Source organism: Phalacrocorax carbo, chromosome 2 (assembly GCF_963921805.1).
Source record: "Phalacrocorax carbo chromosome 2, bPhaCar2.1, whole genome shotgun sequence".
Taxonomy (NCBI): Eukaryota; Metazoa; Chordata; class Aves; order Suliformes; family Phalacrocoracidae; genus Phalacrocorax; species Phalacrocorax carbo.
In genome coordinates this window covers 165,267,663-165,339,751 of record NC_087514.1, presented here as the reverse complement: position 1 = coordinate 165,339,751, position 72,089 = coordinate 165,267,663, and the positions used below count along the sequence as shown (strand labels likewise).

General features: G+C 45.1%; 1 protein-coding gene across 1 annotated transcript; it reads left to right on the top strand.

Annotated features, from left to right (window-relative positions):
• Nucleotides 1-21,231: 21,231 nt before the first annotated feature.
• On the top strand, nt 21,232-63,900 carry WNT3A (Wnt family member 3A). Its single transcript, XM_009501666.2, has 5 exons — nt 21,232-21,291; nt 21,864-21,973; nt 26,379-26,620; nt 59,938-60,203; nt 63,156-63,900. The coding sequence occupies exons 1-5, from the start codon at nt 21,232-21,234 to the stop codon at nt 63,633-63,635; spliced, it is 1,158 nt and encodes a 385-aa protein (XP_009499961.2). The 3' UTR covers nt 63,636-63,900.
• The last annotated feature ends 8,189 nt before the right edge of the window (nt 63,901-72,089 follow it).

Genomic DNA, 72,089 nt, shown 5'->3' with positions numbered 1-72,089 from the left:
TACAACACTGCAAGTTTCCTTCCCCAAACACAGAGTCCTTTCCATAATCTTACTTTTGTGATTCCTTATTTCTCGTACAATCCTGAGCAAAGAAGAAAAGGAGGATTTTAGTCCTATGCTTTAGTCCATCGTGAATTTTCAAACTGAACAGTAACAGCCCTCATGATAAGTTTGATACATTTGGCTAAACATAGGTGTCTAAAGCCATTTGAGATTTCCCTGAAGTCCTCATGCTGCTCCAGAAGGGTGCGGGTCTTACATAGGTCCAATGTCATACCTGCAAGCTTTGTGTGGGTATCTTGTATAGGGCCTTTCATGTGGAAATACTTAGACAATTGAATTGATTCCTAAGCTTCAGATTCAGATATTTTCATTCGGCTTTTACAACATACACATCAATGCCTAGCTAGTTATGAGCCCCGCTACGGTCAGTGGAGATTTAAGGTTCAATATAGTTATGTATGCAGAAGTGTGTGGTGCCATTCAGGATGCTTTATGTCATCTGAGGTATCCACATGCTTTGGAAAGGCAGACTGGAGCTGGGTGGATACTGTAAAGCACTTGAAATGGTACTCAACGTGCCTATGCTTAAGCAATGAATTCCACCCTGAGAATTCAACATGCAATAAACTAAGGGAAAAAATGAAGATAATTTCAAGCAGGCACACATAATTTCTCCCAAACAGCAGCTGTGAGCAGGCTTGCTGCCTGTTTTCTAAATAAAAGTGGAATTATGTAAAATAATATTATCTAAATTATGTGCAGCAATGAATGTTTATCCTGGTAGTGGGAATTATAGTTGAGAGGTCTGCTAGCCTGGCATGAGGACTTGTCTGTAACAGGACATACTGGGGAGTCATTGATCATGGAGTCAGCGAGTTGAAATACAGAAGAAAAGAATTAACCATCTTCCTCTGTTTTCACTACATTAATTTGGATCAAGTTTAGCCTATGTTCAGGGATGTAGAAATTCACTTTGCCAGTGGATGTGTGATGATGAAGGAAGACCACAGTTTCCAGAACCTAGTAATCTGGTACCAGTCACCCATTTCAAATTGACTTAAAATACTTTTTACCTTCAAGAGTAATCCAGTATTACTGACTTAGATCTGTGTCTGATTACTGTTGAGGAAGAAAATTAAGATGTTAGTGTTACCTAGAAGGATAAGCTGTGGAGTTGCATAGGATAATCTTGAATTTACTACCACAGCAGCTGCACTAAAGTTAAAGGCAAGTGGGTTACCAGAGCATTTCACTTCATTTGTGACAAAAAAAACGCATCTCCTTCAAATGACTGAATGCCATATAGTTTCTGTGGCTCAACATATTACTAGCCATCAGCAGCACTTCAATGTCTGTACGACCTCAACTTAATCTAACGTCAAGGCAAAAGAGACTTAAGGCTCTGTGTCTCCCAGTTGGTGTGGGCTGAGAGCACTCGCGGGGACAGTTGCAGCAGCTCTGCTGGCAGGCAGGAACTTGCCAGTTACTGGATCTCATTCACTGTGTGCCAATACCTTGCTTCCCGTCACCTTGGTGAGTAAACAGAGGGAGGTAGAGCCCCTACCTCCCCATTTATGAAAAGCGTTGCCATGTCAACACGCACAGCTTCACACAGATACAGGTGAACAGATCAGCTACGCACAGGCATGCATCCTTCAGGCTAAGTGTGAAATGCAAGGTGACGGGAAAGAAGAACCCACATGATGCAGTGCACTGAGCCCTCCAATTGAGTTGATACGATGACATGGCTCCACAGTAAGTGCACCTGGAGTACCATATTTCATCCCATGCTCATGCCAGGACAAACTGGAGGGTATTCAAAGAGCCGGAGGGCTGGAAGGACTGATGCAGATCAGCAAAGATTAGCAAGTACTAATCCGGGCCAAAGGACGGTACGGTAACAGCTCACAGATATTTGTCAGGTGTATACAATAAAGGAAAGCAAGGAGGCACCATTCCACGGTGTACCAGTGGCATAACTAGGCGAAGGAAAGAAAGGGGGATGCCAGTTAGATATGAGGGAAACCAACTTGTCTGATATTCTAGAATGTCAGAGTGTAGAGTGTTTTTAAACAGTGGAAATATCATTATTTGTCTTATTTAACATGAACGCAGACAAGACCGTGGAGAATTTGTGATGGTGGTTTTGATTTTATGAAGAGGCTGGGTGGAACCAAGGTAATCAGTAATTTCTTATGAAATTCAGTGAGGGCTTATATTCAGCTGGTGTGAATCACTATAGATTCCCTGACTCTGGTGGAGTTGTTGCATATATCCAAAGACATAGAAGAGCCTACTGAAAAGCCGGAATTCAGGATATGACTGCATGAACCCCCTAGGTATTAATCTGTGTACTCATCCTGAGGACTTGGACATTCACTTAGATATTAAATGATGAAATTGCCAACTTGTGACTTTGTGTACCAGATATAACAATGTGTGTAAACTCATAATTTCCCATGGACACCAATAACTTGCTGTGACCAGGTTTGTGTGCTTTCACAATGTTAATCACAGAACATATCTGGTAGCCTAATAAGCAACTGTATTCCACAGATAGGTTTTTTGTCAGTTAGGTTACGATAACTCAGATGTGGTAGGTTGAACTGACTCCTGAAAGTGCCTTCCCTTCCATCAAATCTAGTAGGAACTGGATGAGTAGGTAGGACTAGACATCTACACTTTAGGTGGCTAATGTTAGGTGAGATGGGTCCTACCTGAGCTGCAAATGAGCATTTGAGACACTCTGGAGTGTATAAGAACAGACAATAATTTGTCAGAGGCCCTAATCTAAGGTCAATGCTTTACTTTAGATTTGCACAAGTTAAGATGAAGGAGAGATTTCCTGCTGCTTGCTAGAGTAGGACCTAGATATTCCCCTCTTTTGCACACACCCTCAGCGTGAGATGGTCGTTTTCTCAACTTCCCAGTCTTACAGAGTGTGTGAGGGCTGCACCTATAGCAGATGTAAAAAGACTCTCAGGATCAACACTATTTAAGCGCTGTGCTAATTCTCTCCTTAAGTGTCTTGCTGAAAAGTTTGGCAACCAGCAAGCTCATGCAATCAAAGAGTTGGTGTTAAAGAACAGGCTCCTCACAGAACATGTGAAATGGTCGAAGGAATGCATATATATGGGGCAAGGAGTTAGAGTTTAGTGACTGACTTGACAAGATAGAGATAGAAGAAGGGAATATGTAATTTGCAAACTCATTTGTTCTGAGTTTCCTGTGTCGTATTAGCTGTGGAGTTACCATCAATGCTTAGATCCCTGAGTAAATGTATAGGTATGCACCTGGTAGGAAGTCGGAAGGGCTTTGTCATCACAGTCGAAGTGGGGTAAGTATCTTTAGAGACAGACTGGCTGCTAAATGCCTTTAAGGACCTGAGTCGTAGTTTTCTGAGAGTCCAGAGTGCTGCTGTCTGACACCACCTGACGATCTGTCGTCCCTCAAAGCTGATAGAGATCACTGGATTTCAGTGGCGTTGTCATGTAACATTATGTACTGCTCCAAAATGCCTTGGGATGAGATTTATACAGAAAGCTGCAGAGGACAGAGCCTGGATGAGTTATGTCTGCAGTGAGTTCCTTCCAGCTGCGACAAGCTCAGGAGCAGAATCTCACGCTTCCCATCCAGCTAGCGGCCAAATAGATGAACAGACCCTCCCCACCCCTTCTCCCAGCATTGGCTGGACTTCATGGCTCATGTGCACATTGTACAGAGACCCTCATGGTCCTTAGGCAGTAACTCGACTAGGTGAGTGAAAAATGGAGCCTCCACCCGTTGGCCAAGCTGTGCTGAACTTGTCTCAGCTGGAAGTCACTGTTTGCATATTTTACCATAGCTACTGAAATATGATTGATTCCAGGCTGAGGCATGACATGCAGGTTCCTAGCTCATATAAGCAAATTTGCCTAGTGAATTTGGATTGCCTCCCAGTTGCTGAATTACCCAAGATATATAATATTTGGTTTTTTTCTACACCTTTGTGGTGTTGTATTCCAGGATCTGGGGTGCACCAGGAGCCAAGATCTCAGACTCCCAACATTTGGGTCTGAAGTAATCCTTTTGCCCAGTATTGGCCTATCAATCCAATCTAACTGACCTAATGCCTCCTCTCACAGCCTGAGGTAGAGATTGTGTTAGGCCCATGGCAGGAATTCTGCCATGCAACAGCATTCCCCAGATTCCTGGGTCATTAAACAACTCCGAGAAGCTCCAAGGTTATTATCAATTATGCTAGTATCTAGATTAGTCCCTGCTCTGTCACCTTATCACTAACAGAGTCATAAAGTTGGCCTTTGTGATTCTTATCTCCTCACTTTGATCAAATCCCTGAATCTTGATTGTGCGCTAAGTTCTGTCTGGGTACCCAAGAGCAGTGAGCTGGCAGAAGCTATGCATGGGACTCAGGGTGTAAAAAGATGACCAAGGCCCTGCTTTATTTTATCCAAACCCCTGGTAAAGCACTGAAGCCAAGTCTTGCCAGGAAGAACTGCTTTCACTCAAAACAGACTGAAGTGATGCACAGACAGTGAAGGGAACATGCAAAATGCCTTTCATTTACAATTTTTCAGGAGCGGAGCTCCTGGGTCAGATGAGGACAGTGTGTTCTGGACTTCTTTCTCCTGGGACAGTGTATGTGACAGTTGTGGCTACCTGAATGAAGGCTTTTTCCCAAGGGATATCTTGCAACATGATTCCTTACCAGGCTCTGTGAAAAAAAAAGATATAACAGAAAAAAGCAACCTGAAGATTGACATTCTTAAAAATTAGGGTGCTTGACTTGACTGCCCCCATCCTTTCTTATGTAACCTTTAAAATAAATAGAAACAGAAGTTCCTAACTGGCTTTGAAGGGAAGCTGCTACATGAAGACACTAAAAGTATGCAGGTGACATGCAACAGTGGCTGAGGATAGTTAAAGTGAATATGAGAGCTCAGAACTCTTATCTGTGTTGTATTTGTGTGATTGTCTTGAAGGTCAATGTCTGGTCAGGACTTTTGCCTTCGGCTCTGCAAGTAGCAGATCTTAGACAACGGTGGGCTGCTGCTTCTCTGGGTTCATCTGAGCTTCCTATCTACTCGTGCTTTGCAGGCTCGATTTGGCCTCTTGATCATCATTCAAGAAGATGCTGTAATAGAAAGAAAAGGTGAAAATGTCAGTTAAAATGCCCATTGTGCAAAGACACAAACGTTCCACCTTGGTATTCTCATTTCCTAGCTCAGGCCATGCTTCTCTTTGGGATCCACTTTAAGCCAGCTTCGGCAGAGGTTTCCTAGAGGTCTTTTTATTGGAGGTCTCTACTCAGCAGTAGTCTTTGGACTACATGGATCAGGCTACGGATCAAGCCTTCCATCTAATGTAAGTGCATGACGTGCCCGCTTTTGTCTATGACTTCTAAAGTATTCCCATAGACCTTTGCTGATTTAGTAACTCGTATGAAGAAATAGTACCCTCAGTAAATGAATTTTTAATGAAATCCATAAATGGATGATTATGGTTGGTAAAGTAGAGGTGAACATAGATTTATTGGAAGTTTTACCTGAAAGGGTTTTTTTTGTTTTGTTTTGTTTTTTAAACTTTTGAAGATTGTCATGCTTTTAAATTCTGAAAGCCTTAATTAAAAACACAACAGCCATTTCTTCAGGGTAGGGTCCAATATTACAGAACCTAACACAGGAAAACCTGGGTCATGTGTGGGATTACTCACTTTTATTGCATTAAATCTAATCCTTATGAAAACTTTGGTTCAGCCAAACACTTAACCACATATTTAAGCACCTGGGACATCCTGTCCTTACATACTTGCTTATGTCTCATTGATCCATGGCTCGGCTGGGGCACTGGGTAAATCGGGAACAAATGTAATTGACCTAGGAGACAGAGAAGGAAATTTCCTGCTTCCCACCATTTTCCCTATCTAGTAAAGTGGGTTGAAAGGTTGAAAACAGAAGTCCACCAGTGATCAGACAAGGTTTTACTGGAACCTCAGAAAACAACTGCGTTTGGTGTTGCTCTGAAGACCGAAAGGAAAAAACTTGATGGATTAAGTGGGGGGGATTCCTCCACAGAAATAGAAGCGAAGCCTCCCCCGCCCAAAATATTGTTCGTAGGTGCCACAGACTTGGAAGTCAGGTTTGCATACTCTGTCATAATTACTGTTAAAGAGCTGGTTATAGGCAGAGACATGATGTGCATCTTTGCAGCCCTTCTAGAAGAAAATACATTCAGTGATCCATCAGCTACCTTCTGCTCCTGTGGTTGGCATGAGCCTCAGTTTACCACTGCAGTATGGCTCATTTAGTAATAATCCATCACCTAAGTGTTAATGGCCTTTGCCTTTAAGTCCTTAAATACATGGCTGTTTTCATGAATGTGTACAGTAATATTATTCCCACCTCACAGATGGGAAATCGAGGCAAACCAAAATGCCTGATTTGCCTCAAGTCCACAGGGGATCTTTTTGTGGAGTGAGGTACTGAACCCACAGTTCTCTACCCATGCCTTAATAAATACGCCATCATCTCTCCTAATTAAAGTTAGTCACTGATATAATTGATCCATGTGCACGCTGGAAGGATTATTATCTAAAATCTAATGTCAGCTCCATTAAGGACAGGTTCATAAATCACCTAATATTTTGATGTTGAAGGTTCTCCATCTCAAACAAGAGTGCTTTGAGGTTTCGTTGTTCCATGCTTGTGAAGTTCCTATCTGTGCTCAATCCAGAGGTGTGAGCCTGAAATTATCATTCTTAAGGTAAAACAAAAAAGTGGGGAAAATCTGCTGCAGTTCTGATTGGCAGTGTTTGACGATTAAAAACATGATTCATCCAAAAACAACCCACGCCTTTCAGTCTGTTCCCAGAGCTCTGGCGCCAACCAAATTCTGGGTACCGAAGACACATTTCTGTCCTGTCACAGCAAGCAGCATAGAAATTGCAGCAAGGCAATTCCTTTTCTTCTGCTAGCACAGGGTGTCTTTCACAATGATGACCCAAACTGGGTAGAGTATCACTTACACGGAGAGTCCGGGGTGCAAAAGCCTTTCTTGAGCAGGACGCCACAGGACAATAGAATGAAAGGGCCACAACTGACATGTTTCCAAAGAGCGTTTTTAGTTTAGGACCTTTGCTGATAAGTGATTAGATGCTCTAAACAAAAAGGTGGTGCTAAAAGGATCAACAAGGAAAGTCAGTGCTGAGTGGGAGCAATTTGCTGGTGAGAATCAACATCCTTATTCCTGTAAGGCTGAAGAAGGCTGGTAATTTCAAGGCATAAATCTCTTTAAGGCTTGCCACATCCTGGTTTCAACCAATGCTGGGATGGGTTAAAAGCAGGAGGGGCAGCATTGTAAAGCCATGATCTTATCCAACTCTCATCCAACCAGCTATTTATATGGTTGTAGATATATTACATCCCATTGTCTGAGGCAGATCTTAGTACTCAGCCCTTTGAGGGTTTGTGGTGAATGTTCCCCTGATCAGAGAATTTTATAGCACTTAGTGATAGGGGACTTTATGGCCTGAAGCCATGGACCATCTTGGGCCTGATCGTGTCAGATTCTTTACCTAAAACAATAAGGAGGTTGAGTCACTACTTGGGTGGGAAGCCTTCAAGGAAATCTGAGTATGATTCTGTCTCTTCAGGACCATCATGGCCATGATGTCAGAGAGCTAGACCTGGTCACTCCTTCACCACATCTAATAACTTGTGTTTGATCTACAGCTTTTAGAAAGATGTTCAAGGTGGCATTTTCTAAAGTTCCTGTAGTTCTCATTCAGGCTACTATTCTTAGACCTTGGAGGACCTTATCGGTACATAATATGGCATTGGAGATCAAGAAAGTAATTAATTACTCGGGTCAAAATTCTAGCTCTGTCTGACTCACGAGAAAGAAACTTTGGTAATATTCAAAGCATCTCCTGTATGTGACCAGCTTCAATCCTGTGTCTGCTTTCTTTGTTATCTGTAAAGGGAGGAATGATTAGCAGCTACGGACTTCAGATGGTATGAATCAGTTGTTCCTCTCTCAAACTTCAATGTCCTTCTGCTTCTCTGGGGCCTTCTCACGCTTTTCAGCACACCTGGATGTGGTATTTTGATAGTGTCCTCACCAGTGCTGTGTGCAGGGGTTATACTCTCCTCCTCTGCCTTCGCTCTCCAAGCCAGCCCTGTTGGGCTCAGCATTCATATCATGGGGGTCAGACCCCAAATCCCTGCATCCTTTTGGAGCCTCAGCACGGCTTATGTCACTCCTGCGAGCCTGACCTGGCATCTGGGGCATGAAGGTGCCTTTAGGTGGACACGTCCTGGTCCCACACTTTGTGCTGGTGCCCCGTCCGTATCCTTCACTCTCACTTCCCCGGTGCTTCAGAACTCGACAGGATTTTTCAACAATTATGTGGCAGAGGGGTTTTTTGAACCATTAGTAAGAAAGTTAAATAGCACTGAGATGATCGGAAGGTTTCAGTTAGAAACAGCCCCATCTGATGCTGACTGCCTAGCAGAACGATACCGGAGAGCTGTCAGCTGTGCGTCTATTTATTGTGTGCTATATTGATCCTATGTTACCACTTTGAATTCTTTAGTCACTCTTTTTCTATATATTCTGACAAGAACGCTATATCTTCAGAATTACTTTTATCACCTATGTTTAACAATCTCGTCTGAAAATTTCATTAAATTAATTTTCCATATAACTATAGCTACTACCACTAATTATATTACAACTCTTTCATTCTCTGTGGGTTCAGTCTTGTATCACCCATTTCCCTTTTGGGCCAGATAACAGATTTACAGTTATCCATTTGCTCTTTAACAACACAGTAGATTCCTAACCTATTTGGCGTTCTCTTGTTTTCCATCATCACTTCGAGATTTATTACAAATGTTAACAGCAGTTACCCAGAAATATCCTAGATTCCCTTCATTCTTTATCTCCTTGTTTATCTACATATGGTTAATATATTATTAGGGACTATAAATGCATGTTTGTGTATGACTCTGTGTGAATTTGTCTGTATATTCTCTAACAACACATTAAACAATTATTTTTGGGTCATTCTCACGTTCTTAGCACTACTAGTCATGGATTATCCACTGATGGCTTGAGCTTCCCTTACCACTTATCTGCCTTACTTAGTCCTAATTTATATTCACAATTTCTCACTCTTCCTTGTCCTAAGCACCATATGCACATATAGCGAGAGACAGTCCCTGCCCTGAAGCGCTTCAAATCTAATCTAAAGAGACAGAAAAAAAGGTGGGTAAAATGAAGAATTATTAGTATGGCACGATGTTAGCAACTCCTTACCCCAGATCCCTGGCAGCTTTCCAGCCCCCAAAAGGGACATGACTGCAGATAACTCTTCTCAAGGTAAGAGTAATGTAGGTTTCTTGTAGTGGAAAGTTCTCCACCTTGATTTTGCTACTGAGGAGGGTTTTTTTTTCTTTTCTGGGCATTCGATGTACTTAGAGCAGAGCTTTATCAGTGAAGAGGCAATGGCAACTATCAGACCTGTGTGCAGCTGCTAAAGGCTCTCCCACTGCTATGTCAAAAAAATCCACCTTTCTGCAGCTGGGAAATTCGAGGGAGCATTCCCCTTCTCCCTGCTGAGCTTTGACATGTGTGGACACAGACAAGGAGTGGGGTTTGCTTAGGCAAGGCACCAGTGCTGACTCCTGCTATTCTGCTAACTGCTCTTCATTTTCTACTTACTGCTGCCTCTCACCCTACCTCATTCCTGGCCCCTTTTCTCTGTTTCATTCACCCCTTCATGTCCTGCCTGAATGCAGACAATGAACTTTCTACAGCAGGAATCGGCTCCTTGACGTTTCTCCATCAAGCTCTTAACACAATGGGAGCCCTAATCTTAGACTCAAGTTCAAGGCATAATAGTAATAATTATTATTATCGTTATAATAACAATGATGGAAAGATTTAGAGAAAGCAGGAAAAAAAATGTTGCTAACAGCAAGGGATGATTATCCTGATCCTGGAAAGAGGTGTGTATCAGCAGCTTTTACTCACAAGATACTCTTCCTCTTCCAGCGTGGGATGATACTAGATTCTGGGAGATCTGGTTTGGCATATGCTGGAGCTGTAGGAATGGGCTGGTGAAGTTACAAAGAGGTGCAAGAAGCTGTTTTCCTAAATGCAGGTGCGCAGAAAGATGGGGAATGGACTGCAGGCACCCGTCCAGGTTCATCGGCAGACAGTGGCCCAGACCTCATGCAGAGAGAGGTCAATGTATGGCCGCTTATGGGGTATGTAGTACGGGGTTAACAGACAACATGGGCATTTAGGGCTTTCTCCCTCTCTCTTATTTCTTCTGAGCACACCAGATAAATAGCTCGAGGTGAAGGCCTGCACATTCTTTATGAAGCAAAACGTGCTGTCGGTGTAAGGAGGCAAATCTGTGGCCCGGGGCACCATGTGCAATGTAATGTGTCTCGAGTCCCTTGCACGGGCTTGTTTGAAATATGTGTCAATAACACCAGCAGCGGCAGCAGCTTGCTGCTCAGAAAGTAAAAGGAGGTTAGCGTGGTGGGGAGCTGAGGGGAAAGCAGCATGGGGTGGAGGGGAAGTAGGTGTCCTGTCCTCCCCCATGAGCCTCCTTAAAGAGTGCAAACCTTCCCCTCCTCCCCACCACCAACTCCCTCTTCAGTTGGTGAGATCACTCTCATTAAAGTGAATACCCAGCAGAAGCACTTCCAGGAGAGATCCAGCACATTTGCTTACAAACTCATTTTTCAGCAGGAGGAATATATGATCTCTTGCGGGTGGTGAAGCCTCTAATTATTATTTTTAAGGAAGTAAACTAAAACCAGCTTGAAAATTATGGGGGACAGGCTGTCTTCCCCTTCTTTCTTCCTATTCTAGACAGGATTCAGGTCTCAGCGATTTCAGTGGAGTCAGAATTAGCACCTGCAAGGCCCATGTGTGGAAAGCCATATTCTCTGCACAAGCCTCTGCACCACTGTCTGATTGCCACTGCTGCCACAAGTGATTGGCTTCAGCAGCACTAGCACCTCTTAGCAGCGAAGGTGGTTAGCCATTAGAGCACATCCCCAGGGGAACTGGTAGATTCCCCATCTCTGGATATCTTTGGATCAAGACTGGGTACCTTTCTGAAGGAGGTGATTCAGCTGAACAAAAGCTGCTGGGTTTGTTCCAGGTGAATCTAGTGTCTGAAATGCAAGGGCTAGTGGTAGAGAGGAGGCGAGCTAATGGGTGGCCTGGCTTGCAAAGTGTATACATTGATGAATCAATGAGATTACGAGCCTGTTAAAGAGAAACTCAAAGGAAAGAAGCAATTTTTTTTTCTTGAAAAACTTCATAATTCCTAGACTTTTGTGATTGCTTCTCACCATTTCCCCTGCCCCGCTTGAGGAGTGCTATCTCACAAGGAGGCAGGTGAAGGGAACAGTCCTGAATCTTCAATTCAGAATTTCATGTCTCAGTGAGAGTCTCTTGTCCTGGTTTAGGCTACTTTGGTAACCACTGGTTTTGTGTCTCTGTTCTTGTATTTGTTACACTTCCCATGGAGGGAGTTCCTACCCCACTGCAACCTCCCTTCTCTTCTCAGCAAGTCTCTCTGGAGCTCCTCCAGAACCAGGTCTTTTGTTTGGCCAAAGTCTTTTGTTTGGTACAGTGAATACAAACCTCCTGTTTATCACATGATCCTGAGTTCAAGGTGCGATTCATCTCACTAAACGCCTACAGTGTCAGTAATTCACACCTGAAGTATAACTCTCTTATAGCCAGCACATGACTTCACTTATTGAGTTATATATCAAGTTATCTTGAATTATCATCTTGAAACAGATTCTAAACTAGGCCAGATTTCTTGGATCCTAGTTCTGCCCTTTTCTTTCCATTGGGCATGTTGGAAACGTAGGGTGGCTATCTCAGGTCTATGCTGTAACCTTCTACAGGGTTTTGAGTTGAATGCCACCCAGCTGAGTGGGCCGCATCAAGGCACCCAGTTGTGCTGTAGATTCCCAGTGGTGCCCAAGACACCCAAGTGGGGCTGGCAGCTACCACACAGGTCCTACAGAAGAAGACCTGTGCCCTTTTGGTGTGGTACCAGGTAGGATCCCCAAGACTAGCTGGAAGAGTTTGAGATGCCCATGTTCAGTCAACCAAACTGACCCTCCCGTGTCTTGAAATACTTCCCCAGGTTTTGCAAATTTGATCCACGTAGTTCTGAGCTTCTGATTTCCAAATATTATTAGTCAGTATTAGAAGGAGAAAAAAAAGGATGTAAGAAAGAGTTCCTTGAGGGCACTCGATGTTTCTGGTCAATGCTTGTGTGCACTAGAGCAAATAAATTTCATTTAGTGCCTCCACGGACAGGGATGTGTCAATAGGTGTGTCTCTGCGTGGGTACATACAGAAGGGAAGGGAACAGAAGGCAGAAAACATCAGATGGTGGCATCAGTGGTAAACATGCTCTTGTGTTCGTGCTTTTGCTTTCATTGCCATTTTCAGCCCTGGAATTAAGGAATAGACTCTTCCTTCCAATGAAAGCTTTTTCTTTGGCCTCCCAGTTGGTTATAAATGGGCTAATGTCCTGTAGATGAAGCGCTTTGAAGCCTTTAAAACCCTGGAACCTTCATGCTGTCAAATCTCCAGGCATTCCTGCTTTGTGTAAAATAGCCGATCCCTTCTTGTTCCTGCTAAGCTATAAACTTCAATGATAATTGGTGAAACTGAGTTCCATTAATCAGTTATTTGAGCATTGTACACAATAATTTATTGAAAATAATAAAGCCCAGAGTCATGCAGGGCCTTCTAAGGTAATAATTGTAACATCTGTGTACCACTTAATATGTTGCTCCTGTAGAAACCCTTGAAAACTGAACTTTCTCTTTCCCAGGCAATACGGACAGTTGGAAATGTCTTTATTCCTTAATCAAAAACCCTTGCTAAAATTCTGAGTGTTCAGTTAAATATTTCTGACCAGTCAAAACATCTCCTTCAGATTTCTACTTTTCAATGTTCTAATGAATGCAAGACTATAGTAAAAAATTCTCATGCTGGAAGTTCTTTCAATGTGGAATATAAGTTACTTGTACTGCAACAAAACATTTCATTTTTTAAAAGTAAAAAATAAAATCTTAGTGGGTTAAACCCAACAATGGCACAGGTTTAGTGTTCTCATTACTACTTGTGAATCGCAGAAGAAAATGGCACAAAAACACACAAAAAGGTTTAGGGGGCTTAGGCTTTGGGGGATTTCAGCCCGATCACATCCATAGCTTAAGGTTTTGATCCAGTACTAATAGAAAGGAATATTCCTGCAGACCTCCTGTCTCCATCCCTGCAACTATAGGCCCACTAAATATTTAGGATCTGCGAGCATGGGAAAGCCATGCAATCCAGCTCATTGCTCCTGCAGCTTTTCAGTGAGACGGAGCTGCTTCTGTCGCATGAATGGCAGCAGCATGCTGGCAAGCAGCAGGCTCTTCCTGCAGACGGCCACATGGTCCCTGTGGCTACTCAGGCTCCTTAGACCCAAGCAAAGTCCACAGGTTCCACGTGAGATCCATGGGTCGATTTAATTTTCTCCAGTGGAGCTTCCTTCCCACAGCCTCGCATTGTCACTCTTCAGATCTCCCGTGAAACCCAATTATTAACATTGCATAATCCCCCAGATACATCAGTGCATCAGTTCTGCAGGTAACAAAGAGAAATCCAAGCTGGAAGGAATCTGCTAAGCTGAGTGACCCTGCAGCTTTATTATTATTATTATTATGAAGAGGAGGGCTCATCTCTGGTTTCTAAAGTAAACACAGGAGTTATCTTGGCAGAGGAACATGCAGCAGAAAGCTGGGATTGCTTTCCCAAATTCTTGGCCGCTTCCCTCGCTGCATGTCAAAGCTGGTATCTTTGCCTAATAGTGATCACCCCTCTGCGAGCTGATCACTATCTGGCAGCCTGTCTGCATTTCCCCAGCCACTTTCAGAAAGAAATCATTAAGGCTCCGAAGCTGAAGCTGCGCAGAGAGGTCTGCAGGTGTGGCTCCTGGCTGCTGCCACCCTGTGAGAGTCCTTCTGTGGGAGGCTCCGTGCCCTGAGCACTGAGGGGTCACTCACCCTCACCAACCAGGGAAAACGAGACTGTTTCTGCAGTTGTTTGCTCTTCACCCAGCATCTTATTTCATCACCCAAGTCAGAGACTTGGGTTAGTTTCTCCTGCTCCAAGGACAACTCCCTACCCACTTTCTTTCTCCTACTACATCCTTCCTACCCCTACTACATGCTTCCTCTCTCACCCAAGTTTGTTCCCCGTTCATCAGCCTGACCACTGCCAGCCTGTTTCAGCCAGGCACTGAGTCACCAATCGCACTGGGAAGTTACTCGGCTGGAGAACAGTTATGTTTTTCTGAGGAACATCAAGGCACCGCATCTGCTGAGTCACTCGGAGAAGAAACTCTCTGAGCCACGGCTCCTGGTGTGTGAACACCAAACTCCAGCAAGTTTAGGGAAAGGAGCCTGGAGAAGAAAGCCTGGTCCTCCTCTGCATTGTCTGGTGATGCACGCATGGTGCTGTAATTCTCCAGACGTGTTGCAAGAAATCAGACCAGGTCTGTTGCTTGATCACTGAAAAGACTGGAAGAGCTTTTCACCCACAACACATTTTTTTGACCAAGAGATTTCACCAGGAGACCCTTGCAGTGGATGGTCTGTTGCTTAAGACTTTACAGGAGAAAAGCAAGCTGATTGTGAATAGATTCACGTTACATATATATATATATATAAAGAGCTTTCTATCTCAAAAACACATTATAAAACCCTGGCTTAAGCTTAGGTCATTGCCATAGAAGTAGGAAGTTGAGGGGTTTTGCTTAGCAGCCCAGGAAAACTAAGCTGCCTTATGGCTGAAACATCCCTGCCTGTTCCATTCACACCAGAATAAATTCTGGGCTGAAGGAGACCCAATACATCCATTTCAGTAGATAGGAGGTATCTGCAAACAGTGGTAAAAGTCAGCGCTGCAAAGCAAATTAAGCCTTTCTCTCCTTTCCCTGCATCAGGTTTTATTGCTGTTGTTATTCTTTCTGTTGTGAGAGATGATCTTTGAGAGAGAACTTTTTCTCTCTCTCAAAGTGTATACAAATGCCAGGACATACACTGGCATTTTTCCTGTACCTTTGAGCGACTCATCAGTCTGTACCTCCTTAATTTTACTGAGATCTAGCTGAAACATGTCAAGGAGCCATGAGGATTTTTTCCCATGCAAAGTAGTTTCTTTGCAAAAAAAAAAAAAAAATCCAGTTGTTCCGTTGCAGCAGAAATTGCCGTTTGATTTTAAAAAAAATAGTTTCATAAGCAGCACAAAAAGTCTGAGCTTTTGTCTCGTGGCAGTCTTGCAAGAGTTCAGCTCTAAATAAGAGTTGACTTCCTTTTGGGTTGGGGTGTTCCTCATGGCTTTCCTCCATGTGGATTCTCTATTGTCTAACAACAGATCATCTTGTACTGCAGCCCTTCCAAAACAGAGGGAAGGAGAAGTTCTGCCTTCTGCTGCTTTCCAAATTTTTTTCTAAAAAGAAAAATACAGATCTGAAAAGCTGCAATGTATTTTTGGAGGGAAGTTTTTCTTCCCCGACGAACTCTCATGTTCCTTTCCCATACACCTTTGACCAAGATCCAGATAAATACTCTCCCTAGTCCTAGGTCCATCCTGAATGCAGAAATGGTCCTCAAAGAGGGTGTAAGATGTATTCCTACCTATGTGTGCCTTTGGAACAGTTGGTTCGGTATTGATCAGTCCTTGAGTCTTGCAGAGGGATTGAATGAGATGAGTCTTGAGACATTTCAGACCAAAGGAGGAGCAGATTCTGTGATGAATGGATGATACGAAAGGAAGCATAACCATAATTTATTGCAAAGTACTTAAATGGTATTTTGATGGACAGTGCAACTACATGAAAAGCTTTTTTGGGTTTGGGATCTTTGTGTTTTTCAGTTCAGTAGTTCAAAATAGAAGCATCTTTTTCATGGCTGGAAAATCAAGCTTTTGATCAGAAAGTCTTTTTCCACAGAAATCAAAATGTTTCACTTAAGTTTTGAGGTTCTGAATATTTTAAGATAAACATAAAAGATTTTTTACACAAAGTAAAATTGTATGCAAAACCGCCCTCCATAAAACTGTGTTTTTACAATGGTCAGAAAAATTAAATGTATGCTGAGTGCTTGGCAAATGTGGCAAACTACATAGACATGTGAAAAATAATCATATTTCAGGGTGGGTTTTTTAAACTATACATGTGTTTTTATGGGAAACAGATTCATGTCAGTAAAAATGTGCCCAGTCCTAACTGGCAGTTTCAGTAGAGAAGATAAACGAGTGTAGGAGTTTGCTCTTCCTTGGATGATCAGGGTTTGGACACAGTGACAATGAGAAATGGCAAAATTCCTGATGCAACTGGAGCTGCGCTCTGGGTCTAAAAAGGAAACAGTCCCTGAGATTGCTCAATGAAAACCTCTAATCTGGTATCGATAATTAAAAAGAAGCACACGCCAGTGTAACAGAAAGTTCCTTACTGGCTGCCCTGGTGCAATAAAAGTCCTTAAACACATGCTCAGTTTTAAATACGTTCTTAAGTCCTATTGATTACAGTGTTAACTCCGAGCACAGATTGAAGTGCTTCTCTAAATCGAGGCTTCCTGCATTTCCCTTAACAATATTTTATGACCAGAATGAAAAGTAGCTGTGGGATTCATTAGACGGAGAGGGGAAAAGAAAAAAGAGAGAGAGAGAGAGTGCAAAAGGAAGGAAAAACAAAGAGGAGGAAACTTTATGGCTCTGTAAACAGCTGTAAGCAATGTCTCTGGTCGGGTCAGACCGGTCTGAGTTGACAAGGCAGTGTCTCCAATTATATAGCATGCTGTAGCCTGTAAAAATGAAATCAATTTGTTATTTTTCTGGGAGAACATTATAGCGTGAGTTCACACATGTGGTGAGCCTGATGACTCAGTGAAAGCCAGAGAAGGAGCTCGCGGACGCGTGTGTGTGTGCGCGCGCGCAGCTGAGTGAGGGTACGTGTGCGTGTTTAGCATGACCAAATGCATATTCAAAGTACGTTCTTGTAGGAAAGGGCAAGAAATACAAGTGAATTGCTGTGTTAGAACAGCGGACAGTGCAAATCCTGTTGTTCTTAATAGGGTTACCTAAACACCACAATGATGGAGCTTTCCATCCATGGTTCTCGTTTCAAAATTGGCTTCATCTCTAAGGAGTTTCAGGATAAAATTCCCCCAAGCACTTAAGCACTTAAGCAATTTAGAAGTCCAAATCCAATCTTGGCAAGGATCTGAGGTCTTTGAGCCCAGTCCTCCAAGGTATTTAGCACTGACATAGCCCAGAACAGACTACAATTCAGGGGGATGAGCATTAATGAGAGGTTTGAAACCACTATATGTAATTTGTATTGCTGATCATTTAAAAAAGGTTCCAGTTGGGATGCTTTGGGAGTGGGGGGGAACTGGGAGGGTTAAGACTAGCCACACTCCTAATTATTGTTGAAATTCATAGTAGGAGTCTAAGTATCTTTAAATACCGTAGGCATTTTTCATTGCCTAATATGTTGCCTTCTCTCTTCCCTCCATTCCCTTAATTTAGCACACCTGACCCAGAAAATTTGATCTATTTTCATCTAAAACATGATTCCAATGCCCAAGATATATAAGCATTACACTGGGTAGAAAGAGGCAGGCTCTCTCTCAGGCCAGCCAGTCATTGCATCGCAAACACACACATACTTTCCATTTGTCATGAAACCCTGGTAGGGGTTAGGCTGGGAGAAGTCAGAAGTAAGGCAGCAAAGGTGTTTACATGAAACTTTAAATTACTCTTCTTTCATTTGCAAGTAACTGTTGTTCCTCATCCCAGGTAAATTTATCCATCAGCAATATCATTAGATGAGTTCATTATAACCACGAGATTTACAGCTCTCATAAACTGCAGTGTAGGTGGCAGATTAAAATGTTAAGGCTTATACATCTCTAATACCCTGTGCTGCGATCCTGGCAAGTCTTATAAGATAAATGGAGCTGGATGGAGGCAGATCTGAGCAGGGAGACCTCCAGGGAGAAGCCCCACATGTAGGATGTGGTATGGAAACAATATCAGGGTCACTGTGTCCTGGAGCCAGGCTTGAAAACATGGTTTGAGGGGCTATTATTCTGCTGGATGGGTTGTTTTTCAGATGGCATGTATAACAGAGGAGTTAATTGCCTAGAGTAATTAAAGAGTTCCTGAGACTTTTTGCAAGGGACCGGGTTGTTCATATTTGTATTCTCTCCTCTTCTGTTCTGTTCTGTAGATCCTAAGGGGAGACAAAGTCAAAGAAACATCTCTTGCACTTGGAGTGGAAGGTGCTGAGTGTTGTGGTGTGCCTTAGTTCCTGTGGGAATTCACTGTCCTGGCCAAACCTCAACTCAGATAATTACACTCTGCTTTCTTAGCATCCACTCGAAGTTGCCATTGAATATGTTATTTTCCAAATCCGACTCAAACTACTATTGGTGTCACAAATAAGCTGCCATGGTCCAAATTAGAGATAGCTGCCATCTATCTCTCCAAAAAGACTTTCCTTGGTGTCCTCTTACCAGCCCTGCAGGGATTTATGAGATCCAGTAAAAAACAGTGAGATTCCTGGTCCCTACCTTTAGCTTGCTAAAAACAAGGTGTCTAGTTTATGCTCATCACTTTTCCACAGCCAGTGCCGCCTCCTAGGCATCTCCAGTGATTCAGCCCACCTATCTGAGGCACCTATCTTAGGATGGGCTAAATTGCCCTCTGGAGATGCTGGTCTTGCTCCATGGACTTTAGTAGACAGCTAACTTGGCCAAGATGCCTAACTTTTAAATGGTCAAAGTCGGGTGAGATGAGTCCCACGCTTAGAGATCCTCTGATGAAAGGTGCTAGAGAAATACAATGCTGCATCATCATCACCATCATTATTATTAATGCAGGGCAAGGGTGAGGGAATTATTCATGGGAGAAAAGTTACCTCCATGCCTGCGTGTTTGCAGGATCGGACCCAGCCGCAAAATTATGTGCATACTTTCTGAGCTAGAAGAGAAAAATAATTTAAATATAGCTCTTGTGCTCTACTTTAGGGTGAAAAAAAGAGACAACAAGAGAAGTGGAAACAACAGTTTATCCAGTAGGTTTCAGTGGGTTTTTTTCCAGACTGGAAGAAAAAAATTCTGGAAGGACAGAAACCTGCACAGTGAATTTGATCTAACAACAGGCTTAGATTTCTTAACTCTTTTTGTGACCCCCTTAGGAATATTCTGTTGACAGCCAGATGCTCAGAGACCAAAAGTTGAAGACCCCGCTGCAATCAATGTAACAGACACTCATAACTTCTGAAGTAAAATATGTCACTTCTATAATTAGAGTTAGACTACTTAGGCCTAGGTTTCATTATTAGTGGGCGATACACAACCAAAAAAACCCTCCCTCAAACTAAAAATATATCTTTCATTATAATCAGTTACCTGATTCATGTGTTCTAGAGCTAAACCTATTGCTTTGCTGATCTACATTTAGGTAGTTTTCACATTTTCAACTAAAACATTAATTAAAAATTTCATTATTGCCTATATTTTGTAATTGCTTGGGTTTGGGGTTGTTTTAATGTCACAGAAGAAAATCACTTCCATCCAGGAAGGCCGTTAGTTAGCAGAACGATGTCCTTTTCCGTTTAAAATGATGGGGTTTGGCAAGTCAATAGAATCATAGAATCATTAAGGTTGGAAAAGACCTTTAGGATCATCAAGTCCAACCATCAGCCCAACATTGCCATGTCTCCTAAACCATGCCCTGAGTTCCGTTTCCTTTCTTTCCATTCTAAAATTTCTCCGCGTTTTATTTTCTTTTTCTTAGGAAAACAGAAAAATAACCACGACATATGCTAGAATACTGGTAGTATTCTGTGAAAAAGAATGCCATTAAATGAATGCAGATTTATCAATTTTTCTGCCTGTCCACCTGTCTGGCCTCTGGGCTGGTGGTTCAAGTCTCTACAGAGAGTTTCCCAGAGAGTGGGAACGGGTGTATGCTATCAGAGTGTAAAAGACACAGCAGGCTCAACTACATCTCCTGTGCCTGGTCCCTAGCTCTGGGGTATCCTTCCCAGCACCCAGTTGTCCACGTTAGGTGGGCACCATAGTTCTTCTGTCATGTATGCCAGCCCGGTGAGGTGAGGGTTTGTGGGAACTGAGTCAAGGCTGACTTACTGGTCCTATCCCATAAGCCTCTTGACATTCAGATGCCATTGGCCATTCATGGCAGCCTCCATTTTTTGGAAACTTCATAGGCTCCTAGTTGCTGACTTCTTCCCAAATGTGTTTTAGGCAACCTCGGATACGTGACATTCATGCTGGTCAACCTTAGCAGCCCACGGGGGATTACGGTTAGGGCACCACAGAAGGCATAATTGGGATGCTGTAGGGTGGAGTAAGGGCTGCCCACTCAACCCCTGCTAGCAGCTTCTCTGTGACCCCTTCTGGCTGTTACCAGGAGATGTGAGACAACCCTTGGTGGGTTTTCATTATAGTTTGACAAAACCTATGAAGACTTCTCCAGCCACCTTCTTCACTTCAACGTTTTAGTGTCATAATACCAAGGGTGTGTTGTGAGCACTGCTCTTTTTAGATGGACAGCTCTGCACAACTTGTCCTCTCCTTCTATGTGTGGCTGAGATTCATCTCCAAAGAGTTAGATGTGGCACCAGAGAGAGGCAGCCAAAATGAGTAAGAAAAGAAAAGGGAGTGAAGTGATCCTCTGGAAATCTGAATTGATTATGAGAAAGGATTTGGAGGAGGCGTGACATCCTCCTGCTAGGGATGTCCTGTTTCCCATGCAAATGGAGCAGCATGGAAGGAAACCTGGAGCATCTGTAAGCAGACAGAAATTCCCTCTGTTATAAGCAGATGGACACGCTTTGACTTAACTTCAGAAGGACTGGCTGCCACCTTACATCTGTGTAAGCCAAAAGGAGCAAAGTCAGTGCTATCGCTCAGTTCTCAGTATTCACTGGGGACTTAAGTGCTCTCTGGGTCTTATTCTGGGCCATTAAACAAATTGCACTCTTGATGTACAACATTAATAAATGCAGTTATTTTACCTGTGTCAGGGATCCCAGAAGGTCATCAATGAGGAAGCTCTCAGGAGCACTTGGAGCCAGCAACAGGCTTCTCCAAGATGCACAGCGAAATAGGACTCCTACAGAGTTCATTAATAACAGAATTCAGGACAAAGCAAGTAGGTGTATGCGTCTCTACGTGCTGCTACTGATGTGTCAAGGACTTTCGACAGCCATACTGAGAAGGTAGTGACCTTGAAAAGTCAGTAGAGTGCTCCTATACCGCGAGGTTATCCAGAACTGAAGCCTTCTCTTTTTCTGAAAAAGCTACAAGCGTATATTTCCTGCATATTTCTTCCTCATAAACTGGCTGGGGTGTCCATTCCAGGAGGGAGGGTACATGTAATTTATTAAGAAGGTGGCCAGGTACTTATTTACAACGGCTCTGCTGAAGGAGCAGATAGATTGAGATAAGGGAAATGAAGAGCTCTCTAGGTGTGTTGGCAAAGAAAAATGCTCTCTGAAGGTTGAATTAAACACTTCAGGGCATGCAAGGCTTAAAGATAAGCCAAGAACTTTGGCTGTGGACATACAGAATAGTGTTTTCATGGCTCCTCCCAAGCTAATGGGAAGAAAAGGCTAATTGGTTTGAAAAGACCAGCTCTTTGACCCTTTCCCTTGGTTCAAACTTGAGCGGTACCTGTTCTGGGGATGAGTGTGTTTGTAAACGAGTGCCTTGTGAATTCTTCAGCGGAGGAGAAGAGAGGTTGGTGTCAATGCATCCAGGAAGTGTTGGTGCTTAAGACATTTGAAGATGATGCCTGGTTTGAACACAATAGGTGACACTTGGCCCATTTCTTGGCACCACATTTTCAAAATTGCCCACATGCAGAAGACAGTTTAGAAGCAGATCACAGGAGAGTGGAAAAATGCAAAAGACAGGTTTTAATTATCGGAAACAGTGAGAAAAATGAATGATGGGAGCTACTAGAGAGTTGAGCAACACTGAAATGAGATTCTGATCTATATAGACTTTCCCAATCTTTTCTAAAGGTTTTGGTTGTTGGGTTGTTGTTTGGGGGGAGGGGAAAGCTGGAAGGTTGATAAGGTTCATACCTCATGATCAAGACAAATGACAGGAAGCTGAAAGGACTTGGTTCTCCTAAAGATAAAGTGACTTTAGAGAGAAGGAGAAAGTGTTTACATCTGGAAGCTGGAAGCAAAGTAGAGACCAAGAGAAGGTGCTCTGACAGATGTTATCACACTCCAGAGTCTGCAAGTGAGCCAGGAAGAGGACTGTGCTTGGTTATGTTTAACAGCAGAGGCACTGCTCATGGAGAGATGTTTTGAGACTTCACCTTGCATCTTCAGCTGAAAGTCAGGTGACTACACACTCCTCCATGAAATGCCAAATTTGCATTACACCGTCTCAGTGCCTGATGACGCCTTGAGAACAAGACTCTTGCTGGAGATTGTCTTTTGCAGATTAAACTTTCCAGACTGTAACATAGATCAAAGCAAGGTGTGACTGTTTCCCTACTGTATTGAGAAGGGAGCAGTGTGAAAAGCAATTAAAAGTATTTCTACATGTTTTTTATTTTTTTTATCTTAGATGATCTTCCCAGCAACGGAAACGAATAGTTGAGGGCACCAACCTATAAACTCCTCTTCCTATGACTGGTATTTTCATTCTACCACTGTAGTAACCACCAAAAACCATAAAGACAGGCATGAGTTTAGCTGTTCACATAATTAAAGCTTATGAGACTGGAATCCTAAAACTTCATCCAGGTCCTATTGGAATAGCTCAAGAAAGTCCTCCTGGCTTCACAACACGATGGATGGAACATACAGCAGGTTGCTTCTATCTCAGCAGATACTTTTATCTTTAGTGGGAACTGGATGGGTCACTTTTGAAAGCTTTCGGAAGGATGCTGGTGACTCTAGTTGACATGGGAACAAACTCTTCAGACGTTTCCACCAAATTTAACTTCAGACACTGGAAAGTGTCCACATCATGGACTCCCTGTAGAGTCAGTGGCTGAACTATTCGTTGAAGGATGAGTCAGAACAACTAAGTTAGGGGTCTCCTCTGGATGCTTTGATGAAGGCACCTCTTTCTCCCCATTGTTTACAGGGATGGTACCATTTAGCTCCCAAGCCTAAAGTTGGCATCTGTGAATACTTCCTAACTCCCAGTCTTCAGGGGGTTGGATGGGTTGAGATTTGGAGATGTGGCACACTAAGACACCACATTCCCAACACGGCTACAGAGGCAACACACTCAATAAGTCCTCTGAAGCCTGAAGCAGTGTTTTAGAAGGTGCCTTTCATCCAGAAACTCTGATCCAGTACAATGAAACAAAAACATACACAGTGCAGTGAAAGTGAAAACACCCTCTGGCGTGGCATGGGCTCCATTTCCCAGGTGTTTTTCTGCCACTATTTGTTCCCTGAATGAATCTAAAGCTCAAGAAAATCCACATCAAGCCACTTAGATAATGAACACAAGTTAACTGGGTCCTTTCTTAGGTCTTCTCTTGTGGGTTCCTGCAGGCTTCTGCAGGAACTTGCCTCCTTCCTACAGCTGAACTCTGCATGGGCTTCAGCATAGCACTTAGTTTTCCTGTGCGGGACTTTTTCACGGAACTTAGCCATCCCAATTGCTAGGTATCATGGCATGATTCAGCTGGAGACTTTTACGGTGCAGGCACATCCCATTCAACTGGTCACCTAGGCTATCTTGATAGTCTATCCAATAGAGTCAATGGAGGCAAGGCCATGATTCACCTCATCACAAAGCAGACATCTAAAACAGGTAGATGAATCGTGCCCTAGAAGTGCCTGTTTCTCTCCACTGACTGATTACAAAAGCAGACTGGCGTGAGTAGATCAGCTGGAGATGTCCATATTGCAGGCATCAGAAGGTAGGTGACATGAACACAGTTCCTGGTCAATGAGAGCTGCCTGTCTCCCTCTTTCAAATCAATGGAAAGACAGAGGCACTTCTGGAGGATAGTTCATGCTACTTCTCTCATCCTCCCTCCCTAGGGTAGGATGACTTGCCCTCTATTATTAGGCGACATTAATCTTCTCCTGAAAGTGCAGCTGAAGGGGAAAGAGGCACCTATGTTTAGGGAATCAGCTGAAAACCCACTGCTTTCCCAAGCACCCTCTACCTTTCCCATCTAAATTTCATTTACTGGGCAATGTCTCGGAGGGCACATTCTTGGCTGAGCCGATTATCTTGGTTCTAGACCCCTACCTAGAGTTACCTGGGATCAAGAAATGGATGTCCCTACTTCTCTCTTGCCGGAAAAGACTGATTTGTAAAGCCTAGTCTATGCACACTTAGTAAAGCCACTGAGTTCAGCCCAAAATCCCCTGGTACCTGACCATCTGACTGTCCCTTTCCTTTTCACCTCTGTCCTCTCTTGACCAGGTATCCACCAGAAGGGAGCTAACTGACTGCAAGTACCCTTTTCCCATAAAAAGGACAGACATTTTAAAACAATTTTTATCCTAGGCTAGACAAGTGCTAAAGTCAAGCTAATTTTCTTCTGAACTCCAACAATGATGGAATTCTTGTACTTTTTTCCCACTCAGAGCAAAAGAGAATGAAAGCATAGTCCCTGACTGCCCTGATGATAATTCAGACACACCAGGCTGTTCCCAAATGAAAACCACATAGCAAAAATGAATGTAAACAGAAATACACACTGCCCAGGCAGGTTTCTGTTTGTCATTAATTCTGAGAAGAAAAGTCAATCAAGAGATTTAATTATAAGAAAAGGAAATTATACTCTAAAAATCCCTTCAGTTTTAGTAATCATGGTTATTATTAGAAGCACCAGTGAAAACACTTTAAAAATCTATATAATTAGCTACATATCTGCTGATCTCGCTACATAGCTGACTTGTTTGTCTCTAAGGCTTCAGCCAACATAATGGTTCATGGACACTCCTTTCAACAGACTTCCTTTTGGCTGAGCGCAGAATTTGCACTCAAGTTCTGTTGGTTTGGTTTTTTATTTTTAAATTTCAGTCTCCTCACTTTAATTAAAGCAATTTTCAGACTGATGGCCAAAGCAGGCTCTCCGTATCAGTGTGACAGTACAGCGGCGCTGGCATTGTTTTGTGAAAATGCAGCCCTACTTCTGAAAATTCCCAAATTGAAACTGGTCTGAAAGTAAAGTGAAAATGTGCCAAACCGATATCCAGAAGAATGCTGGAAGCATTTTAATAATTTAGTTTTAAAACACTTCAACCTGATTAGAGAGCCCCAGTATAAAGCTCTGCAAAGCATATGCCTGGATTAAGCAGTGGTAGAAATACTTCGCTAAAATACCTTTTCTAGACCATACTTTCAGGGACGTTACCAATGTGCCAGCCATGGCTCCCACTTCGCATGCGCCTATAAGTGAATGTTTCTAGTAACATGAGTACCATTGTTCACCCAGGGGAATAGCGTTGACGTCGGATCCATACTACACTGCAGGAGAGTTTTTCACCCAGTCCTTTCTATTCCAGCAGGGCTATATTTCCATCCCTTTTCCTCTACAGCACAGTAAATTTAACTGAAAGCCTCATAGAGTAGTAAGTTTAGGTAGCACCCCTGCAGCATTTAGCTCAGAGTTGGGTTTTTAAGTTCTCAAGGTCCAAACTGCTTGAGTCTTTAATTTCAGCGCACAGGTTACCTGGTAAGGTTCATATATAGGGCACACTGCTGAACTGTGTGATGGTTGTTAATTTTTGGTGTTCCCCTTCCAAAGACTTGGAGCATGGTTTCTTCTACTGTTGGTGTTATTACTTTGTGTGGCTCTGAAAGTGTTTTTGACTCTCTAATGCCTGGCCTTCCTCAGCTGCCAAAATTTCCTATAAAACCTAACTGCTCTTGTACAGGTGTTCTTGTCTTTCAAAGAAAGAAATATGGGTTTGGCCTTCTGGTTGCAAAGAAAACTAGCTGTATGAGCTGAGCATCTTTGGGAAGAAGCAGCACAACGACGGATTAAGGCTTTGAGATGATAAAGAAAAGGGAAGGAAGATATTAAAGGTAGAGTTGCTTGCCTTGTTGGGCCTGTAGGGAAATTCAGAAGTGCGATGATGTCATTTTGAGAGGGATGACAGTGGAAGGGACATTTTCTGGAAAGGGGAGTCCAGAGGAACTGAAGATGTAGATTTTCTGTCCCCATTCTTGTGAACCAAGTACCAAGGTGAAAGCCAGCCTGACAGCATGTCTTTTTCCTTGGTTGTCTTTTTTTTTCAGGTCCTTGGCAATTGGTCATCAGTATTCCTCCCTGGGGACTCAGCCCATCCTCTGCGGGAGCATCCCAGGACTCGTACCCAAGCAGCTACGCTTCTGTCGGAACTATGTGGAGATCATGCCCAGCGTAGCAGAAGGGGTAAAGATTGGGATCCAGGAGTGCCAACACCAATTTCGAGGGAGAAGATGGAACTGCACGACCGTCAATGACAGCTTAGCCATCTTTGGGCCCGTGCTAGATAAAGGTGAGTGCAGTGCTATGGGTCTGGCAACAGCAACATCCATGGTGGAGCTGTGGCAGAGATCTTGAGAAACCTACTGTGAACTCATTTGCTTGTGATAAAGCGCCATGTAAAATGAGCTGCTGGAGACAGGACTTGGGCTTGATAAAGGAGACATGTGACACAGGAATGGAAAATCCTGTTGGCCTGGGAGCTCACCTGAGCAGTTCAAACCCGACCCAGAAGGTCTTTTGTAAAGACAAAAGGATAATTAAGCCTTGTCATAGGGATAGCAAGTAAATCTGTGCCTCTCCTATGTAAGGAGGGTCGTTACCCACCACCTTCATTGTACAGCCAACACCCAGTCACTGGCAACCACTGTTTCTTCTTCAAACCTCTACTGGGATTGTATCGGTAACCCAGAGGACTGGGAAGTGCACAGAGTGGGGTCATCTCTGACCCGGCTTGGAGCTGGAGGCTGGACCAGACACCTCCCAGGGTACCTTTCAACGTGAATGATCCTATGCCCCTTGGGCGGAGCACAAAAGATTATTGTATTTTCAGTGGTCAAGCTGGATGTCTGGCTCCTTTTCTGACCCCGTGGCATTTCATGCCACATTTCCAGCTCTCTCAATAATTGCAGAGGGGAAATGATGGGGATGGTTCATGGGGCTGGACTTATCAGACACCGTCAGCTTTGATACTGTAATGGGACACAATGAAGATAAAAGGCCTGAGGAAATTGCCATACATTAACGCTTCTGCTTTCATTGGTTATGAAGATGGCAAATTAAGACAGGGTGCTAATTCAGGAAACCAGTTCTGACACAGCACCCATTGATATAAGTGGGAGCTCTTAGAAATGTTTTGCCCTAAGTTGTCGAATGTGGTGGGATTTAAGCACTTGGCTAACTCTGAGTATCTGCTCTTTTCCCCTATAAGTTGGCAGAAGCCTATTTTACCCCATAAGAACTGTCTTATCATTCTTTGCCCTCGTAGCATGCCTTTTAAAGTCCAGCCTGCTCCTGCTGGCCTCCATAAGTCTGAGTCAAGCTCTGCATTTCCCTTTGGCACAAAGGGGTTCATCCAAAAGGCAGACTTTGCATTTGATTCCTGCCCAGATGGTAAATCCAGGTGCCCTGCAGAGAGCTGTGCAGGAATACGGCTGCTTTCTCTTAGGAGAGCACCAGCCAAAGAGGCTTGGAAATCCTTCCTTCCTTCCTTCCTTCCTTCCTTCCTTCCTTCCTTCCTTCCTTCCTTCCTTCCTTCCTTCCTTCCTTCCTTCCTTCCTTCCTTCCTTCCTTCCTTCCTTCCTTCCTTCCTTCCTTCCTTCCTTCCTTCCTTCCTTCCTTCCTTCCTTCCTTCCTTCCTTCCTTCCTTCCTTCCTTCCTTCCTTCCTTCCTTCCTTCCTTCCTTCCTTCCTTCCTTCCTTCCTTCCTTCCTTCCTTCCTTCCTTCCTTCCTTCCTTCCTTCCTTCCTTCCTTCCTTCCTTCCTTCCTTCCTTCCTTCCTTCCTTCCTTCCTTCCTTCCTCCCTTCCTCCCTTCCTCCCTTCCTCCCTTCCTCCCTTCCTCCCTTCCTCCCTTCCTCCCTTCCTCCCTTCCTCTCTTCTCTTCTCTTCTCTTCTCTTCTCTTCTCTTCTCTTCTCTTCTCTTCTCTTCTCTTCTCTTCTCTTCTCTTCTCTTCTCTTCTCTTCTCTTCTCTTCTCATCTCTTCTCTTCTCTTCTCTTCTCTTCTCTTCTCTTCTCTTCTCTTCTCTTCTCTTCTCTTGCCATCTGGAGATAGGAGTCTTGTTTTTTATTTTTCCCCTGCTGCATTACTCAGAAGAGACTTAGGCATTTCCTCTTGCGTGAATTTTGAAAAATAGGGCAGCCAAGAGAAAGCAAAGCTTTGATTTGTACCATGGCAGGGCCTCCACCAGCCAGAAGAGGCATTTTACATGCACCCAGCAGGAGAAGGAGTGGTTTCACCTGGTGGGGTTACCCTGTTAGAGCTGGGGAGCTGAGGCACTGTATTAATGCTGGTGTCGCTATTCGGGTTTAGCGGTGAGAGATCACCCCAAAATAATTACACCTGTAAGATCTGCAGTGTGGTGCACTTAAGCCCATATCAAAGTGTCATACCACAATGTTTTGCACGCAACTAAAACACCTGTTCTGGGTACATCACTCCTCAGTGACTATAGCAGGTGAATTAGGCCAGCACAGCCAAACTGAATATTTTTCCGATGGTCACAATCCTAGTGTGATTTGCCTGAAAGCATTCACTGGGCACACGCAGTAAGTCAACCAGCCAACCCAATGCCTACAGGCAGCAAGTCAACCAGATAACCCAATGCCTTTGCCTCGTCGCAAGGCTGGATGTCCTTAAGGGCGCATGGAGCACCTTGAGCTCCCAGATGCTCTAGGCTCAGACGTTCCACATCTCCCGTAGCAATCACACACTGTGCATGAGGAAAGCTACTCTTACCTCCTCGCTGACCAAAGCAGCCCGATCCCACAAGATTCCAAGCGCTCTTGTCTCACAACGGTGTCGACACGAAGGGTCTGTCCCTGCTTGAGACTGCAGGCTTTCAGTAGCCAGGCTCAGGGAGGGAAGGGAGGCTGGGACGATTTCATAACTGAAGAATGTTGTTCCTTGAGGGAGAATCAAACCACCCTTCAGTTTTGCTTCACCTACAGCAGGAGGGGGGAGAAAAAAAACAGCTCAGTCGCATTCTTGTGCAGCAGATCCCCCAGGGTAGGAACATATTTGAGCTCCTACCCAGAAAGAGAGAAGGAGAAAAGGAGAGAGAGAAAGAAAGAAAGCAAAACTCTACTTTGCAGCTCGAATTTTGAGTCACCCAAGATCTAACTGCAGCTTCTCATCTGAGTCAATAGGGACCCCATCCTCCTTCAGCACAAACCTGCTTAGTCACTAAAGCAACTCCCTTTTGCCTTACATGACTATCTGCAATTCTTTCATTGAAAAGGCCCAATTTTAATGCCTTCAGGAAATACTTTCTAGGCCCAGATCTCACTGAGACTGCCTCACTGTCTGGGCTGCCCTTGCTGCTTTGGTATCTCATTGCTAATTCAGGGCTAGGCTTGAGCTGTGATTCAGCCGTGCCAAAATGTCACCAGGCTCTGGTCTCATTAAAAGCCACATTCTGATATCTCATCTAAAACCAGACTCTTTTACCCCATCAGCCTCTTTATGGAAAGAAATGCCACATATTTTAGCTGCAACTATATTTATGTATTTTTTAAAAAAACATTTCCATAGCCAGACCTAATGAATCACATATAAAAAAGCAATGGTATTCATGAGCCCAGCTACAAGGGAATGCTGGAATTCAGGGGATCCAGACCTGCTGCTGTTTTGAGGCAACACTTGACAGGCTTGGCCCTATGTCCCTCTAGCTCTTCATATGTCACTCGGGACACATGAAGAGCAGAAGTCCCCCATCCCATCCAGCTATTCAATTACTCAGTTTTGCCTGTCCTTGGCTGTGAAGTAAATGTTCCTTATTCAAACGGAACAGAGTCACCATCCTCGCTGTGCTGTGCTACCTGCATGGGGAATGATTCAGGCATTAGCAGGAGGTGAAATTGCGACGGGGCTGTTGGAAGAAGTTTTTTCTCCTCCTTTGTGGTCTCGGGAGCATTTGAGCAGTTGTGAAGCTCCATGGAGAAACATTCAGATAGGTGCCACTCTTGGGTCTTTCTTGCAAAGGGCTAGGAAATAGGTGGCTCAGGTCCCCTAGACTATTGGGAAGGAAAAGAACAGGATGCTTATATAGGAAAAGAAGTGATCCTTATCTCTTTCTCTCTACCTAAACCTACCTATCTGTCTATCAGTCATATATAAGAGGCTACAGTTAATGTAATTTCTAGTTTCCCAGAAGTTCAAATCTCAACTACTGGGCAGTGGAAAAAAAACCCTCACTTGAACTTTTCAAAGAGAGTAAGTTGTAGAGAAAAAAATTGTTCTCACGTGTTTCTTTGGGACTGATGTGGTTATTTCACCTGTATTGTGTGAAGCAGCAGAGCTGAACATGGCCGTGGCCACATGACCTTAAGTGATCACCTTAGCCACGGCTCATGCCCAGCCACTTACCCGAGAGGTTTGGCACTTTATAAGGTGGTTGCCATATCTTTCAGTTTCCCAAGGACAAGGGAAGATTTTTGAGTTGCCTTAAAAAATATACGAGGTAGAACTTTGGAGGATGTAGTAGAGGGACATGCCATCACTGGCAACAGAAAATGAACTGTGCAACTTAACAGTGACAACTGTCAACTTAAGTGATATTTACGGGGAATTGTGTCTTTTGCCCTGTTTTTAACATTTATGGACTGAAGACACTGTTCATGTTTAAGCTGTGGTGCGTTTTCTAGTCTCTCAACACCACACAAGCTGTCTTTGACACTCCTCTGGGCAGAAATATGAACTGATCTCAAGGGAAGTAATACAATAAAAGCTTATCATGGCCCTGTCTCTTTAAAGGACCTCAGCACATAATTAAGTCAAAATAAAAGTTTCCTCCCTCTCCTCCCCCCATTCAATAAAAGTAAATTACCTCGAACTATTTAAGTCCCCAGTTCGTTTAAATTTAAAAAGAGAGCCCTTGTCTATCTATTTCTTTCACTCACTCCCACCTCCTTCTGCTAAAGACTGGCTGGGGCTTTAAACCTGCCAGCTGGACTGAGAAATGGTTAATAGTTATTGTGGAGGAGCAGCTTTTAATGAACTATTGAAGAATGATACATTGATGGAGTAATGGGAGTTTAAGTCTCTCTGTAATGAAACAGGTTCTCAGCGCGGACCCATTGTGGTGTAAATACGGCACGTCTCTCCCACTGTTTGGTCAGGACTAAATAGCAGAGGCCAGAGGGGGGTCAGCTTATGGGGTCTCCGCTTTAGTTAATCAATCTGATTGGATTAGGGTCACTGCGATCCCTAATAATGTCAAAGGTTACGCCAAACTGGATTAAATGCTTTGTTGGAGAGGGCTCAGATTCTTTCAGCTTTCGCCGACGGGGCTTGTTTATTAGAGTTTAACACTCGTGCAACCTTGGGAAGCCACACCGTCCCTTTTTGTACGTCGGGGTGTTTGCCAGCGTGCGAGGGGGTTTGAACGAGACAGGGCGGGTGCACGCGCGTCCCATTGCTTTGTCAAGTGTCTGTGCCCGTCGGATGTGCCCTCTGAGGACATATATCAAATTCCCCAATGGACAAATAAGAGCCTAATGGGTGATGCAGAGGCTCGGAGGCATAAATTCATTCCGGAAATAATTGTTGGCCATTGGCCCTGCTAGAAGGCAAATGACAAGAGCCACAAAAGCAGTGGAGTGACCCACTGCTCATGCCCCCCCTGGGTTAACCCTGTTCCTGTCCAGCAAAGAGATGTTCTCTTTGATACAGCTCCTGTTTGCGCAGTTACCAGGACAAGCACGGAAAGAAATACAGAGTATTCAAGGCCAGTTGATTACTTCATTATTAAACTGGGTAGATGTCTTGCTTTCCTGCACTTCCAACCCTACTCAAGGAGGGATGGGATGGGGTGGGGTGCTATCATCCTGTCTTCTTATCCAGGGAGGCCATGAATCCTAAAGAATTACTATTACCTTCACTCATGACGTTCCTGCAGATGACACTGTCCTACAGACATGGCAGGATGTCCTTCAGAAAATTACACTAAATAATCTCTTTGAAGGACACTTGGCAATGGAAAGGCACAGCAATAATACTGAGTTATTGGCAGAGAGATGAGATCTCTGGATCTCAAATGCCTCTCCTTCCTGCAGTTAGAGCACACACTGCGTGTTTACAGCCTGCCAAGACTGTCAGATTATCCAAGCAGACTGCTTGCATGATGCAGACAGAAGAATTTCACCTCAAGACTTCTGGAATGAAACCAAAATCTGGATTTGACTATGACAACTGTTCCCAAAGGACATCTTGCCTTGACATACCATCAAGAGACAGACAATCTATCTACCTCCCCTTTTACAAGTCTCCTTATTCCTAATGTGACTTGGCTCTGGCGTTCACAACCGGCCACTATATTTTTATTTGCTAGATTCAGAATAACGTAACATTTTATTTGCTAGTTATACTTTATAAAGAGTTAAAATTGAGGCCTGCAGAAGAGCAATGGGTCAGCAAAAGTTTGGGTCCATGATGTCAGACTGCGAGACAGGTTGAGGGAGTTCCATTTGATGCTGGGGTCCTCTGGGGCATGGTTCATCTTATGTATTCTAGACAGTTAGAATTAAATTATTCACACCCTGAAGTTTCTTCATCTCTCCATCAATCACTGAGGGAATCCAGGGAGACCGGCTCTTGATGAGAAGACTCCTGCTCCCAGGGACCACATGAAGGGCAGAGCAGGCATTTGTCTAGTTCATGAGAGACATGGGATTCAAGTCACATCCAGATTCATATGGGATGCTTGGCACTGTTACATTTGCAGCTAGGCTTATTTTGGACTAGGTTTATTTTGCAGCTAGGCTTATTTTGGACTCTAGACCTTTTGGAGATAAGCCCTGTGTCTTGTCTCTCTTAAGAAAGCCAAAACATAGCTGTGTTCATGTGTTGACACTTTCATCCCTGTTATTACTGTTGATGGGAAAGCTCATCTTGTGTCTAGCAAAATCCATGTGAGTTTTTCTCCAGGTTTAGCAAGAATGGAACAAGACTTTTAAATTCAGTTATAATACCTTGGAGACACAAGTCTTGTCAGTATTTTTTTCTTGCTGTGTCGTAACAATATCGCTCCGCAGGCTCTCTGATAGGCCTGATCTCATCTACCAGAGTTAGATGTCAAAGTCTGAGCTAGTCACCCCAGGCTCCTTTTGTAGTCAGTGGAGAGCAATCGGCATCTCCAGAGAGCAATTTATCTGACCTATCTTAGACATCTATCTCAGGATAACATGAATCATACCAAGATGCTTATTTCTCTCCATTGACTATAGAGGGAGCCTAGGGCTACAGGCTCAGACTTCCATGTACACTTCTTAGAGGCCCAGTTTGGGGGCAAATAGTTCCCACCCCCCACCCTTCTCCTGTTAGAAACCGGTCCTGACATCCAACCTCTGTCGGAGAGGCCATTTTACTAATGCAAGAACATGGCACTGAAAAGGATGGACCACTGAATACAGGCAGTCCCTTGCTGTTTCAGGCATAATACCATCTCATAATGGCTTGCATGATTTAAAATTAATCTATTTAGCAGACCTCATCATATTTTCCTGATGGCATTCTGGCATCTCTGTTGTCTCTGTGCCAAATACTTCCCCCCACTTTCCCTGCTCTAGATCTGACTTCTCCACTTCTGCAATAAAGTAAGGCATGAGCAGAAAGCCACAAGATACTGATCCATCCAGGAGGTTAGTTACATGTAGGAGGTACTCTCCGCTCTCTCATGAAACTCTTCCCAAGAGGATCTGATTTCCAACCACACCCCGTCTACCTCTCCGCTAATGGCAATTTGGGCAGCTGCCCTGGTATCAACAACGGAGATCTACAAACTCTACCCTGTAACTATGGGGAAGGAAACTGGAAGGATCAGGATTGAAAATGTGACTATGCAAGCTCCACTCAGCCGTCAAGATGCATAAATACTGTAGGCCAGAGGTTTGCCAATGCTGCTGAGAAAAAGACTGGCAGATCCTGGCTCAGGACAGAAGCATCAGTTGTGTTTAGTGTCAGTGTAAACTGAGCTTGGAGCTGGGATTTACTGCAGGGATGAGACAGTCATAAGTGCCAGTATATCACTGCGCTGCCTGAATCCACATTCCAGCCCACAGGTACAGAACAGCTCATATTCACAGCTGCAGCATTTCTGAACTAGCTTTTGTGTAGCTAGCTCAGTACCCGCAGCAGCACTGGGGAGGAAATGCAGTTCGGGGAGGTCTAGATGAGCTGTAGCCAACATCTCTGGTTTGTAGCCCACATCAGTACTGCGAGATTAGCAGCTTCCACTGAGCCTTGGCAGGATGTGCAAGTTGTAACAGCAGCAGAGATGCTGAGGAAGCTTTCTGGCATGTTAGTCCCTCAGCCTTTGGAAGCAGGGTACCAATGAGGTGGTAGATGAGCTCTTTCTCTTACTGCTCGAGCTGCTGAGAGGTCCAGGTCACCATCAGAAGGGATCACTTCAGCCTCTTGTGACTTCAGAGGTGTTCAGGGCCAAGCACTGGGCAGCCCTGTGGCTGTAGGGCTAGTGGGATAGCACTCAGAAGTCTATGGTTAGAATCACATATGGCTGCAGTTTCCTCTCCAACCCCAGTGCAACTGGGGGCTGCATGTGGCCTGGGTTTGGTAGGCTCAAGCGTAGCTTGGGTTTCTTAGTGAGAGGCCCTGACCTCATCACCTCTCCACCAGCAAAGTGATCCCGGGGTAAAGATCTGGCTCTCGTGCATCTGTACAGTTCTTTGGAGATGAGACAGCCCATGTAAACAGCTGTAAACAGCCAACACCCAGATGCAGGCTGCAAACCCGGGAGAGCGGTGATGGTGAAAAGGAGATGGCAGCAATACCAGGAGCCGATCCTGTTTGCTTTCTTTGCTGCCTCTACCTCCCACTGCACCAACGCTCATCTGTCAGCCCCGACATGGAGATTTTTTTTTTTTCTGGCGACTAAAACATTAGATGGGGGATCAGGGAGGGGAGAAGGAACAAGACAGCCCGTGGCTACAAAACCGGTGGCGTCTCTCCCGGCGGTGGGAGGCACTGGAAACTTCTGCCTCGGGCGGCATGCACAATGCGATGGGCTGTCAGGGAGCGGGCTGCGCAGAGTTATAGATTTATTTCCTTCCCCCTCCCCTCCCCTTCCTCCTCTTTCCCTGCTGGGTACATTGCATTCCCCAACTAGGCTCAGGCTGGTTGCAACAAGGAGCTCCCTCTGCCGCATCCCAGAGTGCCAAGTCCAAGCGTGGGAGCTAGTCCTAGACAAAAGGCAACAGTAGAGGGAGCTGATTAGCATCCCTTTGTCCCGGGAGAATCCCAGCCCCAAATGGGCCCTCGGCACACAACAGGCAGCACAAACACACACACACACGCATGGACGGGAGCCAGGGAGGGAAAAGGGGACGGCAGAGGCTTGGTCGCCTTCATCCAGGCGCTGGGGGGGAAGGGGGACACGGTGGGTTTCACCCCTAAGCACCACTGTGGGATGGGTCCTGAACCAGGGTGCACTGTCCTCAGGTCCCCAAGGGTGGTTTTCACCATTTGAGGAGCTAGACATACATCTGCCCACACTCCTCCGTACCGAAGAGCCAAAACAAGCAGTCTTCTGACAAAGAGAGCTCGAAGCCCATGAATGTGGCTTTTCTTCCCTGTGAGATGTGTTATGAGCTGGCAGTGCTGAATAGATGCAGGGATTTTAAGGCCAGAAGGGGCTGTGGGATCATCTGGTTGGATTCCTGTATAAGAAACAGAAAATTCCTTCCTATTCCTCCCCGAGCAGATATGACAGGGCAGCAAGAGGAAAACCAGGGAATATAAAGATGCCCTGCATGCTTCTTTCTGCGCTGTGGGCTTGCACAGCAGGGGAATGGGTCTGTCTCCTGCAGGGCAGACAGGGCAGACAGGCAAGGCACTTTTTGCAAGAGATAGGTTAGCATGCTCCCTGCTAAGGTCTGCTGCAGGAGAAAGCATGCACCTTGGTGGATCAACTTCTCTCGTTCCTTGCTCCCTCAGCCCCATCTTTCAGGGAGCACCTCCTTCAAAGGAAGGACTCATCATCTGAGAAGATCCATAGGAGTAACAAAGAGGAAGGGGAGGGAATGGTTCAAAAAAATGGGTCAAAAATGGTTCACCAGGAGAGGGAACGGTTCAAAAGGATTGTTATGACTGTGCTTGGGTTTCTGTTGTGCATGTGAACGATGTACTCATAGGAATGGTTAAGGAACAGTTGACGGAGCAGTGAGGAAAAAGCAGGAATAAGACAAAAGCAGACTTCTGGGGGCTCCAGAGCCTTGGGAGATGGAAAGTTACAGAATCAGAGAGCTTCATGGGAGGCAACACCCAGATGAATTAGGTAGGGACTTCCACCACACCAGGGTAGGCAGGAGTGCAGCACAGAATTGGCATTTTTCACAAAAACAGCATGAGATGGGTAAAGCCAAGGTAGCTGACAACTGTGTGAAATAGAACCCAAGGGATTAAACAGGGAAATGTATGGTGTACCATCTTCTGCTCACCTTCAGTGTGCTCCCATGGGTCACTGAGGTGCTTCTGGAGAGAGTTGCCTAGAGCAGATCACTGAAACATGAGCCCTTAAAAGACGGCCATAGATCTGTCACAGCATGGATATGCTTTAGGGAAGGACTTGAAGGAAACTGTCATGGCTTTGGTTTAGTTTGGGCAGGCTTTTTTAGGAAGTAGAAGGTGGCACGGTGAACCTCAGGGAGGGTCTGGAGCTTTGGCTGTAGGTGACTCTAAAACCTGACGGCAAAGCACAGAGAGCCCACCAGCTCCTGGGAAAAGCAGAGCCACCCATATGGCTTGGCATGGAACTCAGGAGTGGGTACAGGTCACAGGTGGAGAAATGGAGAGCGTCTTTCACTTTTTATTTCATCTTTACTCATCTCAACCTTCCTAGAGAAGAAAAACTCTTTGCAAACCATATGTGTTATTTGGCTGGCTTCTCCAGACCTAGTCTGGACCAGTGACAGGGACCAAGGCAGAACAGAGAGCTTCTGGTTTTGGTTCTGCTTTTGGCTGTGATGGAGCCAGTGGAGCAGGTCATCCTTTCTCTGTATCTCCGCTTCCCACGGAGAGCACCACAGAAACAACAGGATACTTCAAAGAGAATGATACCAAAGTAGGTCATATGTAGGGCCCTGCAGCTCTTGCAACATAATTTAAGTAGTTTTATTGGCCTACTTATGACTATTGCTCTCAAGTTTGATCGACGGGGCAGTAATGCTCTGTGGAACACTTCCTTGTAGGCTGCAGTTTGTTGACTAAGCATCTGGCACAATTTCCTCTCCATTATTTCCAGGTGCTAAATCACATTAAATGATAGCTAATAATTATGGTTTATCCTTTCCTAATCATGCTACTTTCCCAGGGAAGCTGTTGCCACAGGGATGTTGTGGGGGTGTGAATGGGTGGGGAGGGCACAAGGAGATATTTCTGTTCACCGGGAGCCATAAAAAAGCTGGAGACCCCTTAGGCTAGGCACACAGGATCCAGCCTAGGAGATATTATATCTTGTCAAAAATGTATTTATTTATTTTCTGGGCAAGTTTTCCATCAGAAAAGGCACCTGCATCAAAACGGAGACGTTTTGCAGGACCGTCTCAATTTCAAGGCAAAAATGCACTGCTTTGGCTTTCTTGTTTTGTTTTGCACATTTCAGATAGTTTAATCTGAGTTCTTGAGAAGAATTCATTTTACTTATTTTTATTTTGAATGTGATCTTATGTCAAACTAGAAAGTCATTAAACTATCAAAGAAGCACGCTGCTGTACCTTAATATTTTAGAGAATATTGGAGTGTTTTGATATTATTGAAGCTGAATGATTTTATGTTGTCAAACAAAAAGTTCTGACATTAACAAGATAACATACTTCAACAGCCTAAAATATGTTTTTCCCCCAGTCTTTTATCACATGGAAAAATTAAAACTCTTATATTTTCCATCTGATTTTCAACTCTTAAAAATAAATCAAAACAGAATTTCCCATAATATGGTAATTTGATTTTTTGGCCCTCATTACTAGCCTTAGGCATGACATACTCTCCAAACTCCTTCATTCTGACAGGCTTCATAAAACCAGATTAACTGAGAGCGAAGTATTACCAGTGCTCTCCTCAGGACTCCCCTAAATTCATAAAGCAGTCTTACAACTCTATAAAATGAAGGCTGTAACATATAAGCCCCAAATCCATTACTTATTCTCCCCTGTTATAAACACTGAGTTCCGTCATGAACATGCTCCAACAGGGAACTGCAGAGATTCTTAGAGGAGAAACAAAAGGTGGAAAATATTTTAGTGCAGTTGGTTTTGGTGGAGAAAGACGTTTCTGTTCATACAACATTTTCAGTCTGCTTTCCTAACTGCATTTTGGATATAGATTGCTTGACAGATGAATTTGAAGACATAGATGTACCTTGAGAGCGGTAGATGGGAGCTCTGTGGAGCACAGCCAGTCTGTGTGAGATGTTCCTTCTGTGTCCAGCGCAGTGGCACTCTGGTGAGATTTGTAATTGAAGTATCACCCGTGCCCAGCATCTGAAATGAAGAATATTCTCCTTATTGAGCTCGCCTGAGCACATTGTCTTCTCAATTAAACTTAATGTGCACGTCACTTGCACCTGAACACATCAGAGATGACTTAGTGAGCTTCTGAAGGCAAGACCCTCATGAATAATACGTTTTGTAAAGTTCTGTTTATGGCTTTATTAATTATAACCCTGGTCCAAACACATTGCCATATCATTGACCCCTGCAGTCCAGGAAGGAGTTGAAGAGGATAAATATACCTTATCATAAAATACTGTATACTTCCGTTGAGCAAGACAATGGAGTCTTGCCTTCTTGAGCTGGTTCTCAAGAGGCCAGATGGACACTGAAGATTTTGTACTTCTCAGCCAGCAGAAAAGCACCAGCTTGGTTTTCAGTTCCATGTTTCCAATGTTTGTCCCAAGGTTTCAGGAACTATATCAAATAATCAATAACCAATACATAAGAATAATCAAATATAATTAAAACCTCTCCCTAAAACCTCCTCACTTCAACCAAAGCCAGCCACTAAAGTTCAGAATATTCCTGTCCCATCAGTCATTAATAACTTTTGTTCATTATTCATGTTAAGGTTACTGTGACTTCTCTGAAAGCTTTAAATCAACCTGACATAAAGCCAGTGGTTGGGTGTTTGGTTTTTTTTTTCAAAAAGAACAGAGAAAGAAAAGTGAAAAAGGTGTTTGTTTTGTGGATTATTTTTTGAGGTATCCAAACATATCTCCGTGTTTAACCTCACTTTTCATGTAGATAGTTTATAAATGGATGGTACTCTGCTCAAACAGCCATACTCGCCATTACAACTCTGGCACAAGCCTCACACACTAGTGCTGGCCACAAAATAATAGTTACTCAAAGTCTGCAGAGTAGTATAGATGCAATTTAAAAATATATGTATCAGCATTACAGCTCTGCTGGAAGAGAGGCTGTAATCACTGGTGTTGCAACTAGTGAGGTCACTGCGTCAAGCACTCTGAACTATTAACTACATGTATTTTCTTATTTTATGGGGTTGACCAATAATGTGGTTGACCAAAAGCTGGAAGTATATTGGGCTTTTCTTTCTAGGGCTGGGTCTTCTGATATTTGAGAGACTGCGCGGCTGGCTGCTAGTTTGTTAATCCAGGGCTGCACCTTCTCTTTTGAGGCTTATGGCTGCTGATGTTTTAGACTTTTCTTTGGTTCCATCAACCCTGCCAGAAGAAGAAGGGTGTTCTTAATTCACACGGGGTAACTGAGCCAGGCAGTCTTGCTTAAAATTAGAGAAGAGCTAAGCATGGTACTGTTTGGGATCAGACAGCTTGGGATGAATCCCAGAGTGGGATGGTGGATCTTCTTCACTCTACAAGCCATGTGTGACATACATCGGAAAGTGCGGTGTAGTGGTGACCAGGACTACCTCAGAAAATGACAGTGGCTCCTCTGGAGCTGGCCTAGGCAAGCAAGCCACATCCCACAGTAATACAGCCCAGTGATACTGGACTTCTAGCCCCCACGCAGCATAGCCCTACTGCTAAGCAGCCACATGCCATAGCCGCGGCAAAGAACCATATGCAAAGCATTGGAGAGCCACATGTGATTCAGGAGCTGCTGGGGAGCCACTCCGGCCCTAACAGCTTGAGCTTAAGCTGCTCACCCAACCTAATACCCAAACCTGCCTTGAACTTCAGCTACTCACCTGAACTAATACACAAACTGCCTTGCCTTAAAAACTGTTTTAACCTGACTTAGCCAACAGGGGTTAACCAGCCTGGGTGAAGTATGCGTCTTCTTTCTGTAGGGCTTATGAGCTGGGAGCTCTTCATTTCCGTGCTTGACCTCTAAGCAGCTCTGTGAGACTCTGGGAATCTGCAAATCACGGACATTTTGCTTCTTAAGTTAAACGTATTTACTCAACAGGACTTTGAGCTTCAGAGACTGGCATGTTGCACTTGCCATTAAAATTAGGGCAAACACAGGCCCTGAAATTTGATGAATCCCTGAAGTTCCTCACCAAAATCTGTCCTCTCTAAAGAAGACCACATCTCCAGGGTGAAGTGGAAATCCATTCTCAGCTCTGCTTTGCTCAGCTCTGCTTTGCTCAGCTCTGCTCTCAGTTCCTGAGCTCTCTGCAGGCTTCCACTAATTCCCCAAATTAGCACCGAAGGTAATGGTGACACCCACAGCACCTGTGCTTATCCAGAATAGAAGACCAAACATGCAGGTTAGAGGAAAAGCATACCAAAATCTTCACCTTAGCAAGAAACATGGCAGAAAACCTGCACATATTCAAGAAAGCCAAGAGGATGGTGAGGGCCAGGAGTGATTTATGGGCAGGACATGACATTTCTTACCAAATTAGCATTGCTCCACTGCAGGATAGGATTGGGCAGCGCATGGGTGACCCAACTTCAGCAGCTCCAGCTGGCTGACTGCCTTCCACACCATGGGTCCAGCAGTGTCCACTACACCTGAGCCCTATTGCTGGTCACTGGTGACACACCCAGCATGGGAGCCATGGCTGAATTTCTGAAGAGTAATGCTCGGCTCAAGAGCAACAGTGTGGTCTCCAGGAATAAGCCAGGAACCAAACCTGATTTGCTATAGCCCACTGACAGCTTTCCATCCTCCCCAGCTTATATCCATTGTCAGCACATGCAAAGGCTCCATATCCTATTGCCAGTTGCTTAATCCATTCCTTCCCGCCCCACTGTCAATACAATAATACCCCACTGAGGAGACCCACCCACCAGGAAATCCCCCTTTAACACCCTGCAAAGGAGCAACCACATTTATCTCTGCCGCTGTTCTGGAAAACTAAATGAGGACTCATCTGCTCTAATCCCCTCTTAAGATTTCAAGATGAGGCCTGTGTTCACATATTAGCATATCTAACAGCTCCTACGTGTGCACTGCGAGGCTGCTGCTCCATGGAGGTAAATCACGTACCAACACATACTTCAGGCACCTTACTATCTCCCTCTGAAGACATAAATGATCGAGCCTTTGCAACGACCTCATAAAAATGCCTGAAATGAAGACTTGGGTTAAATGGGCTTGGAGATCTCCATGAAGAGCAAATCTCATGACTCATCCACAGCCTCCTGCTAGAGAGTTTGGGGACTACTCCTTACACTGATGCACAGCATTTCCATTGGCCTTGGTTTTGGTATGGCAGCTGCGGCTTCCTCGGTGTGGGTAGGAAACAGGCACTCCAGTTTGAGGAAAATTCTGAGATTTCTACAGCTCCTTTGGGCTTTCACTGGAATGACAGCGAGGTCTTTCAAGACTTTCACAAGTCTTGAAAAGCCTTGGAAAGATCTCAAAAACCTGTAGGTAGATGTCAGCTATGGAGCACCTGAGAGTTTGGGTGAAGGTGTCTGTTGGGATGTGAGTGACTGAATATTTTGGTCATTGCTGTTCTTGAGGCTTTGCTTAAGTCTTAAATTAAATTAAATTAAGTCTTAAATTTGTTAGGGAGCACTGACAGTGTTAGGAAGCACAAGTTTTCATGGCTTGTGGCGGACGGCTGGGAAGGGGTAGGGAGGCCAAGAGCCACCATCAGCACTGACTGCCGTGGCACCCCCTTGTGAGTCACACAAAACTTTTGTGTCCTCACTTTTACCACCCACAACCCAGCTTTGTCATGGGGAGTTGTCCTGGGCAGACTTCTGAACTGAACCACTCTTACACAGTTAGCTGAAATTGCTGGAGACAAGACTTTGTGACGAAGGTTGTGAATCAGGTCTGGATGATGCTAAACTGAAGACTGGGTGATTTGATCTCAGCCTTTTCCCAAGACCCAAACCAAGTTGGTCCTTTTAGGATAAACAAATTCATATGTTTTCTGTGGTTCCTTCGGCCACGGTTTCCATCTAACTCCTTCATTCCGGCAGTCCCTGCCTATCTGGAAGCAGGAAATACTAATTTACCCACTAAGCTCCTGACTGACGTTGTCCACTAACAGACTTGTTGGGCCATGTAGAATGCAAGCCCAAGAGTTTTTACTCCTCCCAGCTAACCTGGGAGACGCATCTATTTGGAGGGATGCATTGTCAGGCCCATAACTGTCAGAAACTTTGTTGTGCCAGCACAAATTGCAATTCCCCTTTCCATACTCAGTCCTGCAAGCCTTTTGCTGGCAAGTCTGGAACTGCACTGAAGACCTGAGCCATTTGCATGATTAAAGGTTGCAGGACGAAGCTGATTAGAAAGATTCAGCAAATTCCCCAATCAGAGCATTAGCACAAATCCACTAGGTGAGGATCTGGCTTTGTGTATGTAGTTGGCTTCTCCTCAGAGTAACTTCCACTGGTTTCCACCGAGAGCTGGAAGTTCTCAGCTTCTCTCAGGATTGATCTCTGCACCTGCAGAGTGAATACCTATAAATATTGTTGTGGTTTTGGTGGCTTTTTCTTTATACTATCAAAACCTGCTTCTTTGATTAGAGATGGGGAAAAAAAAAATCTGACAGTGTTTTCTGGCATTTACTCCCTAATTGGAATATTCCCTTTGGGTATTTAAAAAAAATATTAAATTGGCCCAGATATTTTTTTATGAATAACACTTTAATTAAATTTTTACATATTAAATGTACATCAGTTGAAATAGTTAGACAAATAGCATGAGTGTTAGTCATGTATAAGCAAAGGGATGAATCAGTCGAAGACTGAATATGTTACAACAGCCTCTCCCTCCGAAGGCACATGTGAGATGCTGAAAGGCAAGGGAAATTAACATGAGAGATGGAAGCGAGTGAGAGGGGGAGCACAGAAAAAAAGGCCAGGAGAAAGGCGAGGTACCCAGTGGGATTAATAAGGTAAGGGCTCCCTTGCTTACGCAGGCGTAAGTCATGGAGTCAAGGGACCTGAGCTCCATTCCCAGCTCTGTTACTCATCTGCTATGCAACTTCACAGCATTACTTCGTTTTCCTCTCTTCCTTGCACTTCCACCTCCTCCTTTGGCTAGCCCAGGTTAATTTGACAAGTTCTCCTCCACGTCCACTTCAATCACAGCTGCAGGACTGGGGCTAGACTTTAAGAAGAGCAGTCTAACGGTCAGGGTAGTCAAGCGTGAGGATAGATTGCCTGGGGAAGGGGTGGGAGCTCCGACCTGGGAGGTTTTCGAGAACAGGTTAGACAAACATCTGTCAGGGGTAGTTTGGGCAGAGCGAATCCTGCCTTTGGGCAGAAGGGTGCGAGGTCCAAGCCTGACATCTATGATTTTAAGGTTTTTCTGGAGCAGGGGATGAGCCTGCCAGTGCATCTAGATATCAGTTTCATACAAAATAACAAAAAGAGAGCTGTCTCATTAGAAAAAGTAAGATTTTTGTAGAAAAAAAATCTCCTATGCCAAGATGTACCCCTAATTACACTGGCTTAACTTGTCTGCCACTTCCACTGAATTAGATAAAGGTTATTCTGACTTACACCAGGCCAAGAGGAGAATTTGGCCCCATGTTCTGCTGATGGCCAAAATATATTTTTCACTTTAACCGATTTATTCAGTAACTGATTTTCAAAGACATTTCCTAAGGGTTCTTGGTCGTTCTTTTAATTTTTTTCCTGCACTTCATATATCATCTATCCCCACTCATTGCATAGGGCAGCAGCAGTGTTGCCACCAAGGGAGCTTACATTTAACAGCAAGAGAGGAATCTTTAACATCTCCCATCCCAAGAGACTGCAGGATGCGTAGCTTTGATTTTGTTGCTGTAAGACAGACAGGGATGAAAGCAATGTGCACTGTCAGTAAAGCCTTAAGGTACTGGGTTCCTCCAGCAGTTTGGCAAATGCCTTCCACTCCCACGAAAGCCACCGAAGACAGTGTAGGCAGAGCAGGTCATCACCCTTCCTCCCCCCAAGTTAATACACTGGATAAGGAGCCAGGAGTTGTTCCCACCAACTCTGGAGTGCACACACCCATAGCCGTGGGGTCTGGATGCCCTTTAAGAACCTGTAGCAGAACATCAGATGCCAAATCAGGAACATCATGTCCAGTCGTCAGATATGAAGGCAGGGTTGACATAAGAGCAAGCAGGCATTTGGTGAATTAAAAGCAGCAAGAATGAGAAGGGTAAGCAAGAATTGCAAGTTTTCTTGCAATCAGGTCAGTGAAGCTCTGGAAAAGCCTCACAATGTGAAAGAGAAGAAGTAAAAATACTGTAATGACATATAGCCTGAGGAAGGGAATGCTTCATCAAAGGAAATGTTATCATTCGGCTTAAAATGGGTGAACCCAGAGACAGACATCGAAGCTGGATCAAAACCCACAGCACCTGCCTCTTCTTCCCACTGACTCACAGCCCCCGTCTCTCTTCAGAGAGACTCCAATCCCTACCTGGAGGTTATTCACATTCTGGGTGCCCATCGTTTTCCTTGCCTGGGAGGGCAAAACCTATGTGCAGTTCAGACTGGAAGGGATCACCTCCATAGGAGAGAGCATCTCTGCACACCTCCAGCTCCACTCGCCACGAAGGCTGACGAGTGTATGGCACGGGGCTGGGTGAGAAAACTGCATCTCTGTAATTAGGTAGGTGGGTGTTATTTGAGCTTAAGAAACCTGGGCAAAATAAGGTAAGCATAAGATTAATGAAATTGGCTTGTCTTATGAATACAAATGATGACTGGTTGAGAAAGTTGTCTGGAGGTGTTTGGTATCCTTTGCTTCTACAGTAGGTTCTGTGTTTTTGTTTTTGGGGTTGTTGGTTTTTTTTTGAGGTCAAGTAGCTATCTCATGCTACAACAACTGTGCTGTAGTTCTGGTTATGGGAGGGATCATGTAGGAGCAGGAGAACTGAGTCTTGACAACATCTATCCATAATTTTGAAGTTGTTTTGGGGTCACTAGTTCAAAAATCTGCATGGCCCAGTGCGGAACAGTAATCGTCATGTCTGAGAGCTTCTTGGTGGGCATCAGAAAACCCAGACCATTCTCCTGACCCAGGCTGGGTGTTCCAGTTGAGGACAGCTCACTCCTTGAGCTGGGACCTTGTCCCTGCACTAAAAGCATGTGGCACTTGCCCTCTCTGCAGGATGAGAAATGCATGTCACCTGCTTCCCCAGCGTGGGCAGAGGCATGTGGTGGACAGTTGTCCACGACAAGTGGCCCATTCTCATTTGCTGGGGCAAGGTAGACGCTGTTTCTGTGTGAGAGAGCTTCGCTGTTTTAGATCACAAGTTACGGCTATTTTATTTTTTTATATTATTTAACCCCATCTATCATTTGACAGCAAAGCTGATGGAAAAATTCAATTTATCTCATTTCAGTGGTCTTATATTCACCAAGAACTCAAGTTCTTTATCTTAGTCTGGGTGTGACAGATTGTCCAGTGGTCTCCTAGCCAAGTATTCACCTTGCTTGTTTTTGCTCAGCTTCCCAAAGCCAACTGATGACATTTTCAGCCCAGCAGGCTGACAGGGTAACTCTTTGTGGTAGCTAAAATGAAGCATTATTAGGACATACATGCAGTAGGGGGTGAGGTCTACTATAAAAGCATTGTGGTGTAGATCCTTTTCTTCAATTTTTAAGTACTAGGACTCATTTCTCCATGTCTGGGAACAACACCAGGCTTATCACCACTTCACAGACTTGTCTTAGCAATACTGTCAATGCACAATGGTGTATGGAGGGATATCTTTATTTTTTTACTTTTTCTGTTGTGATTAATCTGATTGTGTCTTCCTAGGACTGAAAGATTTAAGGCAATGACTCTTAGAACATGACTGTTGGTCATAAGAGTCCCTGCAAAGGCTTGGCCATAAAAGATCTATGCATGACAAAGTCCAGGGTCTGCACCCGCTTGACCAGCAGATGTGTTCATGGAGGGCACAGCTGTTTTCTTCAGAACAGAGCGGTGTAGGTCAGTTCTTGAGGTTCTTGTTTTGGTTGGGTGAGCCGGTAGATTTGTTAGTTTGCCCACACTTAGAAGACACGCTCCTTGCTGCCGCGTCCTCACATGCACTCCCTCCGTGATGGACAAGTACAGAACTGAATACAGCTTTAGACAAGTGTTCAATATATTTAGCTCCCTTTTCCGCTTGCAAATTATACAAGAACTTCAACTATGATCAGAATATCTGTCATCCAAAGCTTATCTGCTGGCTTATAATTGCTTGTAAATCATCCAGTCTGTGTCTGGGTCTTTGCAATTTTCTTATTCCTCTCTGCCTAGATAGATCTGCAATCCCCACTGCTTTAGCAGCTAGCTGCGTCCTCAAGTGCTTGGGATTAGAAAGCAGGAAGGTAATGATCGCTCTCTATTTCACAGGTGGACAATCGGGGCAGAGGCAGAGCAGATGAGCTTCTCAAAAGTCATGCTGTTAGGACTGAGCCCCTTTTCCCTCAGGAACCACATATCCAGCCTCTAAACCATGCCTCCTCTCACGAGCTATTTACAAAAAGTGGCTTTTGTGCTTTGGGAGCTGTACAAAACTTTTCTGCCTCCCCAACAGGGTGAAACTGAAACCCACAGGAAAAAATAAAAAGATTTCCAAAGCCTGCTGCAGGAGGGTGAGCAGTTCCCTGCAGTTCCCCCAGCACACAAAACTGCCTCCCTTCTCCAAACTGAGCCTGCAAAGCAAAAACTCCTGCAAGCCAAAAAATTGCTTAATTGCCTCAAATTGATTCCATGGTTTTATTAAGATATTTGCCCAGCTCATTTATGGTTAATTATTTGTATTACGGTAGACTCTGAGGCCCCAAGCAGAGATCAGGGCCCCATTGTGCTAAATACTGTACAAGCACATAATAATGAAATCACTCCTTGCCCCATATAACTTACAATTATGTGGAGAGCTGCAATGGAAACACACCACAGCTCCTGTGAACACCTTTTAGGAGAGGCTAATGTGGATTTCGAAAGCCAAAATGATCCCTCATGAGAGCCTGGGCTGCTTCCATTGTCCATATCCCTGCAGCCCCGCTCTTCTTGCTGAGCTCCAGTGGGAAATAATCGAGGGAGAATATTGACAATCAACAGAGGAATCCCCCAACCTGGCCCAAGGCTTCATGATGGGATGGGGGGACATAGAGATGAGGAAAAAAAAAGTGGGGAAAACAAAACAAGTTCCTGTGCTGCTTTCCCCTTCACCTTTCATTTGTGCTTGGAAGCTCAGCTGCAGGAGCCTCATGAGGGAGCTCGTTTCCCCGGGGATTTCCAGGATCATTTTGCAGACGCAAAGCTTTCCTCTTTTTAGGTAAATGTTAAGACGAGCACCCAGCTTTCAGCTAGCCTTGGAGAGACCCCACACCCGCTGCCACTGCCTTCCTCCGCTTCTCAGCCCAGGCTAGTAAGAGGAGCAAAAATGCAAAAGGGGAACACTACGCTTCTCCTTCCCCCTCCTCCCACCCCACTCTACAGCCAAATCTCTGCGGCTGCATCTCACGCGTGCGTGGGAGGTCTTGCTTATCGAGGGGTCAACTCTGGGGGAGCTTTTCCACTCCTGCAAGCAAGTGGGAGAGTTTTGAGATCTTGAAGCCTTGCTGGAGGTGATGCTCGGGGCTGGGAGCATGGCAGGTTTTGGATGAACAACCAGCAGCCAATTCAACCGAAGGTCTTGCTTGTACCCCAGGTGCTGCTGAGCTCTGGGTGACCCTCTGGGGATGCTCAGGAGGTGCCTTGCAGAGACACCATGCATCTCTTCATTGTCCACCTCTGCCTTGTGCTTTTCCCTGCATCGCAACCCAGAGTTGGGAGGACGGGAAAGGCAGCAAACTGTAGCCCAAAGCCAGGGGAAAATCCAATTGTTTCCAAACACTAAACTCAGGACTCAAGCGGAGCAGGAACCTCTGGAGATAACGCAGTGTCTGTGTGTGTGTGTCTGTGTGTAAAACGGCCTTGCAGAATCCCCCAGCTTTAGCAGGGCTTTGAAAAAGATCTGGGTGGTGATTCAAAATCCAGGTTACGACCTGTGACCTTTGGATGAGAAATTGTTGCCATTTAGGATGTGTTAGGAGGTCCATCCTTTTCATCAACTGCGTGTTTCTTCTTGCTGCGGGAGGCAATCACACCGGTATATCATTAACTCGCAGAAAAGGAGGCTGTAAAAGAAGTTGATGGGGGACCTTAGCCCACACCCTGCTGGGGTCTGCTCAGAGCACAATATCCCAGCGACCATGAGATTAAGCTAAAGAGAAAAGTGAAAATGCTTTTCACGATTCACACGCCCTTTAGATTGTTTTATTAAACCATTTGAATAGGGATTTCCCTTTCGGCCGACAACGGGGCCCGGCCAATGCATAGTTCTAGGTTGCTATGACTTAGTTGGTGCTGGCTAATCACAAGTGAGGGCAAATTTCATATAAAATATCTCGGGCCATTGTCAACCTAATGCAGCGTGACAGTGCCAGCACAAAGGGGGATTCATTCACCCCAGCAGGTAATAAGGACGATTTGCCATACCAACCAGGCAGTCTCGAGGGGGGCTGTCAAATACGATCAGAGCAGCGAAATGGAGCCTCACATTCCATTCTCAGGTGGGCGAAGGCGATCCTTTTGTTTGACCATGTTGCTTCTGATAACAGAATACAATTATAATTTTTTTTTTCTTCCCCGTATCCCATTGACCAGCGGGGCTGTTTTGCATAGCAGTCTTTGGGGCTTGCCTTTTTATTTTTCTTGCCTTTTTTTTTTTTTTTCAAGGCCAGAAGGGACCCCGATGATCCTTTAACCTGGAACGCGCCCTGGAGAATTCCACCCCAGTCCTTCCCCGCTCCTTTTCCGCCTTCCCCTTTCATTAAGGACTCAGTCCTGCCACAATGAGCATGCTGTATCTCCGCTAATAACCCCCAATTGGCACACAGCTTCCTTTTGTCTAGAGCCTCCCAGGGACATCGGGCCACTGGGGAGACGAGGGGTCGGGGTAATTCGGGGCGGTTCGAAGGGCTGAGAGGACCATGCTGTTTCAGGACTTGAGATGGCGATGAAATATTCAGAAGAAGGCATTTACGGGATGGCAGGAGGGGGGGATCAGAGGCCGAGTGTTTCACACATGACCAAGCCAACAGAAAGAGATAAAACGTGCTTGCATTAAGCCAGGTAGGTAGGGCGACATACATGGTAATGATTAGATCGACAGAGAGATAGGGTGATAGAGAGAGAGATAGAGGGATGTTTGCTTTGCAGGTATCAGACTTGGGTTACTGATACCAGACCGTCTTGCTGATTTGCCTATCTTGGGGGTCTGGTTACCTGCGATCACCTGGGGTTATTTTGACAGCGGCTAATTAGCGAGAGCATTCCAGCCCTCAACCCACCCTCGGCTCAGACGAGGGCTCGGACGGTGGCGGAGAGCACTGGCCCCGCTCCCAGGGCCGTGCACAAGGCTCCCGGGCTGCTCCGGTGTCTGACAATCTGGCTCTACCTGTTTCAGGTAGAGCCTGAAAGGTTTGGAAACGCGAGCACCGCACTGGAGGCTGCAGCTCTGTTGTGCTGGGTGCAGTAATAACCATATGCAACCAGTAGAAAAAAAGGTTTTTTTTTTTAAAAAAAAAGGAAGAAAAAGGAAAAAAACCCAAGTGTTCACATGTTTTAGGGGAACTTGGCCTTCAGGACTTTACAAGCTGTGTTAACCCAACCTTCTTCCATCCAGCATTCCCCCTTATCTGTATCACCTTCATGTTCCCTGGCAGGAATTGCCCATTTAATAATTTCCCTCCAATGATCTGATTCACAGCTAATCTGATCAAATGTCTTTTTAGGGCCTTTCATCTTCCCAGGGACGTGTTGACACTAGCATGCTGGTTCAGAGGAAACAAGAACTCAATCAGAACTTCGTTCAAAACACAGATGGGACCCAAACCTAACCTTTCCTTTAAGATATGCAAAAGTGTGGTTAGCTTCTTGTTATTATGCTTCGCATTTGCATAAGTCTTTGCATTTTGGGGCCTGATTTTTAAAAGGATAAAAAAGTAAAACAAACCCCGGAGCTGGATTTCGATGAGAAGAAGTGCAGAATCAGCTGGGCATGGAGTTGACACGGCTCTCTGTGAAGAAGGGCATAGGCTGTAGTGTCACGCAGAGCCTGACGTGGATCTGCGGGGCAGCTCCTGGCTGGCATCACTTGCTGCAGTGTGGGTGCGCCAAAGCTGCTTCTGCTCTTGGAGCCACCTCCACCCCATTTCAGGGTTAGACCTGAAAACCTCGATTACCTGCAGCCCCCAAGGACTGATGTTTTTGCAAAGCAGGCTTCCCCAGACTTGGAGATAAATGCATTTGGGAAATGCTGCTAAAGCCTAGAGGACCTGAGACAAGCCTACATGCCAGACAATGGCAGCAGCAGGTGTTTGTGTTTCACTGGTATATGGCTCCAAATCATTCAGGTCAGTCTGTAAATCTACACTGAGGCTGTAGTCTTACAAACAGATCTTTGAGGAATGGACTTAGTGATCCTTCTGCATCCAAGGGATCCCAGGCAATCATTTAGGCTCTGCTCTCATCCAAAGGATCCCATGTAACCATGCTCTTCTGGAGAAGGTTGATGGGGGTTTATGTAGCTCTAGACATGTCTTCTCTGTGCAATACAGAGCTGCTCTGGAAGGTCCTGGGGCTACTGCCAAGACCTACGAGCCCAGATGAGGTGCTGATAAGAAAGTAGCCATGTCCACACAGCTCAGCACGGAGACACCTTGAGGTACTGATGTTCTCATGGAAGACCCTATGGAAAAAGAGTGAGCCAAGCATATGCATCACTCCTAGTGCAATCAAGCATCATGCAGTACTGGGATAGGAGAAAAGTCCTCTCTTTTGCCCCTTTCATCTCTAATGTTGCTGTTGTGGCTGAAAAGATGCGCAAAGTTCAGGCTAGAGAGTGTAAGTTGAGATTTTTGTCTCTGTCCTGTATGGACAATACGCCAGATGTGGTCTGTGGTGTCAGTCAACAGTGAACACCATTTGAGTGAATTTATGAGTGAATTTTTATGTGCTGTAATATATTAATTTTGTCTATATTTGCAATCGGGGAAACTGAGGCAGAGTTTTGGAGTCACTCGTGTCCAGAGGGGGACTTTGTGCAGCATTTGAAGCCCACTGGCTGAGACGGTCACTGGGCTCTGACCTGCCCACAGCCTCCAGAGTCTTCTCAGAGTAATGACAAGGACTTCCTGACTGATGCTGCTGTGATTGAGCAGAAAATCAGGGTGAGGGCACTTGGCTACTTGGTGTTTAGGCTTGGGAGTGACACAAGAAATGAAAGCTTTAAAGAAGCTCAGGATCTCTTCCTAAAGCTTGGACTTTGGAAAGCATGTTCCAATGTACCTAGTGTGAATACAGCATGTTCTGTTGAATTTGGGAATGTGCTCTGTGGAATGATCCACTCTCCCACCAGGAAGCCTGACTTGTCCCCTTCTTTTATAGTCCCTGTGTTGAGCACATCCACGGCCACAATTTGCTCCTCTCCACCCTTCCTAATGGGTACAAGGTGTATCTTTGAAAGCAAACAGCAAGCATGGTACAAGGATCCCCTTTTAAGGGGTAAGAGGGTAACTGAAGAGCCTTCCATGCCAGGCCAGGAGATGCTCTTGCAGGAGACCAACATGCTGAGGTTGGTGAGGATGTGTCAGGGGAAATATGAACACTGGAAACAGGGGCCTCTCTGAAGAGGAGCTGAAGAAAGCTTGAGGCTGAGCCAGACAGCTTATGTAAAACACTTTCAGTTGATTTATCTGAGAAGGGATCCTTTATTGCTACAATCGAGAGGAATGTGGTGAAACTGAAGCTCGCCTGCCTCCAAGGCCGCAAGAGCCAATATTTTGTTTCCAACGTTCCCAGTATTTTCCCCACAAGCAATGTCAGGCTCAGAGCAGCCGTGACATCTCTGTGATCCTCCTCCTCTTCCTCCTCTATGATGGGAACGACGCTTGTTCCCCTCCAGCGCTTGGGCACTGTCTCTGTAGCACGGATGGATCTGTCAGCTGGCGTGTGCCAAGGCGTTCCCTGTTCTCCGTCTTCACCTGGTGCCATGCCAGTATTTAATAGTTCTGACTGGCAAATGATTTGCTTCTTTGTGATCATTAAAAAAAAAGCCTTTTAACATTTTTTTCCCCACCTTCCCTGGGGAAAAAATACGTCCTGTGCTCTGAGATGTGACCCTTCATTTTTTAAAACCATAGTATCATCGGATGGTTTGGGTGAGAAGGGACCTTTCGAGGCCATCCAGTCCAAACCCCCTGCCGTGAGCAGGGGCATCTGCAACCACATCAGGTTGCTCAGAGCCCCGGCCAGCCTGGCCTTGGGTGTTTCCAGGGATGGGGCATCGACCACCTCTCTGGGCAGCCTGGGCCAGGGTTTCACCATCCTCACCATAAAAAATTCTTCCTTATATCTAGTCTGTATCTACACTCTTTTAGTTTAAAACCATTACTCCTTGTCCTATCACAACAGGCCCTACTAAAAATTCTGTCCCATCTTTCTTATAAGCCCCCTTTAGTGCAAAGAGCATCATCCTCATGTCCTGAACCCTCGCTTCTTGGCTCTGAGGGATCTGCTGGTTGGTGAGTTTAGCACTGAGGCCAGCTGGGCTGAGGGACTAGAGTATCTTCTGCTGGTATCTGGGACGAGCAAGACTGTATTGCTGCAGGTGATCCTTGCTTACCCCACACACTGATTTCAGGGCCAGCAGGCAATGCCATTCATGTTAGTATAAGCCAATACTGAAGTCTGCGTACATTCTGCAGCTCCTGTGAGCTCTGACTCACCAGTCCCACTGGATTTCACTTCTACTCAGAAAGTAGCTGTGCCTGCAAGGCTATCAGTGTGAGCCTGAAGAAACTCGCTTCTTCTGGGAGTCACCATCTGCTTAACAACTGACAAGGCTTTGGCCTAAGGTAGCACTGAGACGTACCCTTCAGAGTTGAGGCCTTCCTCCAGCCTTGGCTTCACTGTAGTTGCAAATCAGGAGCAGGCACTGACTTTTACACCATCAGTGCTTCAGCTCCTGCATCCATGGTGAGAAACATTTAATCGATTTTTTTCTGGCATATTAATCTTTTCTGGCATCCTTCTTTTTCATCTGAAGTGGTGCAGTATGACCCTTCATGCAAGCCCTTCTGGTTGTGCTTTCACTATGGAGGTGTTTATGGGTGACCCCCCCGCAAGGGAACATCACAGCTCTCCTCCCGCATCTAGGTAAGGCAGCTCTGTTGATGGATCCAAGGAGGAAACCACAGTGTGCTGCTAGCAGCTGGGTAGTCCTCTTTGTACTACAGTTGAAAACAAAATTCACCTCACCTGAGACAAAGACTGGGCTTCCAAAACTCTTAAAGCTCACTTCACAAATTCCTCACCATCTTCCTCCATTGGAAAATGCCTTCCCTCCCTGCAATCCCCATGATGTCTAACCTGCAAGAAGGAACCCGAACACAGTAATCAGGGGGAAATTGAGCTGTTAGACAGGCCCCCAGTGTAAAAGGCACAGCTATGCAGGCTCAGAATACCAGAAGCACTGGTTTGCCTCCAGTTTTATTTCCAGTTTCTTGGTTCTTGGAGTTTATTTAGATTTTTTTTTCCTTTTAATCGAGAGTCGATGTAATGTCAACTGTTGTGCAAACCCTAACATGACAGCTGTGGGTTTGTATCCCCTCGAGCCAAGGGGAGAATTGAAACCCTTTCTCCCACTCCCTGGGTACATGCCCTGCCAGACAAATGTTGGAAAGACTTTACACCTTCCGCCCCTCAGAGATGGGTGTCTGGGTGTCTGAAATAGCTGACACAACAGGTAGGTTTCTCTTGCCTTTTAGCTTTGAAAAACAAAGCTCAGAGAAAACAGCATGTCTCCTCCCTGCAGTCCTGCTAAGCAGATATGATACTTCCTCCATCTTACCCTGCTTGTTAAATGACTCTCCCAAGAGCATTCAAGAAGTCTGCGGTGTCAGAAATTCAAAGCTTGCAGCCACACCATTGCAATGTCTTTCCAAGGGTGGAATGGGGAGTAGGATCTTCTACTCAAGAGTAGACATGCTAATGATGGCTGGGACGAGGTAGCTAAGATGTGGGTACTCTTTCCTTCACTGTCACACATCTCTAGGAGCAATATGGGACAATTCTGTTCTTTTCCATGTTGTTTATACAGTATCCAGCCCAAAGAGGCTTTAAGACAGTGTTTCACTCCAAGGCCTATGTTTCAAAAAAGATAGTGACAAGATCCTGGGCAGTAAAAGGTTGTTGGCATGGGAGATTTGTCTCCACAGAACCGAGTCGGTAGCTGTCTGGAGACATCAAAGTTCCCTTTGCAAAGGAGTTTCCACACCTTCAGGAAGACCATCTAGAAAAGTGCCATGCTGAGTGGAAAACCCTTAGGTCAGGGTGCATCTCTACTGCTTGGCTATCTGTTCTCCAGGTGCTAAGGTCTGCTTCCTTCCTCACAAGATGTGCGGTCCAGAACCCAGATCTCACTGCTTTCTTTTAAAGAGCAGTCAGTGGAAACAGCAGTGTCCCCTTCCTAAGACACCACCTAGTTCCCTGAGCTGCCGGCCAGGACGCAGGACTTGCAGCTTCAGCTCCCAACACATCTGAAGGTGCGTTGCATTGCCCTGTCCCAGAAACCTGCTGTCATCACCAGGCCACTATGCGGTGAGGGAGGAAAGATTTAGGCTGTCAAAAGAGGGGACAACGGGGCTCAGTACTAAGGTGCAAAGGTGGCAAAAAGGGATTGTAGCTTTTTAAGACCAAAATAAACCATTATGTTCATCCTTCTTCATCACCGCAGTCTGTCCTTCCACATATCTGGGATATCTACCTGACCTGGGGTTAATCAGTTAGTCATTCAGAGAAAGATTCAGGGAAAATAAGTCACTGTCTGGGCAGAAGAACACATAAGAGCAGGTTTTATGTAGTAGACAGTTGAGATATTTGTGTGGTTATTCATTTGCCTTCCTCACCCCACAGCTTGGATGACCCTCTGTTCGGCTCCTACACCTTCTGCCCATGGTTCTGAAGACATCACTGAATTTAGCATTGCAGGCTCCTGAGGGGATAAGTAGGATTGTCCTCAGGTGTATGGATAAGGAAGCAGAAGCTCAGGCAGACAGAAGTATTTGCTCAAAGTCATGTTAAAAAGCCCTGTGAAAGCAGGAAATCAAATCTTAGATCACTTCATCCTCAGGCCTCTGAATTCTCATATCGATATTGCTTGCTCATGTGCTTTTGCATCCCAAGATGTTTCTGCTGCTGAGACAGGGTGGTCAGAGGTGCTCTGCACAGGACAGGCAGGCTCTCAACTTCACAGACCGGGCTCCTTAGGGAACAATTTCCAGAAGTGACCAGTGACTTGGAGACCTCTGCATTGGGGGGCAGCTACGAAGCCTCCTGAAAGACCCTCTGTAAGTCTCAGCACCTTTTTCACCGATAGCCAACCTGCCCCAAAAGGCTCCAGAACAGGGTATCTTGAAGCACCAGGCCATCCAAGTCTCTAAGCCCTGCAGGGAAACTCAGGAGCAGGCAGGAATTAAACAAGCTGAAGCCAGAGCTTTGGTGACCTTGTGCTGCACTGAAAACAAAGTGGTTAAAATGCTCTTAAGTCAACATCCCCATGAGGTATTAGTCCCTATTAACCTTCTATTGCCAGATGACTTTCCAGAAGCTCTCTTCAAGTCAGAACGAGCTGCTTGTCTCCTGCTACCAGAACCACCCAGAGAAATGAGGTGACCTGACAAATATACTGCACTCTCCTGTTATCTTTGCTAAGTCTCTTGCATTTTTATATGGCACCTTAATAACCCCTCATTTCCATTACAAGTGCATGCTTTCCTTCTGCTTATCTGTATCTCTATACACTCCTTCTCCATTCCTGCAGCCACACCGCCTCCGGCTACAACCCGGGGAGCTCTTCAGAGCTCAGCAGGGTCAGGTCTGCTTAGCAATCGGAGGACAGTCCTATAACTTAGGAGGTGACAGGACATGATTCACGCGATGGCGCTCTTCCATTTGCATCAATATTGAACTCGGTGCCTTAAGTTAGGGGTAGGAGATGTAAACCCAGTGCCCTAATTTCGTGGCGTCATTAAGAGATCGGCTGCAACTTTCTCAAGAGACAAACTCCTAACCTCAGTGCCCGGGGCCAGATCTCAGCTTCTTTGCTCAGCCTGCCTACATTCCCCAGGTAGTTACGATCAGATACAATGCTATTTGCTTCCTGTTGTGTGCTGTTGAGTGGTGGCTGCGCTCCACCCCAGGGGTGGCTGCATTTCAAAAGCAGGGGAGTGATTACGACGGATACAGGCTGTAAAGGCATTGGGCTCTTTCTGGGAAGAGAAGACCTGAGTATAATCAGTGCTTCTTAAGCCAAATGCTATCAATACCCTCCTGGAGCTGTAGGGTCTCAGTAAGAGCTAGCAACAGCGGAGAGTTTAGGTAACAGGCCTGGGATTTAGGATAGGGTAACTACAACTAGAGCTATCCTGTAACTCCTTGTTCAGCTGCGACCAAGCCCTGGCAAATGCAGAAATTCTGCATGCCCTCTGGCTGCGCTGTGTTGCATGAAGGTCAATGGATTTTGGCGAGCTCTACACCTGCATGCACAGAGAATCACCTCTGTTCGGAGCTAATGGCTCCTGCTGAAGCCCAGGTGGGATCCACGACCTGTGGACTCCTAAGCCAAGGCCACCCCTCTTATACCCATGCAGTAGAAGGTTTTCTGCACAAACATCATGGCTGTAAATGCTTTATTTTCAGTCCCAGCATGGCAAGACTCACAGGATCTCCATGGCTTTTGCGAACATCAGTTCAGCACCTACAGCACCTTCCCAGACAGACAAAGGCCTGGATCAGGTCTCTCCTCCTGATCAGAGGAAGGGGTGATTCCCAAGAGATGAGAGCTAACCTACCCAAGCAACGTGCTTTAGCCACCACAGGTGTCAGATAGAAAGGGGAAGAAAAAGACTTCTCATGTTCCTCTCCTGTTCATGGTATAGCAGCATATCAAAAGGTTTCAAGATTAGTTAGGCCACAATGGGAGGAGGTAGAAGGTGCATCAGCTATTCTCTGTTCAGGCACTACACCTTCTACCTCCCTACTAGAGGATAATGGCATTCATCCCACCAGCTTATCTGACTGGCTTCTACAAGAAGCCTTTGACTTTCACAGACCCCAGGGCTGGTCATCAATGTCCAGACATCATACGAAGCTCTCCAACCCCAAGATTTGGTTTCTGGATCCCACACGGCTTAAGCAAGCGGAAGATGCCAAGTCCGCAGCCCTTTTAGAACTAGACTTACCTGTTCACGCTCAAAAGCTGAGCTTTCACACAGCTCAGGAACTGTGTGGTCACCATTTGCAGGAAGTTAGGATCCTCCAGGCTGGACAGTTGCTGAACAAGGGTTTTTCAAAATCACATTGTAGAACTGAGGGTTCCTGCATTTTCCTTTTTTGGTTCTAGCCCTCGGTGACTTACTAACCTCACCATGCGTATTGACAACATGTTCCAGGACATTGCTCATACCTTCGGCTTGTAAGTTCATGCACATTATTTGATTTGCATATTGTTGTATTTGGTAGTCTTCCCAAAGCGAAGCAGTGCTGCACAAGTTCTTGCTTAAGCCTTCAATCCAGCCGGGACTGCTCTGCAAGCATGCAGTTTTGATTTCTCCCCGAGAACATGTTGGCTTTTTGGCTTGGCATATTAAACTTTCTTTGCGTTAGTAAAGCCTGGAAGCATCTAGAAAGTAAAGATTAAGCCAAAATGCCCAGGGAAAGCTCAGATCAGCAAAATATGGTGCAGAGAAGGTTTGAGCCGTTTTGAGTAGGCACCTCATCAGCTGATGCAACGCTCAGTAGAAGCTGGTGAAGTTGCATCAACTGAAAACCTGACCTTCTGCCTTTATGGATCTATTCATATTTCAACAATCTCCTAGCCTAATCATCTGAAAGGTGTCAGAGACAACACGCTTTTGGGGCTAACTGATCTCATAGGCACGAGGTGACCTGGTGTGGGGAATGGTATAGGAGGTCAAGGGAGGCCAGTTATCAGAATCGTGTCTTTGTAGAATGGCCTCAAGGGTTTGAGAATAGCCCCATTCTTGATAAAAATGCCATTTTGCTGAAGCCAAAAAGCATTGCAGTGGTGTTTTCTGAGGTGTGATATTGAACTCCAAGGTAATTTCTAGTGAGTGAAGAACCATGATGAAACCAAAACTGCAGGGAGGGGAATAAAAATGATATTTTGGTATATTTTCCATTTGCAAAGCAGTTTGAAATATTTCGTTTTCATTTTGGCACAGTGTAGAAAAAGAACTGGCATCCAGGAAAGTCAGGCCAATGCTAAGCTGCCGTTCCTAACCCAGCTCCAGCTAGGATGAAAGGCTATGAAGGAAAGTCTCCGCAAAGACTAAGGCTCCTCAGTCCCTAACCATGACACCTTTTAGCTGATACCACCCACCATCCTGAGGCAATGGGAAGAAGAGAAAAGCTTATTTCCAGTCCCTTTAACGTGGGCCTTAATTAGGCAAGTGAGTAAAACACTGGATAGATGCAACACACCATATATTGAACGCAGTCTCTAAGTAAGCGAGCTTGACTAGAGAGCCTAGGGAAAAGAAGGTGGCCTCAGGATGGAGGGTGAGGACAATTTTAGTTTACACAGGGAGGATTGGGAAGTATCTGGCCATCATGGCATTTTCCTACCTTCCAGCCATCAGCAGCTCTCCCAGTCAAGAAGGAGGTGCTTTACCTGGTGCTGGTCCCGCCACAGAGGGTGGAGGCTGTCATTAAATGTAGACCTGCATTTTTCTTGTTATGGGAACAGTCCAGATTCTGTGCACCTGAAGCCAAGACTGCAGCTCAGGGTATGGCAACGTGGTGCATTGCCTGCAAAGTACCATGCAGTATATTCTATATGCCCCCTGAAACTCAGCAGTTTGCACTGCTTTTTGCCATGCCTCTATACTAAGACCTCAGGATGACCTTAGTCAAAACTTCTTGGCTGACCTCACTGGCCTTGATTCAAGCCTGGTCCTGTCTACACAGGAGCTTATTTCCTAGTATAAGAAAATGTTTTTGGAATAGGTCCAAGCTGGACCACAAGGAAGAGGAGAGTTTCCTGGCCTTCTGCCATGCCCTCGAGAGAAGGTGTTCACAGGGCTGATCAAAGCCATGCGTGGTCCCTTCACTGGCCACTATTCACTGGTTTCTCTCTTCCACAGCTACCAGGGAATCAGCCTTTGTCCATGCCATTGCCTCTGCTGGAGTGGCTTTCGCAGTGACCAGATCCTGCGCCGAGGGCTCGGCCACCATCTGCGGCTGCGACACCCGCCACAAAGGCTCTCCTGGGGAAGGCTGGAAATGGGGGGGCTGCAGCGAGGACGTGGAGTTTGGGAGCATGGTGTCTCGGGAGTTTGCAGATGCCCGAGAGAACAGACCAGATGCTCGGTCAGCCATGAACAGGCACAACAACGAAGCTGGAAGGACCGTAAGGACATTTAGTTTCACCTTTCTTGGTCTCCCTTTAATCTTTTCTTACCTGCAATAATGAACAATGGGACAGAACTGATGGGAATAACCAAACATAAATCTGGGCAGTTTTACATCATGAAACGATGATACCTGCCCTATGATATTTCTTGTCAGGGAGGTGATCGATATACCTTATCTATGAAAGCTGTAAGTAAATTCACCCACCCAGATGTAAATGCCTACCTTGGACAGACCTTTTTTATACAGAATGGATCAAGACAGAGAGGTCTAGGATGGGATTTCATCCCAGCTTGAAGGAGACATTTGAAATAGCTCCGTTAATGATGCCTTCACTGTGCCTGTTCCCCTCCATTTGCTGTAGGAAGAAGGTGAGCTGTACAGCCAGAGATGTCTGTACTGTAGACATCTGAAGTTAAAAGAAATGGACCAGGGTTTATAGGGAGGATACAGCTGCTTAAGCAAATGCATTTTAGTATTAGCTGAGATATCCTGAAGTATCCATCCTGTCCTTGGCTGCTACTGGGAACGACTCTGTGTCTCCTGCAGGTCCTCTGCCATCTTGGGACTGATGCCTTAGACACCCCTGGAGCTCACAAATGGCATTAGATGCTTGTGTTTAGGCAAATGAATCCCAGCCTGAGTGCAATTGTCCATTCCCCTGGGATCGCCACTCTGCTTTGTAGGCTTGAGGGTGGGGAAGAACAGGAGAGCATTTCCGACCACCCCTCTTCTCAACACAGTTCTATTTCCCAGGGAATATTTAAAGAAAATAGGAGGGAATGTGACTGGTACCTCCTGATTAAACTTGGACCATGCCCCAAAGCCATCTAATCTGTTTTCACTTCAGTCATGGAGAAAAACGTATAAGGGACAGAAAGCTCAAAATCTTGCCCTCACCACAGTGACAGCCTCGTACACAGTGAATCTTTTCCATAAGGTAGAACGATCCCAGTAAGAGGACACTTTCCTTTTCATCTAAAGAATAGCCCATAAATGCCAGAAGAACGTAAACTATGGGAAACAGTTTGTGAAACTGAACCACAAAGCTCTTGCTAACGGAGACCGTGCCGCAGCTTCTCTGAGATAACAGCATTTTTTCTCATGTAGTAAACTTGAGATAGCTTATCCCTCAGTGGAATAAAGATATCTCCCTGTAATCATAAGAGGTTAGTATGGTCTTGTCCCCTCAGCAGAAGGTCTTACACATGTCTAGGAGAATATATGACTGTGCAGTGAGCTATAGCAAAGCCACCACAGTGATGCCGTGCTAGGAAACAGCTGTCCTCCGGCAGGCTAGGACATGGGTGTGAGCTCCTCAGGTGGACACTGTCAAATCCTGGTGGAGTTATTCCACCTCACACCACAGGAGAGCTGGTCTGAAATAGGGACTACAACCTTTCAAAATGAAATACCACCAGAAACAAAAATTGTCTGCAATATAGATGACTACAAGCAATAAAGTGGTTTCCTCCAGCACTGGCCCAAATTATCCCAGGGATCCAGCAAGCATTGCTGGTGGCATCTGCCAGGATAGATAATGAGACAGGACTGTGGGGGAAGCTGGGTAGAGTGGAAAGAAGGGATTTGCATTAAAGTGAGAATCCTTGGAAAAACTGAGCTTTGAGCAAACATCTCTGCGGTCATAGGCCTGCAGACATCTTTTTACTGTAAGTCTTGTTACTTGACACTGAGTTGTTTTTGGACATTTTACAGATGTCAAAGATTAGAGACCAGATGTCACACCACTATCTGAAATCCTACTGTTTTATAAAGCACTAGTGTTTTCCATTCTCACCATGCCAGCACTCATGGGGTAGCTCTTCCAGGCCTCCATACTCAAGTGTTTCCAGCTAAACCTGAGCCATAGGCAATGTTTCATATTAGTTCCCATACCAACTCAAACCCTACCACTATGCCAGAAGCTTTGATTAAGTTCAGCATGATTATATGAACCAAACGTTTTGCGGTTCTCTCTCATCGCTAATTACAACCTCCTTTGCGGCGGGTGATACTCTGTAAATAACACAGGAAAGCACCTGGTGAACACCAAGGTGCTGATTCATGGCAAATCTTTTGGACTCAGGCTGGCACTAGTCTGTTCACGTACCTGGAAATTTGCTGATCAGTCTGAAATTGCAGATTATCAAAGTAAGTTGCATAAGGCTGTCTCCCACCTCAGTATACTGGAGGGCAACACCTCTAGAAACATTTAGCCTAATTTCATAAGAGATAAAAGCAAATAGCAAATTTCTGAGATCAATAATCACCTTTCCATTTACTCCAGGAGAGTGTTTTATGTCAAAGTGTGAGCCTTTAAAATAAAAAGTTGGACTCATAATTTTTTCTTTTAAATGGTTTTAGAAAAATCAGAAGCCTGGCTGAAAAATAAAAATATATTATTTTTCAGGTTTGTGAACATAGCAAGGTTAGAATCTTATTTGCTCAACAAAAACACACATAAAAGATGGGATTCTGGACTAGAGCGTTAGGATGTTTCATATTTCTTTGATTTCCAATGGAATAGCTGTGTATTTCAGTTACAAAAACATTGTTTAGAAAAAACGTTACCTAGATGTGTCTGAATTGTGTTCCTGGGTGACAGGACTGCAATATTCACCCATAGTCATCGATAAGGTAGAAGCTGGTATGCACAGAAAACACCTCAGCCCTTAGTGAAAGCACTTGGTAGATGCTTAAAGTTGGAGTGGGAATCAGAGATAGTCACTGAAAATAATAAATTTGCAGTGGTTTTATCTGCCTCAGATCCAGCACCTGTGCAGGGCATTGACTGGAGGATAAGGTGATTTTTGTTGAAAAGTGTGTAAATATATCTATGAAAACACTGCAGTTCTTTAGGAAATCCTGGCTAAATAGCAGAATGAATTATGTGTTTTGATTACAGGCTAATGTGTTCCTTCTTCTTCACCTATCCTCTCCTCTTTTTCAGTCTATTATTGAACTCATGCATCTTAAGTGCAAATGTCACGGCCTCTCAGGCAGCTGTGAAGTGAAGACCTGCTGGTGGTCTCAGCCAGACTTCAGGGTCATCGGTGACTACCTCAAAGACAAGTACGATAGCGCTTCTGAAATGGTGGTGGAAAAACATCGAGAATCCCGTGGCTGGGTCGAGACCCTCAGGCCCAAATACAACTTCTTCAAGGCTCCAACTGAGAAGGACCTGGTTTACTATGAGAACTCACCAAACTTTTGTGAGCCCAACCCTGAGACAGGCTCCTTTGGGACCCGTGACAGGATCTGTAATGTCACTTCCCATGGGATTGATGGTTGCGACCTTTTGTGCTGCGGCCGCGGGCACAACACAAGGACTGAGAAACGGAAAGAGAAGTGTCACTGTATCTTCCACTGGTGCTGCTACGTTCGCTGCCAGGAATGCATACGAGTCTACGATGTCCACACGTGCAAATAAAGCAGGCAAAGCCCTTCGCTGGGCTCCAAGTGGAGAAATGGATTTGAGCCTACTTCCTCTGAGGTTGCAGACATGAGAGAAGTCTACTTTTATGATATTAAAAGAATAAAAACTTTAAAAAAGGCTAAAACTGGTTGGATAGAATAGGTCTAAGGACTTCTGGACTATCCTGAGGTACATCTGGCAGTCACACAAGTTATGCCCCAATGATGCCTCCTGTAGGAGACAGTGGTTTTCCAACCAGCTGACAACGCAGAGCTGGAAAGAAGAGCATCAGCAAAAGCATGGATTTGCTCTGCTCTCACCCACCTGAAGTGACTCGTGTGATTAAGTGTCCTTTGAAAGACTTGCATCTTCCTAAACATCTCCTTTTCCCTCAGCCCAGCAGTGGCTGTGTTGGACAGCAGCACTAAGCTTTCTGAGATCTATCTACATACCCAAATGGCCAGACTCTGTGTATAATATGAGCAACAACAACAGCAGCAAAAGAAATAAAAGCAGATAAATTAATGATTTTTTTTAAAAAAATAATGCAAATAGTCCTTTACTTTTGCCCTGGAACCAGAGAAGTCTACAAATATATAATAGAGCTGTAGAGTGGGCAGGCTCTTCGCGTGAACTTCTTAGCATAGTAGCTTCTGCCAGTTTTGACATAGGATTCAGCGACACCTGTAGAGAGGGAGGGAGGGAGAAGGAGAGGGCGAGAAAGAGAGAGAACAACTGATGGTTTCCTGCAGATGCACACACAGGTGATGTGCACAGTACGGAAAAGGTCAGTGCCTGATATGTGGAGTGAAGAGGACTCGGTGTGTGTATTGAGGAGACAATCCCACGAAGGGAGATGTTGCTCCAGGTGTGGCCGAGTACGTGGCTCAGCCAACGAGCCTTCCACAGAAACGTGCGGGGCAGAGCGAGTGTCCCGGGGCTGGACACTCACTGCTGGGCATAGGACATCCAGCTCCTCAGCATCCCAGCTTGTTCCTGTAGAGGAGGAAAGGGAAAGTGTTTACCCCTCCCACCACCTCATTAGAGCACCGTCACCAACAGTGGAAAGTGCACTTAGTCCATCCGCTCTCTGCACTTCATGCAGGCTTCCCCCTGGGCACTTAGCAAAACCCTTAGACCACAAGTCTGTCAGGAACAGGACTCCGAAGGACTGCTTGTCACCCATTAATTTACAGGACGGCGAACCAACCCACCACCACCACCACCCCCAAGCTGGAACAGTTTCAGACTTGAGCCAAATTTTGTTCCACATCTAATTTCTACAGCTATTCCCATCTCTAAAAGTGGCACAGATTAAAATGCACAAAACCCAGGCTCTGAACCAGCCCAGAGTTTTGGGCGATTTTGGACACAGAGCCAAATCCCAACTTTGCAGCGCTGCCCCATCTCTGCTGTTCACCTCTGACTCCCCATCTTTGCATGCTGCTCTACTTCGGATTTCAGATCAGGATCGCCAGTTTACAGAGACAACTCTCACCTCCTCCGCGGGTATCAGGGCTTCCTCCGGCCACGTGGGTATCAGGCATGAATCTCAGCCCATCGCCTCGGTATTTACAGCACTGTAACTCTGCTTGAGTTATTCCTGGTTGACACTGGCATAAATGAGTGGTAATCAAGCATGGAGTCGTAGCTTGTTTAGCCTCAGATGCATTTGTCCTATGTCCTCTTCGCCTTACCTATGCCTTTGGGTTCCTATCTCGGGAAAAGGACAATAGATTGGCATTTTCTCTTTCTCTTCACTACAGGAAGGGAAATGGGACATGATCTAACTCCCAGAGACCCACAAGAGTCTTTTCATGCCAACGTAATCATGGCTGTTGGCTAGTTCACACCTATGTAGAGAAATCAGAGTGCTCTTTTCTCCCTGCATGTCAGCTTATTCCCGGGAACCAAAGGAGGGAGTATGCAGAAGAGGCAGGGAACAGAGCTTAATCCCATCAGAGAGAAAACAGGAGGAAATGATGCCTCCAAGGGTTGACTCTGAGTCACGGCGTCTCCTGGGACTTCTCCTAGGCTGCTGCAGTTTATGCATCACCCGTTTGTCTCAGGGCTGTGCCCAAGGGCACAAGCGAGCTTTGCCTATTGATGGAGGCACTTCTTTCAATGCTTTGCAAAAAAAGTGGCAATGAAATGAGGGCAGAGACACAGAAGGGAGGGAAGGACAGAGGAAGAGATCAAGAGAGACAAAGAAAAAAATTGAGAGAAAGCCAGTCATATCCGTATGTGTAAACATCGCACCCAATGGATGGCCACACACCAACTGGTAGAAAGCAATAGATTACTAAAAACTGAGATAAAGATGGACCAATTAATGGATGTATGCCTGATTTTTGTAAGAGAGTCTGGGAGAAGAGGAAAATCTGATCATTATGGCGAATAGAGAAGGAAGCCACTGAAGGGGAAACTGCCACAATAACCAATATTCAAACACAAGCTGACAAGAAAGCAAACATTGAAGAAAACCACCTATACAGTGGAAGACATTGATGAATTGGAAAAGATGGGACAAGGGAAGACACATCTGATTTATTTAATATGATGCAGTGCTAGCAGTTACAGTGAGAGACGTTAGACACAACCCAACAGGTACTTCTGTCAGTGAATGATGCCCCAACAGTGAAGACGAAAATCATTGCAGGTCACGGTCCCTGTCAATCCATTGACTTCAGCATGGTCACACCCACAACTAATTAACCTAATATTTTTAAGCAAGGTGGTTTCAAACTCCTTCTTTTATACCATACCAGTGAAGAAATGGGTTGAAGGATTTGGCTTCCATGTATGGGAACTGGACCCTGACCCCAGCCCATCCACAGCATAACATCCACTCTTTCTGCTTTTGCACCAGAACCAACATCACTAGAGATGAAGCTTTTTGGGAAGCATGGTGGAGGGGGGAACCCAAACTAGGCATTTGCTGAGCAATTGCCTCTTACGGTGAACGTATTTTGACTGCAGCAGTGGAATTTATTTCATCTGGCCATGTCATCTAGTCTAAGCTATTCATCTAGTTTTCTGCTAGGATCAATGGCAAGAAACAAACAAGTCCAGAAGGTGATTCATTGTAGCCTAGGATGGTATCTAAGCTATGTTTGGTAAATTGCCCTTTGGGTGTACTTCTGTCTTTCCTCCAACTTCAGCTGATAAACTCACACTAGATGATGAGCTCTTAGATGGATACAGTCTGATGATGTGAAGTCCACCATGAGTCAAGGAGGTGAAGCTACAATCTGATCATCAACCAAGATAGGCTGGAAGTTGTACTCCTTCCTTTAAAGCTGGGGTCGGGCTTGAAACAGCTCAGTGGTTGGGGACTTCCACCCCATTCAAGGGATTTTTAACAAAGCCTATGCATACTTGTTCGGTTTTATTATGTAATTAGTCATCCACTGTGATGATATAATGTAAGGGGTTGAGCAGCTGCTACTAAAGTCAATGAAAAATGCCTGCGTGAATTCTGTTAATCACTCCAAATGCATATGAGGGTCCTAATCCTGTGTCTGACTCTGCTCACCCATGAGGAGGGAAGAGGAAGAGCCTGCTAGGGGTCTGGAATCATGCTGAGTTCACATGCTACGCCTGCATCTGACCCCATGGCTTTGATAAGGGACTTGGGCCATTGCTCTCTAATACACATGAATTCAGGAATTGTCTCTGGAAAACTAAGATCCCACTCCACTGCCTATACTAGATGTCTTTAGTCAGGTTTGCCACTGTACTGGTATGAAAGATTGAGTCAACGATGAGTGAGGAGCCATCCTTCCCTATACCTCATCATGCCTATATTGGGCCTCATGTAGGAGATGGTCTAAATACAACCCAGAGCCTTCTTGTGCCTCAGATTCTCCTTTTCTGTGAAAACAGTAGGGTCTTCCTTACGGAGGGGACTTTGTTTCACTCAATAATATAAGCACCTGGTGACATTTTAGGTGCCCTACAATATCATATTGGGATCCAGCTGTTGCTTCAATGACATGGCACTCTCACAAGTCTTAAACCTGGACAGATATGTCAGAGGCTGTAGGGTGTCCAAAATAACATGAAATGCATATGTGTAGGCAGTTGAATTGTGCACTTGTCTCGAAACGGTCTTCTGTCAAAACTTCCCCTCCACCTCAGATGAGCTGGGTAATGCAGCTATAGCCAAAAGGAAAAGATCATTCATTTCCACAAACGGGAGCTGGCCAACTCAGCCTCCATGATCCATGGTCCCCTTCAGTCTTCCCTTCTGATGAGGTTTGTCCTCAGGCAGATGGTTTGTACCAGGGATGTGTCTAGCAGTACCAGGGAAAAAGGAGAAGATATCCAACCAAGTAACACAGATGTGAAAAATAAAAATAAAAAAAAAAAGGAACATAATTTAATCCTCTTACATGCTGCTATCCGACCTTTCCTTTAGCTGAACAGATGGGTTTGACAGGCCCCATCAGTTCCACATCCAACCTCATTAAAGACAGCGGAGTTACCTGTGAGGGGTGAATTTGGCTTAATCTCTTTTCTTTCTATGAAAGAAATGAAAAGTTTAGGAGTTTTTTTTTTCTTGTTTTGGTTTAGTTTTAGAATTTGGGGGCTTCTCTTTCTCAAAGAAAAGAAAAACATAGGGAGGGAAATGCATGACATTTTCCATTACTTGGCTCCTGATCTCTCTCTTTTGGCTGAGTGTCGTGCTCAGCACTGACAGTCTTCTCCAAAGCATTTTGAAATCTCCAGAACTGTTTCCACTCTTTACAAGCAACTTCATGTGCAGAATGAAAGCAGTCAGGATTTAATCTTGGGAGGGGACTGCAGGGGCAACCACACCACAAAACGCAATATGGTACAGAAATAGCTGAGTCAGCACCAACCACATCAGCCCTGCAGACAAAAGTGCTGTAGTCTTAGCTGAGCATTGCAGGATTTCTGTATCAGCAAACCTCAGAGAGTAATTTCTTCTGCCACTCTATCTAAAATATTTTTGGTGTTTTCAGTGCATTCAGATATATTGCCACAGAGATATCCATGGATTATAATACATTCGTCATGTGTGTTCATATGCTTGTCATGCCCCCATCCTTAAATTCAAATACAGGAGAAACACTATGAGTTTTGGGTCACTTTTTCAGCTTCAAGGAGAGATTTCAGTGCTGAAAATCTGGGGTTTGATATTCCTGGGGATATTCAGGCTTACGGCATGAGCACTCTGCAGGAGCTAGGAGTTGTGAATCCAGTCCTGGGTTCTGTGCTATGGAAATTACTCCAGGCTTCCCTTGATGCCTTAACAATATGCTTCAGGAAGATAGAACAGGGCCATGAAAAGGCACCAGATCAAACTGCCCTGCAGACACCAGCCATTGCACCTGGTTAAATAGGTCGCCCATAGGAAAATGACCGCCGGCTCTTCCAGAGACCTGCTCCAGAGCTGAAGCTGCTGAGAAGGCAGCACTCTGCCATCAGTGGTGTAGCAAGGGAGTGGGATGCTCGCTCAGATCTGTCCGTTGTGTGCACAAGCAGCTGTTTGGATGAGAAGCTGTAGAGAGAGCGTTAGATGATGGGAGAGGAGGTAGGCTGTGTAGGAGGAGGTCCTAGCCCTTCTCTAGGTGTCCCTGCTCAAGCAGGGGGGTTGGACAAGATGATCTCCAGAGGTCCCTTCCAACCCCAAACATTCTGTGATTCTGTGATTCTTCTTCATAGCTGTATGTCTGCTACTTTCTACCTCCCTCCAAGCTAAACCTTGGCTGTTATAATGGGGGTTCATACAGGAGATTCTATTTTCTAGATTCCTCCTCTCTCACTGGGCAGCAGCAGTGGGATCTGGCTTGCTTTTTGCTGGATTGTTTTCTTCATGGCTTAGTCCCCCTCCATGCTGATGTTTCCTGCCCTGTCTTGTGTGCCCCAACAATAGCTACTAATCCGCAGTACGTCACTACTCAGCAAGGGGACAGAACCACCCTGCCTTGGCCCTCTGTCAACTGCTGTGGGGTGCAGATGCTCCTGTTTGCTGGGAAATGGAGGCTCCTATGGCCTCCATTTTGAGAAAGACATGTTTAGTCCTCATTTCTGACAATTCTAGTGTCTGCATGGACTTGGGCAAGTCATTCTGCTCCAACTTTGCTGCAGTTTCTGGAGGTGTATTTGGTACATTTCCACCTTGGAGGGGGAAATTTTCTCAAGCACAAAGGAGAGGCCAGCAGTTAACTCCCAGGCAACGGTACCTGGGGTGGAATTCAGAATAATACAAAGTGAGATGTTTAAATGCAGGTATCTACATGTGAACTAGGTGCTTCAACTCCCATACAAGCCCAGTGATGGTCTCCATTTGCCTAAACATAGCATCTAGGGCTGAACTGAATTATTGAAGATAGGTGTCTAGAGCCATTTAGGATGCTCCAGGGTAGCCCACTGGCTTCTAGCAGCTGCTCTGGAAGAGTGTGGGCTTCCCTTAAGACCCATGGTGTATCTGCCAGCTCCATGCAGATGCTTCACAAACTGCATCTCAGATGGCAATAGACGCCTGTGTGTGAGCAACTCAGTTGAGCTCATAGTCAATAGGCAGTGGAGGCTACGGAACAATTCAGACGGCCAATTGTAGGTGTCCACTGTAGGGTGAGCTGAACCACTCTCTGGGCCCTGCTGACTGTGCTGACTAGATCTCCTTCAGATATGGGTGTTTAGATGTCTAACTCACATGGAGCCACCTGCTTTTGGACATCTACAAGTGTGTGTCTTAACCTATGAGCTGGACTCCACTCCAGATGCCTAAATCTCGTGTCTTTAAGATGGAAAACAGTATGAGCTCAGTTCTGCTCTCACTTAAAGTGATATAAATCAGGAGGCATCTTTCCATAATGCCAGACTAACAAGTGTGTCAAAGGAAGCAGAGGGTGGACCTATTCTGTAAGTATAATTATTTGAATCCACTTTACTGACTGGTATGCAATGGGTTTGACCCCAAGGGAGCACCTCTGCTCTTTATATTGGTTAACACATAATGAAAATGGACAAGTCCCACCAAGTCATCTACAGGCAAAATCCTGCTGTTATGTGAATACCATCCAGACAGAGAAAGCTCCTGAAGCACAACAGTCACAAGGGTCTTTTCCATGTGACTTGGTCTCCTCTTCTGTAGACCTTGCTTTTCTTACATGTTTTGTGGACCAAGGGAGGTCTTGGACAGCCCTGTGTGGATGTGGAGAGTGGGGAAGGTGTGAGGAGCTGCTTTCCTCATTTTCCTTTCTTTTCCAAGTTTCTTCTTATTTATTAGTATTTATTTATTTCTCACCGCTCGTTCCACTCCACCAAAAACCCTGAAGGCACAGACATAGGCTAACAAGCAGCTGAGTATCACCCATGTTTTTGAGGGAAGCCACCATCTTGTCAGGGCTCCTTCCCAACATGCACTTGCCACCTGCTGCTACCACTTAGAAAAACAAGAGGCATGAGTCTTCCCAAGGCAGGCTCCCAAAACCTCCAAAATTCCTCCTGTATGTGAGGAAAACCTTCCCACTGAGAACCCTTGTTCCCACTGGTGCATGTTCCTCCAGACCTGGTTGCCCCACTGCCCACCGCCTGTCCCCAGCTGACTGCAGCTCAGCCTTACACCTCTTAATCTCGGTGGAGACCCACTCAATCTATCTCTTACGGCATCACTTTCTGTCACTCCCAGACCAAAACCTGCCCAAAAAAGGCCTGTCGTACCTTTGGACTACCTGACAAGCCCACCAGCAGTGTGGAACACATAAAACGCAGCCCTGTAGCACCCCAGGGGATTCCCCCATGGTACAAAACATGCTTGTCCGGCAGTCAAGGACAAGTATCTTCTTGTGGGTGGGGTTTTTTCACTATTGCTTTCCCTTCCCACAGACTGTCTGCCTGATTACATCGCCTTCTTCAAAGCTACATCACCGTCTGTAACCCTTCCCCAGCCTGCCTCTGCCCTCACCCCACCTGAGCACCCCTTTGTACAGATTGCATGTATGATACAACGTGAAATTCCAAAGCTATTGTACAAAGTAGGATCGTCACCTTTTTTTCCTCAGTATTTTGTTAAGTCTGATGATTTTTTATGATTATTTATTTTATGAATAAATGTATATATTAGTAAGAGTATATATTTGCGGAAATAACTCCTCGGGACAGTGTTGTTGCTCTGCTGTTGTGCTTGTGACCTCATCGGCTTTTACCCTGTTTTCTACTGACAGCACACTAGCGATGTCTTGTAACTGTTTTTTGTTACCAGTTAAGTTTGATAGATGTGTTAACTTTATAATGAAAATTAAAAAAAAAAAAAAAAAGCATTCATTTTAACCTGTGTTTGGGTATTTTTCCTACAGTTCCACAGTTTTTATGGGATGTTATTTCATATCACAGGCTGAAATACAGCTGGGGAGAAGTAGGAACAAATACACCTTCCTGTTATAGGACAGACACTGTGTGCTTTGGAAGAATAGATGCCGTCTGAGCTGGTGCCAC

Excerpts from the sequence above, each read along its gene's own strand:
- WNT3A (XM_009501666.2), top strand. The coding sequence starts at position 21,232 with ATGCACAGCGAAATAGGACTCCTACAGAGTTCATTAATAACAGAATTC. Across the intron at positions 21,974-26,378 it reads GACACTTGGCCCATTTCTTG|GTCCTTGGCAATTGGTCATC; the intron begins GCACCACATTTT and ends TTTTTTTTTCAG. Across the intron at positions 60,204-63,155 it reads ACAACGAAGCTGGAAGGACC|TCTATTATTGAACTCATGCA; the intron begins GTAAGGACATTT and ends CCTCTTTTTCAG.